Genomic DNA, 60,948 nt, shown 5'->3' with positions numbered 1-60,948 from the left:
ACAGATACTTGTGCATCAATGTCCACAGCAGCATTATTCACAACAGCCAAAAGGTGGAAATAACCCAAATGTCTATATATATATATATAAAATGAGATATTACTCAGCCTTAAAAAAGGAATGAAATTCTGACACAATACATAAATGAACCTTGAAAACATTATGCTAAGTGAAATAAGCCAGACATAAAAGGACACATATTGTATGATCCCTTTTATTTGAGATACCTAGAATAAGCAAATTCAGAGTCAGAAAGTAGAATAGAGGTTACCAGGAAATAATGGAAGAAGGGAATGGGGAATTATTGTTTTATGTATAGACTTTCTGTTTGGGATGATGAAAGAGTTCTGAAAATAGATAGTGGTGATGGTTGTACATTGTACATGTACTTAATGCCACTAAATTGTATGCTTTAAAATGGGTAAAATGGTAACATTTATGTTATGTATATTTTACAATTTTTTTAAAAAGAAGAAAAAGGCATATATTAAAATCAGAATTCTATATGGTGTCTAAGTAATTTGTCTTAAAATTTCTTCCCTGAACCCTCAAATAACAAAAAACCCTTTATCAAAGTTGACCTTTGTATGAAGATAAATGACAAAATTAGTCTCACACAATCATTTAGAAATGTTTATCTTTATTTCAGAATGACCTATTAGGACCTTATCCAGATAAAGGTTCTGTCAGCACTTCTCACGTGTTATGACTCAGTTTTGCTTCTATGGACACACCAGTCAAAGTCTCCTTACCAAAACTGAAGTCACCAGAAAAGGGGTACCAGATGGGTGATGAAACCCTACTTAATCACTCCCTATTTGCAAGATGACTTCTTTTGCATTCCTAAAACATCTACTTTGATTCCCAATATATCAATTTTAAAAAATCATTACTTTCACGTTTATATAAATTGACTTTAAATCAATTGATTTAAATTGATTTAAATTGACTTTAAATCAATTGATTCTTTTGCTGCAATAACGTCCAGCAAAACCTTATCACTTCAAGCAAACCTACTATACCTATCTATGCTCAAGAAGTAGTTTGGCTATTAAAGAAGGGCTGGTCTCTTCTAAGCCTTTCCTCAGGATCCACACATCAGACATTCATCTCTATTTTCCAAAGAGCACACCATGGCTGCTGTGTTCCTCTCCTTCTCTTCTTCTTTTGATACCTTTTCCTTATCTTTCAGCTTTTCTTTATTTAGAGTGAACTGGATCGGATTAGCTGCTGGTCTTGTCCTTAAATAATACATCCCAGTCTTCAAACCCTAAAAGGGAAGTAAATACAACTAATTAGGAGAAGCTGTGAGAACACTAGACATTCAAGACCAATGTTTAAAATACATTTCCATAAACCAGGTCAAATTGCTTTCTAAACTTAGAATTATATCTCCTCTAGGAAGCCCTCTCAAAAATGCTTAAAGAGAGAAAGAGATGGTCAAACAGTATACTCTGTCCTTTTCACCCCTAAAACAAGCTTATCTCTTTGAAAATGTCAAATATTTTTGTTCTCTAGTCTTTTTGTTTGTTTGTTTTTATGTGTATGACTTCCAAGTGTGCCTAAGAAAACATGTCTGCCTTAAATTATAACTATTTAGAGGTCTAGACTGTATCTCTGTATAAGAACAGATTATGACTAATTCAAGGATAAGAATCACCATTCTCTATTCAGTATCCCCAGTCCTGGAACATACTATAAGTTCAATAAAAGTTTGTTAAATAGAAAAATAAATTCATAATTCTATATAAACACCTAGAATATTGCTAGGGAATAAGAATACATTATAGACTCACAGGCCTTTACAGTTGGCAATGACTAGCTAAGTGATTGGCTTTTATCCTGTAGATTAAGTGGGGAAACAATGGATATTTTTGAACAGTGGGTTGACATGTGTAAAGTTTTATTTTAGGAATGGTAGCAGTACACAAGATGGCCTAGAGTAGAGATACCAGAAGAAAAGAGATCAGTTAAGAAGTTAAAAATAACAACAGTGGAATAGAAAGTAAGACATTCAAGAAATAGTACAAAGGAACAACTGACACTACATGGTGAATGACTGCATGGAAAGTAAAGGAAGGATCATAGGTAACTCCAAGGTTTCAAGCTTAGAATAAAATAATCCTAAAAGAAATAAGAAAATTCGAAGTGAGAGCTTAATCTGGTATAAAACCCATGGGTTGGTTCTAATATACTGGACTTAAAGTGAAAGAACTTCCAGGTGGCAATACTTAGTATGTAGCTAGAATATAGAACTCTGTTCCAATTCTAAAATATCCCAAGCTGGTTGACTTCCTCCACTAACCTGTTTCCAGCCGTAGAAGTGCATACTAGTGAGTTTGCCATAGTTAGGCTCAGCAATATGTATGTTCAAAGACTGGCTTTGATCAATGAAAGCTCCTCTCTCAGCTGCCATCTTGAGTATGGTTTTCTGAGAGATTTCCCACACAGTCTTATAAAGTTGCTTCAGGTCCTCAGGAATTTCTGGTATGCTCTGAAGAAGGGAAATCAAATGTTTATTGCACTCTGGTTGAAGAAAGCAGTATGATTAACAGAATGGTGACCCCCAGGGTCTGGCCTTGGTTCTACTTCCAGCCCGATCTGACGCTACCATTCCATTTAATACAGTATGATCCTTATCAAGTTTCCTAAGACTACTCACTTCTGGCTTATGAAGTCAAACAAAACCTCATCTAAACAACAAAATATCAATCTGGTGGTAGTTATTTAAGACTCATCTTTAATTGGTTAATGGCCAAAACATTCACTGAAAAGTCAGAGCTAAGCAACAATAAATGACCCTTGACTTTTGCAGAAAATACAAATACTCAGGGCTGTAACTCACAGGGACATGACACAAGGAAGCAATGAGGCAAAACCCTTTAAATAAGCTAGGACTTCACAAACTCCATTTGGAGTCAACAGAAAAAGGTTTTCCTATTTCTTAGGTCTAGGGTTAGCTTGCATCAAAACACAGACTGGCTAATGCTACAGCTTCCATCAGCAAATATAGAAATGTTACAAGAATCTTTATCTGTGTTGCCAAGCAGACAAATATTTAGCCAGAGGCCTCTATTTACAAATAAATAAATGCTTCTTGATTCTCAGTTGCAAATATTTCACTGTTAAACACTATTTCTGGCTCTGTCTTTTGGACTATCAGTCTTCAATTCTCCATCATACTTTTTAATTAAGTTTGACTCTAATTTCAGGCTTTATATCACTGGTCCCCAAACTCTGACTCACTTGGCAATTATCTAGGGAGTCTTTAAAAAATACTGATGCCTGGCTCTCACTCCCAGACATTTAATTTGTATGGGGTACAACCTAAGCTTCAGGATTTTAAAAGCTCTTCAATGTATTCTAATGTGCAGAGAAGTTGGGAACCACTACTTTATACTGCTGCACAAACAAGAGGGTAAGGCCTAGCTATGTGAAGATGCATTTAATCCTAGCACAGCAATGCAGAGTTGAACAGAGCTACATAAGCCTATATGACCACAGGGAATAGCCATTCTTTCTCTGCATTGCCTGGGATAAGTGAGAAGTTACCAATGTAACTACCAACTTAGCTCCTGAAGAGAACACTTTTTTTTTTTTAAATTCTGTACCTGGATAGAGCCATTGCATGCAATAATCTGATTTTTCATCTCTTCATTCCACAAGCCCCGCTCAGTAAGATCTTTCAGTAAGTGAGGATTTACAATCTGAAACGGAAAGGAGAAAGATGTGAAGGAATAAACAACAAAGACAGGGCCTAAACAGGATCACAGACTTGGAGCTTAAAGTAAATAAGATCAATGAAGAACATTAGATTGCTTGGTAAATTCTATTTTTTATAAAACTGAGAGACCTATCCCACTACATGAAAGCTATATTCCTCTAAAATCTTTATATCTGTTATTCAAAACATAACACATGGTATTTGCAAAAGTGAAAAGAGCTAATGCTGCCTAAGCTGGGTATGTAGAATGATTCTTTTTTCTTTTTAAGTAAGGACATAATAAATACTTAAGAAAATTAGAAACGTACCCACGCCAAACCTTACAGAAATTTATTTCAGAGTATCTGCAAATTCACAAATAAGTATCTTTTAAATTAGTGGTTCTCAACCTGCAAATGAGAATTACCTGGGAACCTTAAAAAAAACACTGGTCCTGCCCATCAGAAATTCTAATTTGTAACCAAGGCTGAGAACCACTATCTTAAAAGATACTTCTATACGCCTTGAGTATCATCAACTTAAGCATATGAGGTTATAGTATATGTCACTATGATTACAAAATGGTTAAACATCATGTGAACTCTAATATCAAGTTGCTTTCATACTCAACCCTCAATCCTTCATTCTTTTGACAGATATTTATTAAATGTCTATTATATGCTGAAATAACATAAACAATATTAGAGATGATAACTCACTTTATCAAAACTTTGCACCGACACTAAAATAAAGGGGCATATACTAAATATGAGTAGCATTTACTCCCAACATCAGGCTTCTAAAAGATTTTCCTGTAGGTCTGGTTGTGATCTTCTCACCTGAAATTCTCCTGACAAGACTCTGCGAGTATAGATGTTACTGGTATAAGGTTCAATTGACTCATTATTTCCCAATATCTGAGCAGTTGAAGCAGTAGGCATCGGGGCAATGAGTAAACTGTTTCTTATACCATACCTAAAGAAAAGGAGATTATTAGGTGCTGGTCCTGAAGCTACAATCTGTCAGGAAGACAGCTACTTTAAGTCATTGTAGTAAATGCAGTTGCTGCAAGTAATACCAAACATCCATTAGACTCACATGTTGACTTTTGCATTTAACCCCTAAAGGGATGCAACTCCACAGTATGGGTGGTATAACTTGGCCCTCTCCTAAATGCCTAATTCCTAAACAGAATCAGCACCATTTTTACTGCTGGTAAACCTTATCATGCCATGCTGTGATTCCTTATCAAGTTAGGAATCACAGCACTTGATACACTATCTTGCCCAAGAAAACACTCACATGGTTATTGGAGAGTCCCCATCTGTATCAGGGTACACTCATTCAACCCTTACTCTTTTCTAAGTGCCTATGTGATCACTGTGCTAGGCCCTTTAAGGAAACATAATGATGTGAAAGTGGTCAGAACCAGACCTCTATCCCCACAATTCTCCATTTATCCTGAACAGGATAATGAATAGAAAAAATTATGCTCCAAGTATATTCCTGACTTCCTCTATCACCTCTTTAATTAAATTTCCGAGAAGAACGCTAACATTTTTTGACTCTATTCAGTGTCAAAGAGAGTGCATAAAAATATAGTATCTAGGGCCTCCCTGGTGGCGCAGTGGTTGAGAGTCCGCCTGCCGATGCAGGGGACACGGGTTCGTGCCCTGGTCCGGGAAGATCCCACATGCCGCGGAGCGGTGGGGCCCGTGAGCCATGGCCACTGAGCCTGCGCATCCGGAGCCTGTGCTCCGCAATGGGAGAGGCCACAACAGTGAGAGGTCTGCGTACCGCAAAAAAATAAATAAATAATAAATAAATAAATATATAGTATCTGAACTCTGAGAAATCTTCAAACTGTCCTAAGCACATCCTTCAAAGCTCAGCCTAAGAGATACTTACTCTACAACATCTTTCCTAACCAGGCAGACAACACTAAATACAACTGTCAAATACAAATATTTGCATTGCAAATATTTTCTGTGACCTGTACCTTTACGTATATTTGTGTTACATGTCTTACCTTACTTAGTTTTAAGTTTCTCAAGGACAAAGAGTTCATCTTTCCTACATTCCATACCTCTGGATTCATACAGCACTTAGCATAGAGACTCACATCCTAATGGAGTCTGTACAACTGGACTTTCAACCTCTCTATGTCATTTTCTAGTTGTGAGGCATCAAGCAAACCACCAACTATCTCCATGTCTTTACTCCCTCAGTAGAGTGGACAGTGGTTTCCTGTCCAGAGACAGGAAAATGTTTTGAAAAGTCATATATATATGATATATCCAAGCTATGGAATTGTCTGTAATCACTAAAAACAATAGGTAAATCTGCATGTACTAAAAGAGAAACATCTCCAAAATAAATCACTAAATAAAAAGTCTCAAAACATGTCAAGTTTGATCTCATTTATATAATAAAACTGTGTGTGCGTATCTGCAAATGTACTGAAAAAGGTCTAGAAAAATATACACCATTCACAATGGTTATCTCTGAGAAAAGGAGTAAGTTGGTTTTTTTGTTTGTTTTGTGGGACAAAATGGTTGGCAGAACCATTTATATATAAATGGTATAAAGAAGGGCTTTTACTTTCTATTTTATTTCCATATTTGAACTTTATTAACAATGAATGTGTATTCATGTATTAATTTTGAAATTTAAAAAAGTTATACATAAAAAATATTTAAACTACATTATTTTGAGAAAAACAGAATAATAAATAGAATACAGGTCCATTTTTGTAAAAATTGAATCTGCATGTAAATATACACATATATACACACTCATAAGAAAGTCTGAGGATGATAGACAAAAAGATACAAACAGGTTTTTTTGCGGGGTGATGGTACTGGGATAATTTTCATTTTATTCCCTTTCCACATGTATGTTTTCTAAATTATCTAACATGTATTATTTGAGTAACAAAACAATTTTAAGGTAAACAGATATTTTAAAGAGCATTTTAAAGCTACTGCTTCCTTCTGCAAACATTAAACACTTTGTATATGCATTAACCTAGACATGACAGACAAACATTCAGCAAAACATTCTGCCTGCACTCAAATCTCTTATGTTTATTAGCTGGAAAGGACTACATTTTTCAATTTTTACATTTTTCTTTCACACAGTTTAACACATTAAACCCTCCAAAAGCTCTTCCAAAATCCGTAATGAAGTCCTATGACAATCAATTCATTGAAAGTCATTTATGTGCCCAATGTGGTTAAGCAATAAATAAAAGTGAAAAAACATTTAAAAAGCAAACACACTTGGAAATATGAAGGTTTAACGAGAAAAAGAATTACCTAATCTTGGTACTCAAGCCCCTAAAACAAGATCAACTAATAATAATAATACCTACCAGGTATTAAAATGCTTTCATTGTGCCAAGCAATTTGCAGGTTACTATACATATAAAATATATTGTCCTAGGAAGCATTTTAAAAAAAAATAGTTCTATGGATAGGTCATTTCAGTCCCATTTAAAAGACAAAAAATGAATTTCAGAAGCTAAAATAACATACCTAAGTTCGAAAGAGCCAGGCTGAAAACCTGAACCCTCCTCACTTCAAAGCCACTTTACATCTCTACTTACTTTGCAATCTTCTCCTTGAGAAGTTTCCAGTCCCACAGGTTTGTAGGAGTAACATTCCACATATCATACTGAAGGATCTAAGGAATAAACAACCCAAATTTATGATAAATCATTGTATGACAATTTAAAACTATGACAAAAACCAAACAAATAACTAACTGCCATGCCCCCACATCCCAACAAATGCTGTCTTTTGGTAAAGCTGTGTAAGAAATACAAGGACCAGAGACTTTCCTGGACAAATTTCTATGTAGTCATATTGATTAGAAGCAGGCTAAGAAAACTGATTAAGGCTTACCTCTTCCCCATGTCCCTGGCTGAGTCCTCTCAGAGGACCCCTATCATATGTATAAACCAGGAAATTCTAACATTTATGAAAAAAGCATGTTGTTTTTGTACAGTAAAAGAATTACTCTAGCCTCATCTTTTTTAACTGCCTTGATCTGCCTCTCAATCTATTTAGCTAATAAACTTATTTTCAAACAATGTAGAGTTCCTAAATATCAGCAGGCACTGTGAGAACTAAAAATAACATCTTATTTTACAGGGAGGAGAATCATACTACTCATGATGAAGGTAGTGTGGATCGTGGAATTCTAGGACAGCTCCCAGATTCCCAGCCCCCTAGGGTATAGACCATTATATTCTCCTCCCCTTCAGTGTATACAGGACCTGGAAATACAATGGATGCCACTCACATAACTATGACAAATGTGAAGGATTTCTGCAGGTGCAATTAAGGGTGAAAATCAGTTAATTTTTTAGTTAAAAGTGAGACTATCCTGGGTGGCCCTGACCTAACAAATGAAAACCCTCAAATGGGCGACAGGACTGCGCTCTTCTTGAAATGAGGGACTCTCCCTCCTACTGGCTTTGAAGAAGCAAGATGCCAAGAGTTCTAGAGTTACAAGGAAATGAACCAGGTGAGCTTGGAGGAGGACCCTGAGCCTCAGATGAGACACAGCCTCTACCGACATTCTGACTGTAGCTTTGAGAGATCCAGAGATCAAGACTCAGCTAACCCAAGTCTGCACTCATGACCCATGGAAACTGATACTGAATGTATGTTGTTTTAATACACTAAGTTTAGTAACAGAAAACTAATACTTGGGAGTTCCCTGGTAGTCTAGTGGTTAAGATTCAGCGCTTTCACTGTTGTGGGCCCTGGTTCGAACCTTGGTCGGAGAACTAAGATCCTGAAAGCTGCACATGGCGCGGCCAAAAAAGAAAAAAAAAACTAATACAGTTAGCATTCTTCTTACGTCATTTTAGCAATGATTAGTTTTAAACAGAGTATCCTTTTTACTCCAGAGGACAAAAAGACCATATGAGTTTACTCTGTCTGGTGTAACAAATTACCACAGATTTAGTGGCTTAAAATAAAAATTTATTCTCTCATAGTTCTCAAGGCCAGAAGCCCAAACTCATTACGTTGGGAAGGACTCACTCCCTCCACAGGCTGGAAGAGATTCTGTTCTTTGCCTCTCCAACTTCCAGTGGCTCTCAGTACTCCTGGGTTGCAGCTGCATCACTCCGATCTCTGCCTCTATGGTCGTGTTGCCTCCTCTTCTTCTCTGTGTCTCTTGTAAGGACAACTGTCACTGGATTTAGGGCCCACCTGGATAATCCAGGATAATCTCCTCATCTCAAATTCCTTAACAATATCTGTAAAGACCCTTTTTAAACCAAATAAGGTAACAGTCATAGGTTCCAGGCATTAGGATGTGAACATATCTTTTTGAAGGCTACCATTCAGCCTACCATAGGAACTCACAGGCAAAAAGAAACTTCAGGCATATACTTACTCCTTTGCTGACTGGAGAGCCCTCATAGGTTTCATATGGGCCATACTCCTTGGCCAATTCACAGCTGGCTTCCAAGGCTCCATAATAAATGGTTTCAAAGATCTGCTTATTCAATAATTGGGCCTCCGGACTCTCAAAAGGGTACCTCATCAGAATAAAAGCGTCTGCCAGACCTTGTACCCCAATTCCAATGGGGCGATGGCATCTATTTGATACGCTTGCCTTCGTGCCAACAGATTTAGAGAAGAGACAACATTAATGAACAGTAAAAGCAATATTCTGTAACAAATGACACACTCTCTCTCTTTATCTCAGTTTTCTCACACCATTCCAATGATAACCATTTAGACAATGACTAGAAGACTGTGATAAACTCCTTCCATCTTGGATTTCAATAATTACCAATAAGCAGAGAAATCTATTCATACCTCTGGGACAGGGTAGTAGTTAATATCAATAATTTTATTCAGGTTTCGGACAATGACTTTGGTGACTTCAGCCAACTTCATAAAGTCATATGTGTGTTCCGATGTAACATACATATTCAGGGCCAGGGAAGCCAAGTTACAAACTGCAACCTGGAATTCGGAAAAAAAGGGTCAAGAGTCACACGATTTTTATTTCTTCCACTGTGTCAATGACACTACTCTGTAAGCCTCTAACACTTGCTGACATTAAAATTTTAAATTTCTATTTTGACTCCTCCCTCTTCATCATTCACCAGTTCATTTCTAAATCCCAAAACCTATTCACATATGTGAACTGTACCACGCACCAGTGAAATAGGTAAGATGGGGAAAGAACCATATGCTTCATGGTACATGGCTCTACTACCAGACGTATGCCACATTGTGCTATAATTTTTTATATGTATCTGTCAGTAGATGTGCACTGTCCAATACAGCAGCCACTAGATTAAAACTAAATGAAATTTAAAATTCAGTTTCTCAATTGCACTAGTCACATTTCATGTGCTCAGTAGCCACCCAATACAGAACATTTCTATCACTGCAGAAAGTTCTTCCAAACTGCACGTCTACTTCACCCTCATTGAGACTCTGACAGCCCTTAACTCCTCTCACCTAGACTCCCTCATGCCCTTCACACCTACTCAATTTTACACATGTTGCCAAAGTACCCATTTTTAAAACATAGCTTGAATCATGTAAGCCTAATAAATGCTAGGGAGAAAAATAAGGCAGGAAAAGAAAACAGAGTCTTGGGGCTAAGGATGGAAGGAGTGCCTTTTTTTTTTTTTTTTTTGCGGTACGCAGGCCTCTCACTGTTGTGGCCTCTCCCACTGCGGAGCGCAGGCTCAGCGGCTATGGCTCACGGGCCCAGCCGCTCCGCAGCATGTGGGATCTTCCTGGACTGGGGTACGAACCCGTGTCCCCTGCATCGGCAGGCGGACTCTCAACCACCACGCCACCAGGGAAGCCCAGGAGTGCCATTTTTAAATAGAGTTGCCAAGGAAGATCTCACTGAGAATGGGATATATGAAGAAAGAACTGAAGAAGTCAGAAAGCAAGCCACATGGCTACCTGGGGAGAAGAGCATTTTAACATTCAAAAATCCTGAGACAGGAGTATGCTTCATATGTTTGAGAAACAGCAATAAAATTAGTAGAGCTGGAGCACAGTGAGGAAGGGGGAAAGTAAGAGCAGATGAGGTGGGATACTCAGTTGTGTAGGATCTCACAGGGCATTACAAGGACAGAAATGAGGTACTGATACATGCTACAGTATGGACAACTGACACAAAAGACCAAATATCATATGATTCCATTTACATGGAATATCTACAATAGACAAATCCAGAGACAGAAAATAGGTTAGCGGTGCCGGGGCCTGGGTGAAGAGGGGAACAGGGAGTGACTGCTAAAGGGTACAAGATTTCTTTCTGGGGTGATGAAAATGTTCTGGAATTAGTTATCAGTGATGGTTGCACAAACCAAACCAAAAACACTGAATTGTATACTTTAGAAGGGTGAAATTTATGGTATGTGAAATATATCTCAATTTAAAAAAAAAGGATGAACGAACTCTGGATGGGCTGGAAAATCAAAGACGAGTATTGTGCAGAGGAATGATATGATCTGATGTTTGTTTTAAGAAGGGTCATTTTATTCTCTATAATATAATCTATCTTGTATAATAGTCATGAGTATGTCAATTTCCTCCAACTAAATTGTAAGTTTCCAGAGGGCAGGGGCTGAGCCACATTCATTTGTATCTGAGAGCACTTAGTATAGTGTCTTACACATGGCTGGTGCTCAATAAACTTTGTTAAATTAAACTGCAACCTTAGCAGTATGTTCAATTCACTCACCATTTTCTTTCTGACTTTTCATTTGTCATGTTTTTTTTAGGTCCTAGAATTTGGGATGTGCTCCTTCCTCCGCATTTTCGTAGTTTACATCCAATATCCAAGCTGCCTGTCATCTGACTAATGCAACAATCTCCTTAAACTAACCTCCAGCCTCTTCTCACACTAAGCCATTCTATAACCAGAAGCAAGAGCCATCCTTCCTATCCTAGGGATGCCATTTTCCTTTCAGAAATCTACAAGGGCTTTCCTGCGTCTGAGACATGCCATCTTTCACATACTATCTCCCTTCCCCCAGTTGCAGCCATCTCTCCATACACCAAACCTTAATGTATTTGCTCCATCAAAACAAACAAACTTTTACACTCACTGCACAAAACCTATCCCTGTCTCTGATCTGTCATACAGGCAGTTCTTCCCAAATGGAAAGCTTTTCCATAAATTTCTTTTTAAAATATCCAAATCTATGTCTCATTTCTAGCCTTGCCTCTTCTGTGAATCACCTTAAAGATCTGAGATGAGAACTCTGTCTCACCATTCACTGAAAGGACTCTCTCATGCTTACATACTTTAAACTGAATGAGCACCCTAACACGTTACTGTGTTTGTCCTAACCCTAACCTAAATAACTATATATTGCTATTTTTCTCAAGTAAAGGTTATTACAACAATGTGTGTGAAATAAAAAATTGACAGTCTTTTCTACATGGCTCAGACTAAAAGATATTTAAGGGCACACATCACACCTCTTCCTTTATAATCTCTATTTTAGTGCCCTTCTGCTTACAGCAAGCTACGAAAACCCCCTTCACCCAACTTAAGGGAAATCATGTGAGGGAGTCACAAATAATTCACAAAGGGAGTCACAAATAAATCACTCCTAAGATTCTTCTCTCAGTACCTGAGGCAGAAGTTTTTCTACCTACCTCATCTTTGCTGGTATATTCTACTATTTCTGTGCACAGGTTGCTGCATTTGATCGTTCCTAGGTTCTGCTGGTTGCTCTTCCGATTACAGGAATCTTTGTAGAGCATGTACGGGGTACCTGTCTCTGTCTGAGACTCAATGATGGCATACCAAAGCTGCTGAGCTTTTACAACTTTGCGGAAACGACCCTCTTTCTCATAACTGAAAGGCAAAGCTAGTATTATTTTAATATTCCCTAAGGAAAATCTTTATTGCAGATAACATGAAGAGAAACACCAAAATATAAAATATTGAAAACTCTTAAATTTCTTACTAAGTTTTGCTAAGAGAAAGAAATTAGGAATATGATATTTATTTTACTATGGCTAAAGTCAATCCCACTAAATCAACAAAACCTTCCATAATAAAAAGGAACAAAACCTGAAGTACTCAAATTGTGCTACTGTGCTAAAGCAGTACTGTTGTGCTATTATTTAATGAACTATTGACATGTGTGTCCCAGTTGCCCTTGATTCCTGTGTACTACACAAAGCATAACTTGTTCTGTCAAATGTACTTTATGACAAAGCAAATTAATAACAACCCTGCTAAATAACTCTTTGCATTAATTTTTTAAAGGATCAATTAAAAAAACCTGAATACCTATTTACATGTCCCAAAGTTTCAAGAAAGAAGACAAACCAAAATTTTGGTGAAGATTCAGGAAGAAAACATGACCAAAATAAAATTATTAGTCACATTCTCTTCTAGATGCTTCTCAAGATTCCTAGAAACTGGCTAATGATTGACGTAGTTTTAAAATTTAGATCCTGTAAATAAAAGAAACACACAGTTAAAGCATTATTACTCTCATATTTTTCCCATACCTTTCATATAGCTTCTCAAATTCTTCTCCCCAGACCTCATCCAGACCAGGACACTCATTTGGACACATCAAAGACCAGTCCTGCAAAGGGAAGAAGAGTACCAACCATGAGAAACTTCAAATAACCAACCACACGTAGTCCATTAGGAACACTGCAAGGGATATTGTGGCTTCCATAGACTGTCTTAAAAATTTGCTTTAGAAATAATAATTTTAGGCTCAGGCCCAAACATCTAGTTTTGCATGTTTGTTCATGACCCTTCAACCATTTAGGTCAGATAGCATCTACTTTAGAGAATAAAAATCCAAGAAGGCAAGAACGGCATCTCTTAACTTGTTCAGCATGCCTTTCCATTGAATAACATATAGGTGGACTCTTCCTAAGCATGACTTAAGATGACTGAGGAGAAAACTTATATGAATCAAGTTGTTATCACTAACAAGTACCTATCTCTCACCTGATTAGTCTCCACTCGTTTCATGAAGAGATCCGGAATCCAAAGGGCAAAGAAAAGGTCCCTGGCACGCTGTTCTTCCTTTCCTGTGTTCTTCTTTAAATCAAGGAACTCAAAGATGTCTAAATGCCAAGGCTCCAGGTAAATAGCAAATGCCCCAGGTCGCTAATGGTAAACAAATCATCATTCTTCTCAGAAACAGAATAAAACAAAGAAACTTCATATTTTCCAAAGCACTTCAATAATATCTCCTTGGATCTTCACTACAATTAATGAATTAAATGAGATAATACAAATAAAAGTACTATAAAAATATAAAGTAGTAGTAGTTTTCTTACAATTCTAGCAGTAAAAAAGAGCATTTAACATAAAGAAAATGTGGAACAAGAAAGACTAAATAGGACTTCCCTGGTGGAGCAGCGGTTGAGAATCCACCTGCCAATGTAGGGTACAAGGGTTCAAGCCCTGGTCCGGGAAGATCCCACATGCCACAGAGCAACTAAGCTCGTGGGCCACAACTACTAGGAGCCTGCACTCTAGAGCCCGTGAGCCACAACTGTTGAGCCCGCGTGCTGCAACTACTGAAGCCCACGTGCCTGGAGCCCGTGCTCTGCAACAAGAGAAGCCACCGCAATGAGAAGCCCACGCACCTCAACAAAGGGTAGCCCCCACTCGCCGCAACTAGAGAAAGCCCTCGTGCAGCAACAAAGATCCAACTCAGGCAAAAATAAATAAATAAATTTATTTTAAAAATATAAGAAAAATAAAAGACTAAATAATTTATCCAAAATGACACAGTGAACTAGGGATGGAGCTTCCACTTCAGCAGTCGTCCAGCTCACTTTACACTATGTGACATGTATGCAAAGCCCAAAGAAAATCACTTTAACTTTGACAATAATGTTGTGCTCAAAGGGTCAAAAAGGTGGTATGTCTTATCAAGGTTCCCATAGATTTTTTTTTTTTTTTTTTTTTTTTTGCGGTACGCGGGCCTCTCACTGTTGTGGCCTCTCCCGTTGCAGAGCACAGGCTCCGGATGCGCAGGCTCAGTGGCCATGGCTCACGGGCCCAGCCGCTCCATGGCATATGTGGGATCTTCCCAGACCGGGGCACGAACCCGTGTCCCCTGCATTGGCAGGCGGACTCTCAACCACTGCGCCACCAGGAAAGCCCCCCCACCATAGATTTTTTTTTTAAGTGCATCAGAAGGAAATTCATAAACTAATAGGTGATTACTATGCCTACATATCCATAAAAGACAGGCTAGATAGTTGCAAACTATCCTGCTGATAACATTGGATAAATGATCCAATACTCTCGACTTTACTTTTCCCTCTATAAAATAGACAGAGTTTTGTTTTGTTTTTGTTTTCTTTTTTTAAAGAAAAACCTAGAAAACATATTACAACCCTTTTTCAAGGTTAGGTATCAATATGAATCACAACTTCAGAAATTCCTTGCAAATAAACTGTCATGTAAGACAGCTGACTCAATCACTGGCTGCCTGGAGCCAGGGATAAAGTATGTATTGGTGGGAGTGATGGGTGAGTAATACAAAGGTGCATGAGGAAACATGTTGGGGTTATGGAAATGTTCTATGTCTTGACTGGTGTGATTACACAAGTATATACATCTGTCAAAATCATCAAAATGTATACTTCAATTGTATACACTTAAAAGTAAAAATTATACTCATTAAATTGATCATAAAAGTGGAAAAAAGCAAAGTTGTTAGAAACATACACAATGAGCCATCTTATTATAAGCGTATATGAGAAAAGATTTTCAGTTCTGGTTTCTAGGACTTTCAGTAACAAAGCATACCTTGTTTCCACCTTGATCCACATATCGAGCTGTGTTGTTATATACTCTCAACATCGGTACAAGACCATTGGAATTGCCATTAGTCTGAAAGAGAAACTGAGGATAAAGGCATCTGGAGGAGAAATAGGGGGCTCAGCAAGAAAAAGAACAAAACGGTTCAACAGTGGACAAATTACTCTCTCCCAGTCTACAGTTTCATCTGCTCCCCATCTCTCCCTCTGCTTTAAAAACATAATGCCCAACATAAAATAAAATTTTGCTGAATAAATCGCAATTATGTATGAAGTTATTTCATGGCATCTCTAATTTACAATGAGAAATTACAAGTCAAAAGAATCCAAAATCAGGATAGCTAAATTTAAACCCCACACGTTCAAAAGGTCATTATATAAAGAAATACTTTGGGTAGAGTAAAAACGCTACTACAGTATCTTTTTCCCAAAAGAATTCAAGGCAATTTACAATAAGAATTATATGCAATGGATAAATCAAGACAATAAGGTAAATGGAGATTCTCAGCAATAAATGGATTCTAGAATGAAGATGAAAAAAATACATAAACTCTTAAGACTAAAAGATACCTCATCAAATTTTAAAAATAATCCTTCTAACCTCAAGGCAAGCCTTTAAACAACCTAGAAAGATAAGTGAGCAATGGCTCACCCTACTATTATGTAATGAACACCACGTAATGGAATGGTTTTCTTCTGGACTCTAACTTTATTCTATAGGGTTAGATATTTTCTTCACCTTACAGAGGAGGAAACAAACTCAGAGATGTAAAATAACTTGCACTAGGCCACACTACTAGTAATTAGTGAAGATAGGATTTAAATCCAGGACTTAACCAAAACGATTACCTTTTTTTTTCTTTTTTTTCCTAACTGAAGTATAGTTGATTTACAATAGTTAGTTTCAGGTGTACAGCACAGTGATTCAGCATTTTTGCATATTATACTCCATTATAGGTTATTACAGTATAATGGGTATAATTCCCTGTGCTATACAGTATATCCTGGTTGCTTATCTATTTTAATATATAGCAGTTTGTATCTGTTAATCCCATGCCCCTAATTTGTCCCTCCCCCCATCTCTCTCCCCTTCAGTAACCACAAGTTTGTTTTCTTTATCTGTGAGTCTGTTTCTGTATTGCATATACATCCAGTTGTATTATTTTTTAGATTCTACCCAAAACCATGATCTTGACTCCCAGTGAATAGTGAACTAGAAGAGATGAAATTTACCTCATTAAGTGACAATGTTTAAAGCTTGAATCTTGGCTCTATCACATATTAAGTGACTAATCTCTGGAAGTAATTTAGCTTTCTAAGCTTCAGCTTCCTCACTTACCAAATGAAGACTTTGTGGCTATACTCACAAAGTTGCTGTAAGGAATAAAGTTTACTGTATCTGTAATGATATCTATCTCATAAGGTTGCAGTAAGGGTTAAATATGTAATTCACATAAAACTTTTACAACGGATTCAGCATGTAGTGAGCAATGAATAATAATAATGCTATCATTATTGCTAAAATAAATCAGGATTCCAAAATCTGACCCTAGAGACCATCTAATCAACCTCTAATAAGACAGATGAAAATGAGACCAGAAGTGGTGAAATTACTCAGTCTAAGTCACACAGCCAGCAAGTAATTAACAGAGATCCAGGTCTCCCAAGCCCCAGCAAATGCCCTCTCAATCACAAGCCTGGTTGCTTACGGACCTGAATCCCCCTAAGCCTATACACTTTTAGTCACACAACAGACGCTTACCCCAGCAATGTAGCTGCCAGTAGCTCGAATACAACTCACAGCAACACCAATTCCCCCAGCCGACTTGGATATCAATGCACACTGCTTTAGAGTGTCATAAATACCTTCAATGCTATCATCTTTCATACTCAGAAGGAAACAGCTACAGGGGAAAAAAGTCACAACTCAGCAAGGAACCGAAGCAAAGCAGAATCAAAAAATGACTATATAATCCAAAGACAGTAAGTTAGGCAAATAAACAATTTGAAGCTTACAAAATTCCTAGGGGTTTTTAGAAGGAAAAACACAAAATAAAACTTTTTACTGGATATGACACAATAAGATATATCAACATATATTGTTTTAAAATCACCTTGCTGCCTACCCTAGATGCTAAGCCTGGAAGGAAGGCTTAAGAGATAAGTCTAAAAATATTAGCTTCCATGTTCACCAGACTGCAAATGTGCCATTATAACATTTTCTCATGTAAATTCCTAAGCATACATAACACCTTTTCAACCTATTGGTAAGCCAAGAAAAATCAAACATTTATGAAAAAAACCCCACCTATCCAATACTGAACCAAATTTGGTATGTCCATCAAAATTTAGCTTCCTTACAGTCTTTTTGAAGACAACCCTTCTACCTGTGCTTTGGATCTTATCCTCCTACCCCAGGAACCTTAGTCTTCCAATGATCCCTTCAGTAACTTAAATATTCAACCAATCAGACGGACTCTGTTGACTTTTTCTATTAGATATCCAGACATTCAGAAAGGCACAGAGAATAATATAACATATACTTTGTACTTAGCACCTACCTCAAGAAATAAGACACTACAAATATAACCTAATTACAATCATATACCATTTCCATGCCTTTCTACGTTCTTTTAGCATTGACATATGTTCCACATTTTTGAAATTTCTGGCTCCATCTTATCTCTCTGTAACCCACTTTTATTTAACTCAATACGGTGTTAGAGATTCATTCCTACTGATACATATAGGACTAGTTTATTTTCACTGCTGTAATCTATTCCATTGTATGAATATACCAATATATTTTGTCCATTTGCCTACTGGTGGACATTTGGATTACTTCCAATTTGTTTGCTATTCTAAACAATGCTGCTGTGAAAGTTCTTAAACGTATCTCCTTGTGCTTATGTCTAAGGATTTCTATAGGGTATAAACCCAGGAGAGGAATTTCTGGGTCAAAAGATATGCATGTGTTCCACTTTACTAAAGATTCTCCAAAGTGAATGGGTACGTATACTCCATCTAGCAATGCATGAGAGTTCCCTATGTTCCACACTCTTACCAATACTTACTATTATCAGCCTTTTAATTTGTATCAATCTGTTGGGTATGAAATATCTCATTATGATATTAACTTTCATTTTCTTAATCACCAGCAAAGTTTATCATCATCTCACGTGTTTATTAGCCAATCAGTTTCTTCTACAAATTAGCCCATGTTTCTATTTTGTTTTGTGTCTTTTTCTTATAATCCTTCAACAGTTAACATACATTGCAAATATCTTCTCCCAGTCTGAAACTATTTTCACTGTATTTGGTTCACAGAAGTTTTAAGTTTTAATGTAGTCAATTTTTCCTTATATTGTTTGCTTATTATATCTACTGTAAGAAATCCTTCACTACTCTGAGGTCATATATAATCTATCAAGATTTAGGTTGATAGTCATGATGTCTGCAGCTCACTTTCAAATGACTCAGCCAAAAAAAAAATTTTTTTAATTTTAAAGATAAAAATACATATATATGGCAAAATGTTAGTAAGTTTTTTATCTAGGCAGAAGTGAGTGCATGGGTGGAGTTCACTGTCCTTTTCTTTAAATTTTCTGAATGTTTGAAATTCATATTAAAAAGTTGAGGAGGAAAATATTTATTTTCTCTATATGTTCTTCTAAAAGATTTTACTTTCACATTCTCTTGAATTTATTTCTATATATGGCATGAAGAAGGGAAATCTAATTATACTTTTCCCCATAGGATAACCAATTTCCTTAGCACTGTTTTCCCAATGAAATGCAATGACACCCTGTTATTCATCAAGTTCCCATATAAGCCTGAATCTCTTTTTGAGCTCTCTGTTATGTTCCAGTGGCCAGAGCAGATACTATACTATCCCAGAGTAAATATCACAAAGTATGGTATTTACTCTGGGATAGACAAACCATGGGTTTATAGTGGTCTTGAAATCTGGTAGGACTTTTTCTTCAAAACTATCTTGTTATTTATATTAGTTTCCTGTAGCTGTCCTAACAAATACCACTAACTCAGTGGCTTAATATAGAAATTTATTCTCTCACAGTTCAGGAGGCCAGAAGTTCAACATCAGTTTCACTGGGTCAAAATTAAGAACATTCCTCCAGAGGCTCTAGGGGAGAATATATTCCTTGCCTCTTCCAGCTTCTGGTGGCTCCTTTGCTTGTAGCCACATCACTCCAATATCTGCCTCTATCTACACACTGCCTTCTTTTCTTCTGTATGTATCATATCTCCCTCAACCTCTCTCTTATAAGGATATTTTTATTGGATTCAGGGCCCACCTGAATAATTCAGGATAATCTCCTTATGTCAAGATCTTTCTTAATCATAACTGCAAAGACTCTTTTCCTTATAAAGTAACATTTACAGGTTCCAGGGATTAGGACCTGATATCTTTGAGCAGCACTAGATTATTCTTAGCATTTTGCTCTTCCATATAAACTTTAGAATCAGCATGTTGAAATTCTGACTGGAATTACACTGAAACTATAGATTAACTTGGAAAAAACTGACATTGTTACAATATTAAATCCATTTATGAATATAAGATCACTCTCCATTTATTTGTTTTTTAATGTCCTTCAATTACGTTTTAGAATTTTTTCCTCAAAAGCCTTACACAACTTTCATTAGATTTATTCTTGGGTACCTTCCAGTATTATGATATGTTTTAAACTTAAATCTTCTAACAGCTAAAATACAGAAACTCAACTGATTAATTTATGTCGAATTTACATCCAGATATTCTGCTGAAATCTCTTTTTAATTCTAATAATTTGTCTGTAGATGCTCTTCAGGAATCATTACAGTTTCGTTCCCTCATTTCCAATCTTTTTTTTTTCTTATCTTACAATGCTGGCTCAGGCCTCCACTAGAATGCTCAAAACAGAGGTCCAATAGATCTAAGTTTTTAGTGGATTATCTTTTACCAAATAAAGGAAGTTATTTTCTGTATCTATTTTGCTAGTTTTTTTATTATGAAAGTATTAAATGATATAAAATGTTAGTGCAATGAAGTACATTAATACACTTTTTGATGTTAGCATATCCTTGAGTTCCTTGGATAAAACAAACTTGCTTAGGGTGTATTAGTCTTTTTTTTACAAATTACCAGACTCTGTTCCAATGTTTCCTTTATCAGAAAATGGCACCATAATAAATCCTGTTACTCTACCCATAAACTCAGGAACCACTCTTGACTCATATCCAAATCATCAAATTCTATCAATTTTACCTCCCAAATCTCCTGAATTTGTCTATTTCTCTCAATCTCTACTTTCACCTCCCTAACCCAAAATACCATAATCTCTCATACAGACTACGATTAGAGTCCTCTAATTACTGTCAGTATTTACTTTTTAAAAAAAAACTTTATTGAGATATAATTCACATACCATACAATTCCCCATTTAAAGTGTACAATTAACGGTTTTTAGTATATTCGCAGAGTTGTACAACCATCACCACAACCATGTTTAAAATTTTATTATCGGCATTTGTCTCTCTTCAATTCATTTACCACACTGCAGTAAGAGAGCTTTCCAGAAAGTAAATCTCATTTAATCAGAACAGGAGCGATTAAATGTATATCAGGGCTTCCCTGGTGGCGCAGTGGTTGAGAGTCCGCCTGCCAATGCAGGGGACACAGGTTCGTGCCCCGGTCCAGGAGGATCCCACATGCCATGGAGCGGCTGGGCCCATGAGCCATGGCCGCTGAGCCTGCACGTTCAGAGCCTGTGCTCCGCAACAGGAGAGGCCACAACAGTAAGAGGCCCGCGTAACGCAAAAAAAAAAAAAAATGTATATCAAATTAATTTTTAAGTGATGAACTGCCTAGTTTCTTCAGGTCAAGGTTTATTTCCCTAGCAAAAGCATTTCAGAACATTAAAAGCGACTATAGATGACACATACCTAGAAAGTTGTGGGCGGTTGGTGCCAGCATTGAAGAGAGTGGGAGAGGCATGGGTAAACCACTTCTCAGAGAGAAGGTTGTATGTTTCAATAGCAGCATCAATATCTTCTTTGTGAATGCCCACAGATACCCTCATCAACATATGCTGTGGTCTTTCAGCCACTAAAAACAAAGGAGGAATTTTCACATAATGGGACATGTGAGAAAAACTAGGCTGACATATGTACTTGAGTCAAAAAAAGGAACACCAAAAGACAATTTTAAAAATTTTACACCAATAAGCAGCAAAATTATTCATAAACTAAACCTGAAGTTTAAAATGTTAGAGTTTAAATAGAAGTGCTAAGGCTAATAGCTCAAAGCTCTATTTTCAATATAATGAATAGAAAATGTACCACACAAACACATTCATGTCTCACCTTTTCCACTGATCTTCAACAAATAGGATCGCTCCAGCGTCTAGAAAAAGCAAAACAACAAAAAACTTCCAGGGCATAGTTTTTAAAGACATAGTAGATATACCATTCACAATAAGGCAATCTTTTTAAATCTTCTCCGTTTTCAATATAATCTTAAATGACAAGAATAGCATATTTCGTTTTACTAGCTTTAGCTTGGAACATTATCAATTGGCTATTTGTTTTGGAAAAGACTGCCTGAAAATTTCTGGAAAAAGCCAGCTCTATGTTAATATGTATAATGTTAATAGCAGATGTTGTAGTATTCATCACCACATCATAATGGCTAACATTTATGAAGTGCTTATAACAGGCTAGGCATTGACCAAAGTAACACACACACTCACTCCTCAAGAGAATTTGCTGTTGAAATTTTATTATTATCCCCATTCTAAAGATGTGGAAACTGAGGACAGAGAGATTAAGTATCTTGCTAATAAGAAATGGAGCAGAGATTTGAACCCAGGTGGTCTGACACCAACATTCATGTTCTCAATCACTACATAATACTGTTTATCAACACAAAAGTACCTAGAAAAGCACTTGGCACATAGTAGGAATTCAATAAACAGTTGTTGCATAAACAGTAGAATATGGAATCATTCTGGCAAATTACCTGCATAACTCCAAAGGTATCCAGAAGTAATATTTGGAAAACTTGAAAACTGCAAATGAATAAGCTGTCTTTCCTTAATTCAAACAACCACCACCACTCTAACCCCACTAATCCCACAGGTCCCCCAACTCCCAACAAATTACTACCTCTATAATTATATCACTAAAACATAAACAAAAACCTGTATTTCCTGATTCAAGGAGGAATTCCCACTCATTTGAAACCCATTATTTACCTTAAAGCCAAAGTAATTATAAGAGAAATCTCGGTCATAGATAATGGCAGAATTCAGGCGCTGGTGAAGGTAAAAAAAAAAATCCATAATTAAGATAATTAGATTTATTTTCACAAACTCTGGTATCTTTCAGCCCTGACTCCAGAACTAAAATCGACATAGAATATAAAAGAGATAACACTAAGTATTACTTAGTATAGAATAGAAATCCATACCTGATGTCAAGAAAAAAAAAATTATATAAATTGAGTATCCTAATTAGGTTTAAAAACATGTACATTAAAGGACTAGAAGAAAACATTTAAGTATAAGTTGTATATAAGTAAAAATACATATGTGACTTACCAAACTTTCCCTATTATGTTTACAGTACATCTCTGAAGAAGGAAAGAACATGAGCATGAAAGGGACTATATTATCACCCTTAAACATGTTTTTAGATTAGCTATTACTCCAAAAGTATCGGAGCCATATAATTAATAATATGTATTTTTATCTTCCATTTTAAACTGCACATAACAATATATAAGATAAATAATTACGTTAATTCTAAGGCTCATCAAATCCACGGTCCTTTAACAGGTTTCAAACAAACTACTGCTGTGACAGTAATATTTTAAAGCAGAACTGGCCATTGTTACAGGCTTTTGTAGGCTATAGAGCCATTTAAAGAAAACAAGCAATTAGGCACAAATAATCATTTTGGATAGAGAAATGTGGAGCCAGTCTTTCAAAATACTATCAGTATTTCCATATAAGGATCCATGTCCAAGGACTTGAAAAATCTATACAAAACTCTTCCCTACTAAGTCCATGCGCCATAACTACCGAGCCCGCGCTCTAGAGCCCGAGAAATACTGCTTTACACAGTATATTTCAACATTTTCCAAATTCCATTCATTCAGGTATCATCTCATCTCCATGATTTGTGTTAACTACCATCCATTCTATTAAGACTTTCATTCTCACTTTTTTTTACTTTAATAAGTTTATTTGAAAAAGAAACTTGTGGGAATTCCCTGGCAGTCCAGCGGTTACGACGCTATGCTTTCACTGCCGGGTTCAATCCCTGGTAGAGGAACTAAGATCCCACAAGCTGCAGGACGTTGCCAAAAAAAAGAAAGAAACTTGTATGTTGATTCCATAAGTGGAAGACTAGTATAAGTTGTCATAAAATGAAAACCATAATAGGGAGGGAGGGAGGGAGACGCAAGAGGGAAGAGATATGGAGACATAAGTATATGTATAATTGATTCACTTTGTTATAAAGCAGAAACTAACACACCATTGTAAAGCAATTATACTCCAATAAAGATGTAAAAAAGAAAAACAAAACTCTTCCCTTCCTCTTAAATTTTTAAGGGCATCTTTGTTGCCAAAGACAGGTAGGGGTCTTGCATGAAAAATGGAGAACTGAAATACTTGATTATCAATATTTATTTTTTAGATACAGGTTTCTGCTGTCGTCATTTTATTTTTGTTTTTCACCTGTCTTCAAGATTACACATATGAACAACACACAACTCAGTTTTCCCTCAGTCTCTTTAACATCAGATACATATTTAGAGACAGCCGACTAATCATTCTATTACCTACAGTTAAAAGTGGTTTCTAACCTGTGCAGATATCCATGGTAAATAAATCCTGTGTGCAAAAGGGCTGGCTGGACCTACCCATCTTTTCCCTTCTGTTCTTTGGGATGTAGTAAAGAAAGGGGTTGAAACACAAATGGATAATTTTTAAGCTGCTGAGCAAGATCTTTCAAAATTTTACCTGAACCACCCTTTTGGAAGTCAGTTTAGCAATGTCTACTAAAATTTTAAATGTACATACTCTTTGGCTCAGCAATTCCACTTAAGGAATTTACCTTACCGATACACTCATCTACAAGTAAAGCGCTACCATACAAGGATATTCACTGCAGTGAAAAATGGGAAACAAATATTCATCACTAGAGCAATTCTTACATATATGTATAATGATGATACAGCTACAGAATGGAATTCTATGCAGGTAATTCATAAATGCTAATAAAGAACTATCTCTAAGATACACTTGCAAGTGAAAAAGTAACAGAAAGAATAGTATGCACAGTACACTACCACTAAAAGGAAAAATAAAGGTACACATACGTGTATTATAGAACAGCTCTGGAAAACTACATTTTAAAATGACAAAATGTTGCTGTTTCTAGAGAGGAAAACTAGGATTCAGAGAAGCAGAAAGAATTATTTTTTACCTCTATCTCTTGTAGTGTTTAAATTTTTTAAAATGCGCTTATTGTCTTAAAAAAAAAGAATCTATAAAAAATTTTTCACCAGAAAAGCATTATACATACATCTTTATTGGCCAAAACAATATCCACTGTTGACTTGGCCACCATGGGAGAGTGCTTGCCATTATGTGGATTTATGTAGTTGAAGAGGTCTTCCATTACATCTAAAAACAAAACAACAGAAAATTAAAATATCAAAATCACTTAACAGCTAATTCAATCTTCAGGTAACAGTTTAAAACAGTGGTTCTCAACCGTTTTTCATCCCAACCCACCTTAGTACCTAGCACAGAAAGTGCTCAATGAACATACACACGTCTAATAAATATATAAGGAAATATATATATTTATAAGCTAAATCTTCCAGAGTTAGAGTGAGCATAGGCTCCTGTAGTTTGAAAAAGACTGCCAGATGATTCTGACATATAACCCCATTGAGAATTACTGGTTGAAAATAAAGAAAAACAGAAATTACAACCTCTTCTCAAGTTTTTTTTATCCTAACAAAACAGACACTCAACTTAAAATTCAAAACCTATCATCCCAGGCATTTTACTTCTATAAATGCACATTTAGTAATAAGCCCTCTCTCTTCCAGACATCACAGCAGTATTTAGTCCTCTGCATTTATACATATAATACACATATACACAAAGCTGGCATTCTGACTGAATTTGACTTGAATCCATAGTCAATTTCGGGAGAACTGATATCTTTACAATAAATCTACTGAAGAGTGAGATAGAATGTTTAAGTCCCCATATAACAGATCTCGAATTGAAAGCTGAAAGATTTCTACTCTCAGTCTACCAGCTGACTTCTTATATACCACTTTTTATATACCTAACAAATTATTTAACCTTCCTTTGCCCACATTCCCTGAGCTATAAAATGGGAGTGCTGACTAATGGTGACAAAAGACTGACTGTAACACTTTGTTTAACCCAGAAATTATCAATAAATATTATTCTTTTTTCCAACCACACCACCACCAAGCATCTAAAGATGCGTTTCAAAAAAAAAAAAGAAACAAAAAGATAAAGAAAAGTAGCCATTGACCCTTCCAAGCAGCAGGTCAGCAGCATGGAGAAATAGGAAGTTCTAGTCTCCCTCTGCCACTAACCTGCACACTTTGCTTTTTTAAACAAGATGGAATTTCTCTTTTTGACACTCAAGGTTTCATTCTAGTACACTTATAAATTTTCTGAGAATACTAAATTCTTTCTAACTTTTTCCTCTAGACTCACCACTGAATACTTTCTTTGTTTCTTTGTGCAAGTTAGAGACGGCAATCCTTGCTGCCAGGATGGCATAGTCAGGGTGCTTAGTAGTCAAGGTCGCAGCTGTTTCAGCAGCCAAAGTATCTAGTTCCACAGTAGTGACCCCACTGTATAAGCCTTGGATTACTTTCATGGTGATCTGAGCCTGTAAAAGCAAAACCAAGAATTACTTGTGCTTTCCCAAGAACCAACAGCTTCCTTAAGAGAGCCATGAAGAAAACAACCAATTTATATCAAAATAAAAGACAACTTCCTTTTATGAAAAATTATCTTTCAGAATGGTGGGCTGTGGAAAATTTAGTAATGAGAATTCATAAGCCAATAGAGCTGCTAGAAAATGCATACTACATATACAATGAAGAAGTGTGGGACGAAAGAAAGAGAGAAAGAGAAAGAAAGAAAGCGGGGGGAGGAAGGGAGGAAGGAAGGAAGTTAGTTTTAAAATCTAAGTAGAGCTTTTACAGAGATTAACAGTCACACAGGGAAACAGCTGAAAACAGACCAATGATTCTATAATTATTTCCCCATCTTTCATTCAAATTCTCTCTATATAATCAGGGTTCACGCTACATACTTACCCATTTTGCCCCAATTCTACCTAAGGACAAGTACGGGAAAGCAAATGAATCAAACTTTAATCATTCCAATGAAAGGAGATGAAGATATAAGTTAGAGTTGGGGCTGAGTCATCAAATAATTTAATGGCTACTCCCTCTTTAACATTTCACAAATTACAAAATATCTCAACTTTCATGATCTTCTCTGACATTTCACAATTACCTGTGAGATGGGTATATAACTTTCACCACTTTACATGAGGAACCAGGTTACTGGGACTTGCCCAAGCTTTACTATCTAAGCCTTCTGGCTCCACATCCCATTCAACCTCAATGCATTTCACTGTTTTCAAGACCGTACTGTAAGAGATACCCCTCTTTAAAACACACGATGCTAACACACATATATATGGAATCTAAAAAAAAGAAGGTTATGAAGAACCTAGGGTCAGGACAGGAATAAAGACGCAGACCTACTAGAGAATGGACTTGAGGACACAGGGAGGGGGAAGGGTAAGCTGGGACAAAGTGAGAGCGTGGCATGGACATATATACACTACCAAATGCAAAATAGATAGCTAGTGGGAAGCAGCCGCCTAGCACAGGGAGATCAGCTTGGTGCTTTGTGACCACCTAGAGGGGTGGGATAGGGAGGGTGGGAGGGGGGGAGACGCAAGAGGGAAGAGATATGGGGATATATGTATATGTATAGCTGATTCACTTTGTTATAAAGCAGAAACACACCATTGTAAAGCAATTATACTCCAATAAAGATGTTAAAGAATAAATAAATACATAGATAAATAAAACACACAATGCACAAGTCAAGAAAGACAAATTCGGGGCTTCCCTGGTGGCACAGTGTTTGAGAGTCCGCCTGCCAATGCAGGGGACATGGGTTCGTGCCCCGGTCCGGGAGGACCCCACATGCCGCGGAGCAGTGGGGCCCGTGAACCATGGCCACTGAGCCTGTGCATCCGGAGCCTGTGATCCGCAACGGGAGAGGCCACAGCAGTGAGAGGCCCACGTACCGAAAAAAAAAAAAAAAAAAAAGACAAATTCCATGTTGTATATATGTATGTGTTTACTGAATCTTTAAAAAAAAAAAAAGATTAGGGAATTTCCCAGTGGTCCAGTGGCTGTGTCTCCAAGCTTCCACTGCAGGGGGCACGGGTTCAATCTCTGGTCGGGGAACTAAGATCCCACAAGCCATGCAGCCAAAAAAAAAAAAAAAAAAAAAAAAAAAAAAAAAACAGATTAATCCAACAGAAAATGAATGCCATTTCCCAGTTGACAAAAGCATGCCCCCTCAAAAAAAAGTGTATAATTACTAGTTTAAAATCTATTCCAATTAAATTTCAGACCTAAGCTCAGGTTGCTCCTTTCTTCTCAGATCCAACAATTAACTCATGTTCAGTAAAAGAGTAGTGAAGTCTTCTAAATGATTTCTGGTGCTACGTGGCAAGTAATCAGAACTCAGAATAAAATAACGTCTGTGTGCTAATAACCATGCCAGATCTAAAAACACGTAGACTTTTTCAACTAAATCTACCCTAGAAAGCTCGAGTCAGCTCTAGCACACCTGCACTCTGAAATGTGTGCATGAGGCAATAGAACACCTACGAGTCAAGACACCTAAGTTCTTCTTCCTACACTCCCACGCACTTGTACAAGTCACTCCCCTTCACTTTGGACCTTTCTTATCTATAAAACAAGGAAGATGAAATACGATGATCTCTCAGGTTCGTTCCAACTCTAATATTCTACTATTCTAATTATTGTCTAGATTTCTAAATGTAAAAGGGAATTTATAATAAGCATATTTTAAAGCTGTATAAAATTATTTTCTTTTGACCATTTTGGTCAATTCAATATTTATTGAGCATCTAATTATATATGTGTTAAGCATTGTGGATATCACAAGAACAAGATACAGGCCTCCCCAGCAACTCTCGGGGAGGACAGAGACATATAATTAATTTCTATACTAGGTGGTTAATGCTATGAGGCCAGCACAAGTGCTAGAGTAGGACAGATAAAATACCTAAATAAGGAGGGGGCAGTATGGGTTTAAAAAAAAGAAGGTTCTTAGAGACTCCGTTTAGTAAGATCATTTTGAAAGCCATGTGGAAGATGTATTTGAAGACGGCAAGATGAGAGGAAGACCAGGAGAACACTTCAGAGACCACTACAGATAGCAGTCTAGATAAGGGATGCTGAGGGTCTAGAGTAGAGGAGTTATAGAAAGAGAAAAGCACAGCAACTTGCTTATGAATAGCTGGCTCTCCTTAATTTAAAAGCTGGCCATGAAATCTATTTTATATTACTTTATATTACTTTAATGTATTCTTTCTACATAGATAACAGAAAAGCAAATTTCCAACCAGTTTCTACCCAAATGACCACAATTCCAAAACAAGTTTTTCCACTTATGAATAAAATAATTTGCTCAAAGAACTCTCTAATATGAAATGTTAATGTCAAGTTTTCCTCTTTGCTCACTTTTATAGCTCTCTGAAAAGTCAGAACTCACAGCACGGAACAAGATTTAGAAAAAAAGTTTTGTTTTGTTTCGTTTTGTCTGTTTTATTTTTTTTGCCACGCCACACGGCTTGAGGGATCTTACTTCCCCGACCAGGGATCAAACCCAGGCCATGGCAGTGAAAGCACCATGTCCTAACCACTGGACCGCTAGGGAATTCCCAGGAAAAAAGAAAGTTTTAAGCAATAAATTCACATTTTATATCCAAGGCCAAACCAAAATATAGAGCAAGTGAGTGAAGGGCCAGAGATAAGAGACAAGTAAAAAGAAGCGCATGAAGCAAGGAACCCAAGATATAAAGCCCATTTACTTACAGGATCAACAAAGTCCATATTGAGTCCATAACAAAGCTTCTGGATTCGAGATGTAATTTTGTCAAACATAACTCGCTCTTGGCGGCCATCTAAAGAATCAAACCATAGATTCATGTTAGCACTTATTAAGATAGCAATGTCAAAGAATCAAACGTAATCAGCATGTAAACTTTTTAAATTGGCCAACATGAAATGCAATTTCATAGATAAAAGATTCAGACCCCCAATAGTTCATCGAGAGATTATTTTTTCATCTTCAAAAAGTAGGGATTCTATACTGATTCTTCCCTTACATTATACATCAGATGGATTCTTGCAATAAATTTCCCTACCCCACCTTGTCCAAATGACAGGCAGAATTATTCTTTAAAACTTAAGTCAAAATCATATCACTACCCACCGCCGCCCAATAGAGGTTTATCATCTCCTTCAGAATCAAGTCAAAATCATTACAACAGTCCACAGACTCCTATACAACCTGCCTTGTGTGCCCCCTTTCCCAACTTCATCTCCTACTCTCCCACCTTCCTCACTCACCATACCCCGCAACCCTGGCTCCTTGCTATCTATACCTCTTTTAGGTCTTTGCTCAATGTCACCTTCTCAATAAGGCTTTCCCAGATCACTCTATTTTAAACTGCAATGCCCCAAACACAGCCTTGCTCCTCTTTATGCTCCTTCTATGCTTTATTTTTCTCTATAGCACTTATGGTCATCTGACATACTCTATGTTTTACTTACGTATTTGTTTATTGTGTGGCTCTCCACATCCACTAGAATACAATTTCCAAAAAGAAAAAGATTTTGTCACGGTTTATGTACCAATGTATTCCCCAGTGCCCAGACCAAAGACCAAGGCCTACCACATAGTAGGGACTCAAATATTTATTGAATGCTAAATGATTTATTAACCTGTCGCCATTCTAACATCTTCATGATAAATTTGGCTTACATACTCTCCTAGAGTAATTAATGATTTTGAATTTACTTCACACCATGTGAAGAAGTACTTCTTTCTATTTGTAACTCAAAACAATCTTCCAGAGGCAACCTCTTAGTTTTTATTTTGGAGATACGGAAGCATATACATATGGATCTCATCCAGTTAGTCCTTTTATGGTTTTGGACTTAGATCCTATTGCTCTTTGCTCTTCCTAACAAAAAGTCCTGGCTGGCCCAAGGACGTTCTCAAATGTTTGATAAAGAATAAATAAACAGTAAGATACCACTAGTAACCCATCACCAATAGAACAAGTTAGTTTCTCTTAAACACTGATATATTAACTAAGATAGCCCTTCTCTTTCTGATCACCACTGTGACCTCCTTTTCTAACCAGACGCACATATGCCAGTGTTTAACTCTGGAATACAGTTAATTAGCTGGCCTACACTGGGACTGAGCCCTCAATGCTCTACCAGCTGGTTAGGCAGACAGGTGACCACAAGGCAATATTAGCAAACTGAGAATCTGCAGCTGCCAAATTAATCAGGAAACTGACAGAAAGTACAATGGCAACTGTCTTAATTCACACTGGAAAGTGGAGGCACACTAAGGGGCTGAAGGACCAATGATCCACTGTTCTCTAGCCTATCATTCCTCTTGGTCACTTTTTTCAACCCACATGTTGATTTTATCATATCACTAATCCCTGCTTAAATTATTATCCTCTCAAACAAGGCCTTCCTTAATTTGGTACCACATCTCCTCTACTGTTCCTTGTGAAATAGCCTAAGTCCCAACAGGGCCTCCCATTCCCACATCCATATCACTGCTTATACCTTACTCTGCCTAAAAGTCCCTCTTCCACCTTTCCATACGTCTAACACTCCTCCTCACTATTCAACTCTCACCACATCCATGAAACCTGCCCCAACAACTGTAACCCACATTGACCTCTTCTTCCTGTGAAATCCTCTAGAACACTAATTGTCTGATTTCCTCTTGGTGTAAGCTGTCTTTTTTAATTCCTCTCTCTTCAGGAAGACTTTGCTAATACTGTAAGACCAAGGATGTGTCTCTTCTACAAGATATGAACTTTCTATTCCCTCTACCTGCAACGTTCAGCCCACGGACCTTCACATAGCTGACTCTTAGTATTATTCAGGGCTCAGATCAAATGTCAGCTCCCTCCCTGAGGGTACAAACCAAGATTACTTTCTCATTCATCTTTATCACATTACCCTGTTTTACTACCATCATCTCACTAACCACTATCTGGAATTAACTGATTCTTACATGTTTACTTGTTTCTTATATACACTTAACTACTGTCACTCACCGCAGAATGTAAACTCCAATGAGAAAAGGGATTTAGCTTGTTTTGTTCACTGCTGAATCCCCAGTACCTAAAACAGTTCCTGGCATAAAGAGATGCTGAATACAGTCAGCCCTCTGTATCCATGGGTTCCACATGAACAGATTCAACCAACCGTGGATCATGTACAATTTACGATCCGCAGTTGGTTGGAGCCCTGGATGGGGAACTGGAACTCAGATGCAAAACCCACCGAGGCCGAGGGACTACTATGGGACTTGAGCATACACGGATTTTGGTATCCACAGCAGGTCCTGGAACCAAATGCCCATGGATACTGAGGAATGACTGTAAATACCTTCTGAATAATTGAATGAATGGGCTTCTATAGCCTATACTTTACCTATTAGAATATTGAACATATTTTATTATATTATTGTTCTCGTCTATCTTTCTCAATTGATTGTAAAGATTTTTGAAAACAAGACCTATGTCTGCCTACTCACCACTGTAACCTCAGTGCCCAGCACAGTATCCACACAGATCTGTAAAATATAGTAACACAGTGGGCTGTAAAGGGAATTAGAAAGGATGGGAGGGAGGAAGGGAGAAGAGAGGGAGGGATAGACAAAGGATATGGAATAGAAGAGATTATCAGAGGGCAAACAGATGCTTTAAAAGGTATTATTGCAAACTTTTGTTTCAGTTTTATGTAAATATTTACATATACGTGTGTGTGTGTGTGTGTGTGTGTGTGTGTGTACTCAGTCATGATGTAAAATGCAAAGTTTTGAAAACACTATACTAAAGTCCAAAGCACACTTTTCAACTCAGCTACACTGCATTTGTTCCATTGGTTCTCAACTTTTTTTTTTTTAACCTTAATCTCCTTGAGCAATACGATACTGTCCCACCAAGAAAAATAGCCCAAGACAGCAGATGAGAAAAACTCATCTACTATTCCCTTCTGTTATCTAACAATTTTCATATGGATTATTCCTGCATCCCTAACAGCCCTAAGATCATGGAAGATGGAGATGCCTTCTCCCTCTATTATTTCCCTCATGGTGCTAAGCAAGATATTAGCACATTCAGTAATACTTTAGGTAGGCTGCTAGTTGCCCTCCTGAATAATCACATTAAGATTAACAAAACCTACATGAGTTAGTCTGCTACTATACTATCATGCCAGAAATGGGGGGGGGGGGTGGATACCCTAAGCAAATTAAAGATCAAAAATAAAATAAAGAAACAAATCTAAGTACAATGTTGTATATTAACAAGCCTTTACAGATGAACCAGTTTGCAAGGCAGAAATAGAGACACAGAGGTAGGGAATAAACCTATGGACAACAAGGGAGGAAAGCGCTGGGGGGCGGGGTGTGTGTGTGAATTGGGAGACTGGGATTGACATATATACACTAATATGTATAAAATAGATAACTAAATAAAAAAGAAAAGAAAAGAAAAGAAAAAACAAGGCTGGCAGAGTCTAGCAGCAAACCATCTGGATCATATTAGGTTCTCTGAAGGAATGAGAAACAAAATAAGACCTGCCTTTTGTTTGTTGTAGATAGTACTTTTTAAACCACAGTATTCGAAAGTGGACCCAAAAGGTTAAAAATGCAACACAGAGGTGTTACCCACTCCAGAGATCTAAGTCCACAAGTTGTCAATTCATCTGTTACAGATTTATCATAAGGGCTCCTCATACTTACATACCTTTTTCTAAAGGTCTAAAAAACTGAATGCTCCTCTCTCATTCACAGGTATGGACCAATAAAAGTGCACTATGTATTTTGATCTTTGGTCTCATCAGCTAAAACGGGAGACTTGGGAAATTCAGAGAATGATGTTCTAAAGATACTGATGCCAGGAAGGTCCACCCCTGTCCATCTCTCAGCTGTACGCCACCTAGTTACAACCAAATCAACTACCTGCCTACTCACAACACTCATGATATCCTATATTTTAAAATAATTATTCTCATCCACTCATGAATGAGCATCTATATTCATGGCAGGTCCTGTGCTAACTGTGGGCATAAAGTCCTCATCTTTGAAACACTCACAGCCTAGTGGACAAAACAATCAGTCAATCAGTGTTCACTAAGTGCCTACAATTTTGAAATAACTTCTTTGCTTCAACAGAGGCAAGTAGAGTCGACTCAAAACGTGTTCGTACCTGTCCCATATGGTTCTCTGTTAAGAGTATGTTTTGCTCTTGTTTTTCCAACCTGATTAAATCTTTTCCGGAGGCGAGTCTGTCTCCTCTTATAATTAATTTCACAGAATCAAGCAAAGGACTGACACAAAGGAAGGTACTCAGCAAGCCTAACGGGAAATAAGTGTTGAGGAAGAACACAAGTCCCTGGCCCTTCCCGGTCCCCCACGCCGCCAGAAGATGTCTTGGCCACCCTACTCTAATTCCATATCTCTTCCCATCAAGGGTAAGGCCAGCCAGTCCCGATCCCAAACTCCTCTGGGACCACTCCTGGGGCAAACGGCAACACATCCCTCACGAAGGGCAAACTCCGTGGAGATGTCTGTATCTGAGCCTGACGTTTTTCACCCCACAAAGGAGCGCAGGAAGCTGCTAGGTGCCCGTGTAGGGTGCAGAGCCCCTGCTTCACTAGATCCCCCCGTGCCTAGGACAGGTGACCAAGCCTTTCAAATAAAACTCTGTTGTTCGCTATGGGTTCGAAGCCTGGCCTCACCAGCATCGAACCGGGTGACCGTGCAGTCTCCGCACCTCTCTCTGCGCTTCAGTATATTCACCCGCGAGGCGGACCCAATAACCCCTACCTCAGGGGCTCCCGGTGAGGAATCTAGTACCGCCTGCAAAGAGCTGTGCGCGCACAGCTACTATTCGCTAAAGGGAAGGTGTTACCCTTTCGACATGCGGCCGGATGGCAGAGCCAAGGGGCGCAGACTAAAGGTCAGAGGGGGGTTGGGGACAGACTGACGAAAGGGCAGGAGGCCGAGAAGGTGACAGGGCGGGAAGCTGCCGCCGGCAGCGCGGGAAGCGGCGGAGGCGGGCGGGCGCGGCTAACTGCTAGGGCGGCGGCAGCCCGCGTACCTCCCCCACCGCCCCCTCCCCGGCGTCTCACCTCGCTTGATAACATGCATCGCAGCTAGTGGCTGAGGCGCCGAGGGATGCGAGACGCGGCTGCAGCTCTGACGCGCCGGCAGGATCGAGAAGGTGGCAGAGTGCGGGAGGTCAGGCTCGAGGGGTTGCTCGGGTGCAGGGCCTGGCGTTAGGGCCAGAGCGCACTTTCCCTCCACAGAACAGGGCAAGGCAATCCGAATCCTCTTCCCGCTCCCGCCAGCCGCAACGCAAAAGGGGCGCGACAGAGCTCGCAGGAAGTTATGCGATGCCGCCAGCGCCGCGACCGGCGGGCAGGCCTAGCGTAAGAGAGTCGTTCCCACAGCCGCCATGTTGAGTGTGGGCAGGGCCCAGGAGACGGCGCCTCTCCCACGGTCGTGTTAGGTGTGGGTGCGCCCGGCGGGAACGCCGCTCTTCGGCCGCCATGTTGGGTGTGGGCAAAGCCCTATCTGGGGCTCCGCGGCAGGACGTAGCGCGCAGAGGCAGGCCAGGCGTGGCTCCGCCTCTCTTGCCGGCAGGCCCCGCGGAAGTCAGGGCGGTTCGAGTATTTTTGAAATAGCAAAACCCCAACCGTCCGCTTTTTCTTGTCTTGAAGACTGTTACGTGATGATAACCCAAGACTGCCGTCCGAACTGAGCTCTAGCCTGAGATCCGCAGCCGGAGGGCCCCAGGGCCCTTCGGGCGGCCTGAAATCTCGCACTCAAGTCAGGTTGGAAGAGAGCCTTGCTAGGCCAGGGGCCTTTGGAGTTTATCTTGACGGAAATGGGAACGAGCCCTGGCAGAGTTTTGAGCAGGGCAGGGCTATGATCCATTTGCTTTTAGAATTATCCAGTGGATGTGGCTCGTGGAGGTAGAATGGACAGGACTTGGTTACCGAATGTGGGGAGTCAGAATAGGTGAGACATGACTCACAAGGCTGGTGTAGAAGCTTCCGATTTGGGCTAGGCAGACTGATTTTTATGATATCTCACGTGGCATCCCCTCCCTAAAACCTTTCACTGGTTCCTTACTGCCCTCAAGGTGGTTCCAAGGTTCCTGTGAAGTACAGTGGTACCTCAAAGATATTGGTTCCAGACAACTGCAATATAGCAAATATCACAATAAAGCAAGTCACACAAACTTTTTGGTTTCCCGGTGCATATAAAAGTTATATTTACACTATACTGTAGTCTGTTAAGGGTGCAATAGCATTATGTCTATTAAAAAAATGTACATACCTTAATAAAAAATACTTTGTTGCTAAAAAATGTTAACCACCATCTGAGCCTTCAGCAAGTGGTCATCTTTTGGTTGGTGGAGGGTTTGAAATATTGCAAGAATTACCAAATGTGACACAGAGACGTGAAGCAAGCAAATGCTGTTAGAAAAATGGTGCTGATAAGACTTGCTTGCCACAAATCTTCAATCTGTAAAAAATGCAATACTCGCGAAGTGCAATAAAATGAGTTATGCCTGTAATTCTAACAGTCACAGGTGATAAGTGAAGCCATATGATAGATAGGGTCAGATGGCCTAGAGATAGGGTTGCCAGATTTAGCTAATAAAAATGTATCCCCAATATTTCATGGGACATAATTATACTAAAAATTTATTTGTTTGTCTAATATTCAACTACTGTATCCTGTATTTCATCTGGTAACCCTACCCAGAGAGCTTTTGGGAATGTGTATGAGAGTTTCACTTTCCTTTGGCAGCAGAGAAATGTCTCTTCATCCTGTCTGCTGTGCCACAAAGAGCACAGAGAACACAAGGAGAGTCAGTCAAAGCCAGCAGAGGTTAAAATCTCCTACATGCTTTATTGGACTTCAAAGAGTCTTATGAAATAACACAGAAAAACCCATGTGAGGGTGTCCAGGGGGTACACGGCAGTCTGCAGCCTAGCACCCTCCCAAGACCAGCCCCAGGTGCCCCCACCCCAGGCCCAAAATAGGATCCCAGAGTAAAGACACGGCAGGGAGTGGGGCAGAGGGAAAATACCTTTACAGCCATTGCAAAAACAGGGAAGGGAGAGAGTTGTCTAGAGGGTGGGAAGGGCGGGGGAGTGGTCACACAGCCACCTTGACCTACACCATCTTCCTTAGCCACCCCCTTCCCTAAACCGGCTGTGTCCTTCTTGAGCCTCTGGCCCAGGATATGCAGTAACATGAAAATGGGGTCTCACAGGGCAAGTATGCAGTGCAGGCACTTGGGAAATTCAGGAGATTTCATTTTTCAACTTTAAACTGTCTTTTGGTTCAAATGTGACAACATCCTGCCCAGCAGCTCCAAGGCCCCATTAGAGCCCTGTATCATAGCTGAGGCTCCCACGGCCATGGGAGCCCACTGTCCTGAGCCTCAGGAGTAATGAGGCTTGGGGAGCATTTGGGCAGCGCCTCTTATAGACAAACCCTCCTGCAGGGTGGGGGAGCGGGGATAAGAGAGAGGCAGGTGTGAGTGAGAGAAGAGAGAAAAGGTGACTGCTTTGTAGCCCACACCTCTGGCTTCCACTCATCCTCCAACTAGGAGAAGTCTCTTCCGATCTATCCCCTAGCCTAGCCTCTCTTCAGAACTCTAGTGGCTTGTCCTCTGGGAGTTGGTTTCGCTCCCCCATGGACCCCTGGAGGCCTCAGTGAGCTCCAGGCCGAGGTTCCCTCTGGCCCACCACACTCCCAGAGAGCAAACTGCAAATATTAGGTCCTAGGCCCCAGTCTGGGGCAAACAGAACCATGGTCGGTGAGGTGGAAGAGATCTGAGGCACAGGTGTCAGAAGTTACTGCCCCTCTCTTCCCCCCTAGCCTCTAGGGGAAGTTGGGGAGTGGCGGGGGGGGGGGGGAGTCCAAAAGCAGGAGACAGAGAGAAACAAGAAACCAAACCTCAAAACTGGGACAGCAGAGACAGAAGCTGGACCCCAGAGGTGGACTGAGAGCTGAGGGGGCAGCAACTAAGACATGCACTGAAGTGGAGAGGGAGTGACAGCAGCAGCCCATGGTTGGGAGGGAGGCAGGGCAGGCAGGCCATGGTGGTCAGTTAATAAATAATGTTGAAGGACCCAAGGATACGGGGGGCAAGTATGTACAGTGCCCAGGCCCCAGGGCCAGCCCCTCCCATGCCCCATGCTGGGGGCCAGGTATGTTGGAAGGGAGGGAAGGGGAGGCAGAAGAGCAGGTGAGGACAAGCTGTCCCACAACTGCCACCCTCATCCTGCCTACTTCTTAAGAGGCTTCTTAAAGATTTTGAGGGGAAACTTCTTCCGGCCTGGGCTGGAGTCTGTCTCCTCACCAATGGAGCCATTATCCTCCTCAGCCACAGCCTTCTTGCCAGCCAGGTGGGGAATACGTGTATTTCGGCTAGACTGCAGGGCTCTGCTGTCCCCAGCTGGAGACGGCGTGTCTGGGTCTGGGGAACTGGGGCTGTGAGAACGGGAAGAATCCAAATGTGGAGAACCACTAGGTGGGGCTGGGGAGCTCAGCTCCATCAGGCTGTGGGCCTTGTCCAGCCCGTGGTTCAGTGCCAGCAGTGCCTTCTTGGCCAGGGCAGGGCTGTCAGGCAGTTTCTCCACCAGAGAGGCGGGATGGACCCCCTCAATCAGCCGGTGGCTGCCGTTAGAAGTCATGGCACTGAGAGCCTCATCTGCAGCACGGACCATCTGAGGAGGCTTGAGGACCAGACGCTGGCGGTCACTCATGTGGAGGGAGGACTCCGAATCGGAATGGGTCAAATCCCTGTAAGAGAGGTCAGAGAGGAAGAAAGGGACGCATAGAGGATGGGGGGGCAGGGGGGAATTTGAAGAGGAGACAGGGGCCAAGAGAGAAGACAAGGGCACAGTAGGAAAATGGGGATGGAGGGAGGGGCAGGAGAGATAAAATAGGGTGAACAGCAGGTGGGAAAGAGGGAAGAATGAGAAACAGAGGGAAGTTGAGCAGGCCATAAGCACGAGATAAGAGAGAAGGAAGGAATAGGGAATAAGGATAGATTGGAGAAGAGATAAGGAGAAAAGAGTAAAATTGGGGAGGAAGAAAAGCAAAAGGAGAAGCAGGTAGAAATAAGGAGGACCAAGGGGAGAGAAGAAAAGAAAGAGGCAAAAGTGATGGAGAGAGAAGAGACAGACAAGAATCAAAAACAAATGTCATTATACCATTATCTTTCTGGCAAAGGGCTTTCTAAGGCCTGCGCCCCACCCCTGATGAATGGCCAGGCCCTAAACCGGTGCAACCATTGGCTTCAATGCCACAGGCATCCTCCTCAATAAAATCTCTGCTTCCATAGCTGGCTAGATTTCTTACAACTGCACCCTAAGCTAACCCAGAACCCGTATATTTCTCTGAGTCACCATTTTCCATGCCTCCCTCCCCCATTTACTCCTGTCACCCCTGGGACACATCCAGTCTGGGCCAGGCCCCAAGGAACAGGGCACATGCAATAAGTGAGCCTGACCCAGCCTGGGGAGAGAAAGGTAAGAACAGCCTTGCAAACAATCCCTCACCCACCCCAAAAGGCCAAGATGCTGCCTCTTCCAACCCTCTGTCAGGATTCAAAGGAGGTCACAGAGAAGTGTTTCAGCATTCAAACCAAAGCTGGCTGACAGCAGGAAGGCTGGGGTCTTTTTCAGAGCTCTGCAGACGGGGAGAATGTAGGGAGGCATAGAAAGACAGGACATTGGCCTTTAAGGAGCAGTGGTTCAGAAAAGCTGCACGCTGGAAGTCCTAAGGTCTAATTCAATTTCCATCTCTGCCTGAGGCTTGCTGTATGACCTTGGACAAGTCATCTAACCTTGCTGGTCCTCAATTTTGGCCAAATGAAGATAACACCAATTCAATTATCTTGCAAGACTGTTTGGAGGCCCAAATATGTTGGCAAAGCACTTGAAAATGTAGAAAGTATTGTGGGAATGAAGATGATGAGGCCAGTCAAGCAGGAAGACCCTTCCGTGGGCCAGTCACAAGAGGTTTCTTTGCAAGGCTGAGCTACGGGGACACGGCACTGCACACTGGACGTGCACACACAGAGGCAGTCCAGGATAGTCGAGACCCTTTAAGGGGCTGGCTGTTCCTAAGAAGACCACGAACTAATTCTGGACGCCACACCTCCTGCCTCTATAGACAAGAGGGTAGATATGGGAGTCCCCTTCCAATCCCGTAACCCTCCTTCTCCTTTCCCAGAGGCCTGAGAACCCATGGCAGAGGCAGAGGAGAGGGCTAAGGGAAATGTTTAAACATCCAAGTCAGGAAACCAAAGGGAAAGGGTCATGAGTGGGAGAGGAGAGCACAGCAGGACCCGGAAAGAAGGAGGCTGTGGGTGGAAAAATTAGGGAGGGCACCAGGCTCCAAAAACAGGCAAAAGCAGGAGGTTGACTAATAGTTATTACAGGTTTAATTCTCAGCAGGAAACAATTAACTTAAGCAGCCACGCTGTGGGCCAGTACCTTGCTGAAGACAGGGGATAGCAGAGAACAATCCCAGCTCCAACTCCCATTCCAAATACTGTTTCAGCCACGTACTCTAGTGTTTATGAACGGTCTCATATTTGCTTTCATATTTCAGATGGTGTCCTTGCTTCTATCTAAATGTGTCCTTGTTTCTCTAAGTCCCAAGATGACCCTCTCCGTATCCTGCCTTTTCCACACAGGTGTGAACCACTGAGCATGGTGCCAAGGAAATTCTGGGGGGCAGCCACACCGGGAAGAGGGGCCCTCTAGGCTGAGGAGGTGAGGATCCTAGGAGCCCACCTTTCTAATACCAAGGAAGGACGAGAGGTCAAGAGGTTGGGGTCTACCCAGACTCACTCCCCCTGGCCCACTGCCCCATTTGGTCATGATTCCCATCCCTCTGTGCCTCCATCATCAACGAAAGCTGAGGCTTCCAAAGCAAGAAAAGAACCTGGGAGGAAGCCTGGGTGGATATAGGAGGGGAAAGGCCCATTGAGGCAAGCTCACCTTCCCTCCCTGAGTCTTTGAGACAATTCAGGTCAGGGGTGTCCCTCCCCAAAGGTTGGGCTGCCTTGGGCTCCCACCCCAAGCTACTAACCTTACTAGAGAGCCTGTTTGCCTTTAGAGACGATCCTCTGATGCATGGTGCAAAAGAAAATTCAGTAGTGAACAGGCCAGGCAGAGGCACGTACTTCCCCACCCTCCCTCCCCACTGCCCTCAGCCTGGGCCTTGGAGCGTGAGATCCACAGCATCCTCTAGTGCCCCCAACCCACTTCAGTCCTCTCCATCTGTACTGGGAAGGGCAGTCTCCCTGCCTAGGCTTTTGGATGAAGATGAGGGTGAGGATGAAGATGAGTAGCTCTGCTTCTAGTAAAGGCTGTCCTTTTGTGAAAGAGAAAGGAACAGCCTTCAAGGATAATTATCCAGAGGTTCGAGGGGTAGAGCTAGAGAGATTGGCATCCAGGGTGAGGCAGGACCAAAAGGAAGCAACAGGGTAAGGCGGCTGCAACCCAGAGACCAGGATTGAGCCATGGCCACAGCTTCAGAGATGAGAGGTCCTTCCAGAGGAGAGGGACTTCCTGAGGGTCCTCTAAGCTTGTTCAGGTGAGGTCAAGGCTACTATATCTGACCCTAGCCTATCACCTTGAGCTATAGCAGGGAAAGTCCCTGCAGCTGCCACACCAGGCTGTGGGAGAAAGCCTTTCACCAGTTCTGATACAGTTCACTTACTGAGACCTTGTGAAAGGACAAAAATATCCGACAGAGTGTCCTGGAATGGAAAGCCAAGTCCTAGTCTGTGTTCTGCTCCTAATTAGCTTTGGGACCTGGGGAAAATTACTTAACCTTTCAGAACCTTAACTTCCTTCTCAGACGTGAGTGTTTTTAATGCCGGCCCGACCTATAAACCTCGCTTGTCCAAAACCCCTAAATCTGTTTCCCCCCCTTCTGAAGAGTAATTCCATGAAGGGTACTACATCCATTCGGTCACCCAAGCTAGAAACCTGGGCATCATCCTACACTCCTTCCTCTCCTCCACCCCTCAAAGCCAGTTACCAAATTAATCCTCTTGTTTCTATACCAAGACCTTGTTACCTCCCCTGATGGCCTACTGCAATGACTTCCAAATTCCTGTAGTCTCCCCATTGTTTCCTTTATACAGGCCACTAAAATGTTATTTCTAAAGTGCAAATATGACCAATTCACTTTCTTCTAAAAACCCCTTTGCAGTTCTCCGTCTCCTAAAGGGTAATGGCCAAAGCCCGTGTCCTTTCAGAACCCCTCATCATTCTAGCCTCATCTGCTACCCCTTCCCACCAACACATAGCCAATGTTCTAACCACACGTAGATCAGGTTCTCTTGAAACTCTATGCCTGTGCATGTGTTTCCTCTGCCTAGAATACACTTTCTCCTTTGCCTGCACACAGGGTGCCAGCACAAATGTCATCTCTCTTGTGAAGCATTCCACCCGGGTTCACACTGTTAGCCATTCCTTCTTCAACACCCCCTTAGCACTTATCAAACTGTTCCAGAATCATTTATGTACCTCTCCCAGACCAGACTGCAATTCTTGATGGCTGGGATTGTATCTTATCATCTACGAATCCCCATGCCCAGCAGAGCCTGGCAGAGTAGGTATCAATAAATGTTCGTTGAGGGTGTGAAGGAAGTGAGGACTCCATTGAGATAACAGATGTGAAAGTTTAGGCCAAGGTGCTATAGGACCGTGAGGCAGCGGGGTTGTTACTCATGTTTAGAGTCAGCAAACCCCAAACAGAGAAGGGAAGAAAGCCTTAGGGAGTTAGGCTGACCTTAAGGAGGATTCGCAGGCTGGGAAAGGATAGGACAAGGAGAAGTGCCCCACCGCACACACACACCCCGCAGCTGACCAAGCAGCAGCCAGCAGGCAAAGGCCGAGGTAAAGGCAGCAGAGGGGCAAGGAAGGGAGAAAGGAAAGAGAAGAGAGACAGCTGGTACCCCAAGGTCTCTGAATGCCAAGGCATCACAGCGGTGCTGTCAGAAGGGGGTGGGTCAGGGTAGGGCTCCATCTGGAGGAAATAGGAAGTGCTGTGGTGGTAATAAACAGGGTGGATGTGGACGGTGGTGATGGAGGTGGTGGTGGTGGTGATGGTGCTGGAGGTGGTGGCAGTGGTGGTGGTGGTAGAGGAGCAGGAAGAAGAAGCAGAGGCAGATGGAGCGCTGGTCCCGAGGCCTTCAGAACTGAAAGACTGTCCAGATGAAAGGCTGCGCATTCGCCGCAGAGAGACCCGGCTTGTCAAGAAGCGGCCAGCCTCGCCCTCTACCAACCTCTGAGATCCCAGGCCATGCTGTGGTTCCGTCAGGCGCTGCCGGACGCTGCTGCTCTGCAGGCTGGGGGCTGCAAGGAGAGTGAAGAAAGTGTGAGGAAGGGCCAGCCTACTTTGGGCTGGTGGCAAGCAGGTTTGCCCATGGAGAAATGCTTACTGGAGACCACTCTGGGCCTTCAGTGGCCAATCTGGAGAATGGGGCGCCTCCTCCCCGAAACCTCCCACCAGGGGTCCTAAAAGGAAGGGGAAGTTGAAGATGAGGTACCCAGGTCAGTTTTAATGGCAATTCCAATGGAAGCAGACCTAGGGCCAACATTACTATGAAGGGAGACGGTAAGGCAGTTAGTGGGAGGGCACAGGCAGGACGGGGTAGGATAGGGGTTTGGGACAAGGTCCGGGAGGGCACTAAGAACCAGCCTTTTTAGAAAGCCAAACTCAGGAAATAATTCACAACTCAGACAAGGATTTATACACAGACATGCTCATCACATCATTATTAACAATTGTATGAAAGTAAACATAAAGGTGGAACGACAGGAAGATGATAACACATCCAACTGCTGGAAGGTTACACAGCTATTAAACATGATGCTTATGGGAATTCCCTGGCGGTCCAGTGGTTAGGACTCAGCGCTTTCACTGCCAGGCCCTGGGTTCGATCCCTGGTTGGGGAACTAAGATTCTGCAAGCCGCATTGCGCAGCCAAAAAAAAAAAAAAAAAAAAGCTGCTCCTGAGAAGATTTTTAAAACATAGAAAAATGTCTATTAAAATGCTCAGGAAAAACAAAAGGCTACCAAATTTCATGTAAAAGGAATACCTTGAGCTATAGAATAAAAAAGACAGGAATTTGAAACAAGGCCTTTCTGTTTCTAGCTGTGACCTTGAGTAACTTACTTCCCTATTTTAATTCCTAATTTACAAAATCCTTCAGGGTTGTCCTGAGGCTTCAAGATAATATTTTTAAAGTACCTGACACAGTTCATGGCACTCAATAAATGGTAGTGGTTATCATTATCTTGACCACATAAAAAATTATTTAAAAATTCACAGACAAAAGACTGAAAGAGAAGGTACTCAATATGATGGGATTACAGGTACCTTTTTATGCCCACATTTACTCTTTTTACTATCCAAATTTCTTCTAATAAGCATGTACCCAACGAAGAACCAGCTCTTGGATCAATGCTGCAGATCAGGCTCTTGGAAGATGAGGGCCACCATGCCCAGAGAAGGGGAGTGTGGTACCAGATAACTTAGAGATGTGCTAGAACATCCCTCTTGGGCTCACTCCCAGCTCCAGTTGAAAACAGAATTCACACCTTTGTTTTTTTCTCCTCTACCCTGATATATGGGCCTCCCTGCCTTCTCCCTAAAGATGGGAGAAAGGACACGGTTACATGGATGGCAGAAGCCTTGGAAGGGCCACCAGGAAGAGAACACAGTTCCATGGTGATGGAGAGCTAGGGAGCCAGGGCTTCTATGGCTGGTGGCTTTCGAGACATGAAAGGGAGGCTTAAGGGGAAGAGGAGGCGTGGAATAGGGACGGGGAAAGAGAGACAGAAGGGGAACACAGAAGGAGAAAAGAGGAAGAGGATCTTTCCTTCCCTCTTTCATCTCAGCCCAGCTAGATGAAGGGCCGCCAGGACATCTGTCTAGCTGGGCTGAAAGGAGAAGCCTAAGCCTCCCATCACCATGGCTGTTCTCTCTCAAGCACTCAGCTGAGCAGGCTGATTCTTCTCACCTCCGAACCCTTCCCTGAAGTTAGTAGGGACCGTGGTGAGGGAATAGCAGAGCAGGCAGGGGAGGGATGCAGGCAGGAGAAGGGGCCCGTGGGATAGGAGTGTTGGTTTAGCCCCAAAAGTTGGAAAAACAAAAGCCCCAAAGGGGCTCCTCAAACCCGGGTATTTCCAGAGGGACTGATCATCCGAGCCGGCGGATGCTGAGCAGAGAGAGCGGTCACTGAACCTACGCCCCATCAGCCAGGCAGCATCTAGGGTCCAACAGCCAGGCCAAAAGGAGAAGAGAATCTGATTTACAGAGGGCTTCGCCCTGCCCCTCAGTGGGATAAGGGAAGGGCCAGGGGGCAAGGGGTGGGTGGCTCAGAGCTAATGAAGGTCCCTCCCAACCCGGAGAACATGGGAGCCTTTAGATCAATACATCAAGATCAAGCTCTACCTGCTAGGGATCCTAACCTTGCTGGGCCTCTGACTAAAGCCCTGCCAAGTTAACAGCCCAGGGAAAGAAGAGGCTTGCCCAGAGGCAGACTATCGCTGAAGAAACTTACAAATAAATCCTGTCTGGAGCTGGAATCCAGCCTGATTAAAGAATCTGACTTTCTGAAAGTGAGCCCCTAACCCAGCCCAGCTTTCTGCCATCCCCTCTGCACTCATGGGATATGGGCCCAGCACAAGAGCTTTTCCATAAAAGTCTATCCTATTTATCTAAAATAGCCTCTGATCCAGAGAAAAATTCAACAGGGTCAGTAAGGGGTATGTCCCTTCCTTCACTTAAGAATTCCCACAGAGTGCTGTCTCCTTCAATTCTGCTCTACTCAGCTCTTACCACTCGCAGGGGAGAAAAGGAAGAGGGAAGACCCAGGACAGAGGGTGGGGATGGCCGAGAGTTCAGGTGGAAAGACAGACATGCTTGTGCAGGAGATCCCTCCTGGACAAGAATGTCTTTCTGGCTTGGAGGATTTAGGGCTCTTTTACCGTAAGGGACTATAGCTTCCTGGGGCCTCACACGAAAAAACAAAAAGAAAGAGACATCATTCCATTCAACTACTTTAGCAGTTAAAAGTAAGGAATATAAAATTAAAACCAATTAAAGCAATAAGTAGTCAAAATGAATGCCATTTTTATATTATGAACCACTAAAGGAGATTATTTTTATAAAGATAGATAGGAGCGGGGGGAAAGGAGAATAAAGAGATTAAAAAAAACACAAAGAGTGAAGGGAGACACACTTAACACAACAGACCCATAGGGTAAACAGAATATATAGCAAAGGGAAAACCACCAAAAGGACAATTATAAAGGGGTATCTTGATGCGGATTATGCTTTACTAACCAAGGTCATGAGTTAAACCATCTTGGTTTCTGCCCCATATGTTGCTTAAGCACAGCAGAGGCCAACTTCTCAATCTGCACATCAAAGGCTCCTTCCCTCCTCCCCAGCCAAGAGGTCACCTACACTGCATGGACAAGGGTGACACAATCTCCTCGTCCATGTCGTCCACATCGTCAGTCATGATGAAGTGGGCAGGGTTGGGGCGCGTACTACCCATCCAGCTGGGATCTATGTTGAGGGCAGCCACCAGGGAGTGGACACCAGGGTTATTGACAATCTGGAAGCCACAGAGGATCTCAATCTGTTGCCAGCGGTGCAGGCGTTCCCGCAGTGCTGCCGTCACCTCGCTCAGAGCTTGCCTGAAGAGGGATGAAAGGAAATGGCAGGCATGGGTGTGAGCCCCAACAGAAGTGAGGCTGCTTCTCAGAGGAGCAAGTTGGGGGGATATGTGTAAATAAGAAACACAATTAAATCATAAACTTAAGAGCAAGGTGGGAAATAGCCAAGGGCTGCGGCACGAGACCAGAGCTGTACCTCTACCAGTGAAGAAGCAGAGTTAGGGCTGGAGGCCCTGGACGACCTCCGACTCTGAGGATGGGATGGACATCGCCAGAGCTGGGCAACAGGGGCTACTTACTTAGCTGTTAAGATTTTGTGATCCACATCATCCAGGGAAGAGCTGTGGGCCACGTGGAAGGTGCCAAAGAGTGTGTTTCTCTTCTTTTTTATCTTCTCAGCCTGCAAAGATGAGGCCCTCAGCTTAAAAAGAGCAGGGATAGAGGCTAGAGAAATGAGAAATGCTATTCTGTGACTGGTTCCCCTTCCTCCTAGCACAGCTTAGGCTGCACAAGAAGAAGGAAGACAAGAAGGGAAAGGAAAACAGAAGGCAACAGGAGAGAAAAGCATAGGGGAAGAAAGAAAATAGAGGCAGTGAGACAAGCAAAGGGATCCTGGCCCCAGGAGGATTCTGTCCCCATGTCAGTCTGGGGCCAGCAGAGACTTCCCTCTACCTGCCTCCACTTGCTTCATCTTTCCCAAAAGGCAGGTGGGAGTAGCCCCACACCCTCATTCCCTCCTCCAGAAGCCTGAAGACATTATTAGAAACTGTATTATCAGGAAAAGAAACAAAACCCAACACCAGGATGTCTCTGTGTCCAACAGGAGGGATATAGAGAGGCAGAGAGGAGGAAGAAAGGCAGGTGAAAGGAGGGTGGGGGGAGAGAAGAGGGCAGCAGGAAGGCAGGTCTCACCCCCTCCTTGGCCACCAGCAGCTGCTTCTCGGCATTTTGCTTCTTGATGTTGTAGTACTGTACCTCCACCTCGTGTGTCAGCTGCAGCCACTTCTGAAGGGCCTCTGGAGCATACCATGAGCTATGTGATTCCAGCTCCTTCTCTGCTTTCCTCAAGGCCTCCCGGACCTGTGTAGCCAAGAGGATGTGAGTCCTTACTACTACCAAGACCCTCTCCAATGCCTCTGTATGATACTTCAGAGTTCTTTTCTTCTGTCTCACCTAAGCTTCACAACTCTCCCAAGAGGGAGAAGGGGCAAGGATTATTCTCTGTATTTTACATACAAGAAACCAAGCTTGGAGAAGGAAAGTAACCTCCTCAAGGTCACACAGTCAGTAGTGTCAACCAGAACTCAGATGGAGATTGATTTATTTATTTATTTATTTTTGCTGCCAGAGTAGAGCAATCTATTCTCACATACTGGTTGCCTCTCCTCATCATATAGCCAATCTCAGCAATCTTCCCTGCTCTCATAAGGTACAGGCTATCTCAATAAATCCTCTTCTTTCTGACAGTTGGGTCTGTTCCTGGACCCAAGACATCACAATGTGGCAGGAAAAGCATTTGGTTGGGAGTCTGGAAATATGATCTGGTCCCTGGTCTGTCACTCAACTGGCTGTGTGACCATGTGTTTCCTAAAGCAGACCTCAATCAGTGTAAGGCTTTCTCCCATGCAAATCCAAACTGTAAGCGAAGGGGTGATCTCAGGAGAGCGTGAGCTCCCCGTCATGAGAGGTATGTAAAGAGCTCATGTCTGAAAAACCTTCAAAATGATTGCTGATCCAGAAGGGGATTGGCCTGAATACTCTCCAAAGTCTCCTCCAGCCCAGAGACTTTATCAGTGATTCTCCCATTGAGATGGGTGGGTAGGCTGTAATAGGCACTCTCTACAAGGCAAGAAAACAACAAGCAAGCTTATACCTAACATGGGCACTGCCAACAGAGGTCAAGATATGGAAGGACCAATGTGTAAGCAGAAACCTCCTCACTGACTTCTCAGCAAGGAGCATAAAATGAAGCAGATGGTCACAAAGCACTTAAGCATGAATCTGAGAGTATATACAGAATCCATTATATTCACTGAATTCCTTCTATCTCACCCAGCCTACCAGTATAAATGATCCCCAACTCCCCCATCTGAACACTGACTTTTAGCTGGTCAGAATCCCAGAGAAAAGAGATTGAGAGCAGTCTCATGCCCAACTTCAGCCACTGGGGAAGTATCCCATAGCAGGCCTGAGGTCCTCCCCTGAACCTAATATAGACCGGGAGGGCCTTAGCTAAGGACAGAACACCTTCATTCCTCTGAAAGCCAATGACAAGATGAAGCATCAATTGGTTTTTGCTCCTTGAAAAGGAAACTATAAAATGGCCCACTCCTGGCTTTATAGATTTAAAATGAGGAACAGATACCTTAGAGGCTGATACACCGAGTCTGGAAGTGTAAGATCAAGTTCTACATTAAAAGCAGTTTGATGTAGCTGCAAAACTTTGAAGCTATGAGGAGCAAGAGGACAAAGCGCTAACTTAAAAACCTCCAAGGAGGGCTTCCCTGGTGGCACAGTGGTTGAGAGTCCGCCTGCCGATGCAGGGGACAGGGGTTCGTGCCCTGGTCCGGGAAGATCCCACATGCCGTGGAGCGGCTGGTCCCGTGAGCCATGGCCGCTGAGCCTGCGCGTCTGGAGCCTGTGCTCCGCAACGGGAGAGGCCACAACAGTGAGAGGCCCGCGTACCACAAAAAAAAAAAACCTCCAAGGGGCAGAAATGAATCTCTCATAGCCTTTCAGGGCTGAGGAGAAAGAAATCCACCAGATCTGAATAACAAGTCAGGAAGGGGCATACCTGAGAAACTGGGACAAATGAGCCTTAGACCAAGTCTTATTAAACTACAACCCAGTTCCAACATATGTCAGTCTCTCATTGGCTTGAGGCAATCAGAGCCTCACCCAACATACCTAACAGAACCCTATATCTGATGGAAGATTAAAAATCACCTGCAGCCTCTATTATTTTTTATGCACACTGTCCAGCATTTAATAAAAATAAATTACTAGACATGAGAAGAGGCAGGAAAATATAAGCAATAATCAAGAGAAAAAATAAGCAGTCCCACAAATGATCCAGATGTTAAGAGTTACCAGTCAAGGACTTTAAAACAACTATGATTGAAATGTTAAAGAAAATATGGGAAAAGATGGACAGGAAACATGAAAACATGGAGACTCTGGACAGGGAATGAGAACCTATAAAAGAGTATTCTAGAAAATGCCCTATGAAAGGGCATTCTAGAAAAATACATTATCCGAGAGTAGGATTCCACTGGATGGGCTAAATAGCACAATTCTCGGCAGAACACAGGATTAGGGAACTCAAAGACAGATCAATATAAAACAACCAAACCAAAGCACAGAGAGAAATAAAGAACAGAACTAAGCATAATACACACTACAGAGAACGTGTATTCTGCAGTTGTTGGGTAAAATGCTCTATATACACCAATGAGGTGAAATTGATTAACCACGTTTAAATTTTTTATATCCTTACTGATATTTTTGGCTGCTTATTACTGAGAGATAGATGCTCAAATCTCTAACTTTGATTATGAATTTGTCCTTTTAGTTTTCTTAACTTTTGCTTTACATATGTATTTTAACTATATTATTAGGTGTACCAAATTAAAGGTTGTTATATATTACTGTTTAATTCACACATATCATAAGTGAAATGTCCATTTTTGTCTCTAGTAACACTTCTTTCTCTAAAGTCTACTTTGTCTGATATTAATATAGCTACAGCTGCTTTATTTTGCTTAGTGTTTATCCTAGTGTTCTCATCCTTTTACTTTTAACCATCTTGTATCCTTATTTCTAAAGCTTGCCTCTTGTAAACAGCATATAGTTGGGTTTTGTTTTTTATCCAGTCTGACACTTTGCCTTTCAATCGTTTTGTGTAGTCTGTTTACATCAACCAAGTCTCAGCACATTTGAAAGGACTAAAACCCTATGGCACACACTGTGTGACCACAGCAAAATTAAACTGGAAATCAATGAGAAAGATAAATAGGAAAGTGCCCAAGTGTTTGAAAATTAGGCAACACACTTCTAAATAACCACAGGCCAAATAAGAAATCACAATGGAAATTAGAAAATATTTTGAAGTGAATGATAATGAAAATATGAAATATCAAAACTTAGTAAATGCAGCTAAAGCAGTGCTGAGATGGGAATTTATAGCTCTAAATGCATGTGTTAGAAAAGATTAAAGGTTTAAAATCTATAACCTATTCTTCCATCTCAAGCAGCTAGAAAAATAAGAACAAGTTAAAAAAAAATTTAAGTGCAAGACTTCTACACTGAAAACTACAAAACATTGTTGAGAGAAATTTTTAGAGACCTAAATAGGTGACAGGATAACCAGTGCTCATGAATTAGAATAATTATTTGGTTAAAGTGTCAGTTTTCCCCCACATTAATCTATAGATTCAATGTAAAAACAAATAACAATCCCAGCAGAGCACACTGTAACGGAATGACAAGCCAACATGGAAATGCAAAGAACCTAGAATAGCCAAGGCCATCTGGCAGGAGGACAAAACTGGAGAACCTAACACTGCCAGATATCAAGACTTGTTGTAAGACAATGTGGGATAAGGATAGACATATAGACCACAGAACAGCGTATCTACCGGGGAAAAAATCTTGATCTCCTATCTCATCTTATACATAAAAATTAGTTTGAAATAAGCCATATCCCTAAATGTGAAAAGTAAAACAATAAAGCTTCTAGAGGAAAATATCTTGGAGTTAGGAAAAGATTTAGGCCACAAAAAACATCAACCATTAAAAAAAAAAAAGATTGAGTAATTGGTCTTCATTAAAGTCAAGAACGTCTGTTCATTAAAAGACAATATTAAAAGAGCAAAAAAGCAAGCCACAGTCTGGGAGAAAATATTTGCAATATGTATGTATATATATAGACATGAAGACTTACATCCAGAATATATTTTAAAACTCTTACAAATCAATTAAGAAAAAATACAACCCAATTTTTTAAATTAGAAGAGATTCCCAAATAAAATGGTCAATAAACGTATGGAAAGGTATTCAATATTATTGGTCAATAGGAAAATAAAAATTAAAATCACCATGAGATACCATTACATCCATATCAGAATGTATAAAATGAAAATGCCTAAAAATACCAAGGTTGTAGCTCAACTAGAACTCGCACACTATTGCTGGTGGCAGTATAGATTGGTACAACCATTTTGGAAAATAGTCAATTTCTGATAAAGTTAAATATATAAATGACCTACTGCATATCCAACAGAAATAAGTGATGCCCACCAAGGAGGTTCATAAACAATGTTATTGATAAACTGTAAAAAAAAAAAAAAAATCTGCAAACAACCCAAAAGTCTATCAACAGGAGAATGGATAAATAATTTACAGTATATTCATACAATGGATTAACACTCAGCAATGGAAATAAATCAGTTATCACTACATGAAACATGGATGACTCTCACAGACACAATGTTGAGTGAAAGAAACGAAACACAAAAGAATACATACTGTATAATGCTATTTAGATGACGTTCAAAAAGCACGTGAAACTAATCTGGTTTAGAGATTAAGACTGTAGTTACCTTTTGGGTGGAATACTGACAGGGAGAAAGGGGAGGCAAAAGCGAGCCTTCTGAGTGCTTAAGAGAGTCTGTATCTTGATCTGGATGGTGGTTACACAAGTACATGCATATGTAAAAGTGTGCCAGCTGTATACTTAGGATTTGTATACTTTATGTAAATACCTCAATTAAAAAGGAACAAAATAACTGTTACCACCTGCTATTCACTGTTCTTTGACAACTGCAGTGACCATTTTTTGCAACTTTCCCACTACTCTTAGCCAGACCTTTGGCCCCTGCCCTTTTACCCCACCCCCTCGGGGTGTCCAAGAATTCGCAGATTTCCCCTACCTGCTCCAACTCCTCCTCAGCATATTTTTGGCGGCTCCGTTCATTCTCAGTACCCTCCCGCAGCTCCTTCAGCCGCTGGGCTTCCTGCTTGGCAAGGCTGATCTCATCACGCAGCTTCTTCTCCAGGTGTACCTTCTCCACTTCCACTGTGCGGTGCTCCTCCTGAGCTTTGTGCAGCCTGGGGGGCGATGCGGGGAGCTGGAGAAGGCCAGGCAAGTGGGCGCCAGCCAACACGCCACGAGGCATGGCATCCAAGAGGAAAATGAGGGCTCCAGCACTCTGAACATATTCTCCCTACTCTGCTGCCTGCCTGGCTCTGAGGTAGCTCAGGGCCAACAGAAACCACGGTCACTACCATAATTCTTATGTGGGCCATCATTCTGCTGCCAGTAATAAAGGCTGTGAAGCTAGGTTCCTGGGTACCTGAATCCTTCCTTCTAAGGTGTCTCACATACTCAGATCGTAACAACTACTAATTTACAAGGTATTTCACATTTGTTCTCCCTGCAGATAATGATATATTGTATCATTATAAGCCTGGGACAGATACGGACATGAAGGCTTAGAGACAGGAATTAACTGCATGTAGAACTGAGACCAGAATTCCAATCTGTATGTCTTCAAATCCCACAGTTACTACCCTTATACCAAGGCATCTGGAAGGTGCAATAAATGTAGAACACCCTGCAAGCTAGACCAAAGACCCAGAGAAAGCCTGATGGTGAGATGTGACAGAGGTGGTGGTAGTGGGGGGGATTTAAGGAAGATGAGAGAGGAACTATTGAGCTGTACCTCTTGGACTCCTGAGTACCTGTTCCCAGAAGCACCGAAAAATGAAATTCATGCCAAAGGGGCTGGACAGGATTTGGGAGAGCCCCTGCTGCCCCCAGCCCTGAGTTCCCTTCCTAAGTATCTTCCATGGTGGGTAAGATCTCTAGGGCATCAGTTATAATGAAAATATGCTCTTGTACCCACCCACACATTCCCTCTGTTTACTGACAAAACCTTTCATCCATCCAACCAAGCTTCCTTCCTTCCTCCCTTCTTTCCGCCACATATCTATGTTCATTCATTCATCCATCCATTCATTCACCAAGTACTTTAAGGCATCTACTAAATGCCAAGCCCTGTGCTGAGCCCTAGATATATTGAAATGAGTGAGAAAACTGTCTCTGCTGCTGAGGTACTCATAATCTAGTCCAATATAAACAAGTAAACAGATAGGTGCACACAGTGTGATAAGTTCTATGATAGAGAGATATACAAGGTGTTGGGTAGGCCCCAGGGATGGGGTGATCAACTCTGCCTGAAAGGAGTCAGGGAAGGTGAGGCCTGGGACTAGACCCAGAAGAAAGAGTAACAGTTGGCTAGTCCCTCTGGAAGAGGGAAAGGACTTAGCCACTGTCAGGTCTTCCGATCTTAGCAGGAACCACCAAGTTACCGGGGAAGCAGGATAAGAGGGGGAAAGGATGAGGAAGAAGACAAGTGATATATGGCTTTAGACTTGAGGTACGGAAGAGGAAGGATAGGCTACAGAACAAGTAGGGCCCACAGAGAAGAGCACTGACCACTGAGTTAATTAAGAAGGTGAAACAGAAGAGGCAGAAACAGAACTCAGCCTCTAAATAATCCCAAGTCCAGATGTGTCAGTGACTGAAGCCTCAAAAGATGTGGTGACAAGTAAGGAGGGAAGAGGGAAAATGTCTAGGCTGCAAGCTTCCTGCTGACAAACTGCAGCCTTCTATCTACTTTGCTCCTGGAGTGAAAGGCAGTTGAACCTCCTTAAGGTATACAGCAGGTGGCGCTACATGCACAGCTAAAAACAAATCAGAGGTGCCATTTCCAGCCCCATCCCCTTCCCCTTGCTGAATGTCCTCCTTTATTGTATTCTTCCATGACCCCACTGCTTGAAATTACACCACTAGGGATTCGATTCTTCACTGACATATTATCCTCTCCGGAAGCAGCCTCTTCTGAAAAGCCTGTGATATGCCTGTCTTCTCCACACAATAGGGAGCTCCTTTTAAAGTAGAATCAAAACTGACCCACTTTCATAACCCTAACAGGATCTAATAGAGATGAAGATCAATAAATACCACTGGGTACAGAAATGAGAAAATAAATATACAATCAAGCCTTGTCTCACTACATCTCCTCCACAGAAGACTAAGCGTCCTGAAGGCAGCAATCAGTTACCATTACAAGCAAGAAAATCAGGCAGCCTGACTGCAAGCCCTGGCTCTAAGCAGCTGTATGACTATGGACAAGTCTGTTCCCTGGACTAGGCCTGTTTCTTCCTTTGTAAATGGGAATCAAAATTCCTGCCTGCCTCAAAGAATTATCTTGAAACCCAATGAAATCCTAACTGGAATGCACATGTAGCATTACATTTACTCACCCAAAATATCAGGAACTCTGTAAAAAAGCTCTTTGGTGGCTGACAGTGTAGGCCTGCCAAAGTGAGGAGGGACAAGGAGGCACATGGGCTCTGGACACTGTCAGAGGAGGATATGTGTGTGCACAGGTGCAAGCCTGTCTTTGGGGAGTGTGTGCATTTGTTTCTCCAAGTGCCGCAGTGGTCATTTAGCTCTGGAGGCCGTGCGGAGCAGGGAGGGCTGGGAGCTTAGTTTTATCCCCAAACTTGGAATGTCTCCTGCCTAGATTCTTTGCCTTTGGAATGAAAACAGTACATGTTTTTCAGACAAATGAAGAACGGGGACTGCCCACATAGCAGCATTTAGCCCCTGTTTGGAAAAGGGCCCAGGAACAAGGGGGTCCAGCAAAGTAGCCAGGAATCGGCTCAAAGATAAAACTCCTCTTGCCTCCTAAAAGTCCAGCCCATGGAAATGAATCTGCTAAGCCTGCCTTTATTGAGGCAGCGCCCTGTGGGTGTCGAAATTCCTAGCTTACTACTTACTGACACTCACCCTCTCTGAGGCTTCATTTCTTCAACTTGAAAATTGGGATAACAATACCTACCTAACAGGGTTGTGGTGATTAAAAACAATAATACATTTAAGTACTTAACAATACCTAGCTCTTAAGAAATCCTTTCCCCATCCCTCCAAAGAAAATTATATCTATCATTTTAAAATAACAGAAAAGAGCCAGACTTCTTCATTCCTTTTTACATGGATTCCTGCAAAGACTTCCCAACTGGAGCCCCTAGGCTGTTGGAATAATTTTCTAAAAGACAGTCCTGAAGTAGGCTTCTCCTTTTCTCAAAACCAAAACAAAGCAAAAAAGCCAAATACCTACATTGACTCTCTATTGCCTTTTGCATCCTGCTAAATTTCTCCATGTGAGTCTGTAGGTGCCAGGGATCTGGCCTCACTCTATACATTCAACCAGAACTACCAGGTTACATCTTTCCTACTCGTCTTTCAAGGCCACCTCCTCAGACTCCACATCCACTCATCTCCTACCTCTGTGCCCTTCCAGTCCTTGAAGCTCTCGTCCCATAAGCTGGCACTGAGTCACTGCTCCTTCTTAAGTGTGAGCTTTGTGGCCCCAGGAGCAGTGACTTCCTTACAATTCCCTGCACAGACCTGATTCCTAGACTTCAGGAAGTGTTGGGTTGGCCAAAAAGTTCGTTTGGTTTTTCTCTGTAAGATGGTTCCAGTAGCGCTTAGTTGTCTTTAACTTCATTAGAAACAATTTTGTTAGATTGTATTGTGACAGCTGTCATATCAGCATGCATTTAAAAAAAAACTTATCAAAATTGGTGAATTTTGGGGGCTTCTCTGGTGGCGCAGTGGTTGAGAGTCCGCCTGCCGATGCAGGGGACACGGGTTCGTGCCCCGGTCCGGGAAGATCCCACATGCCGCGGAGCGGCTGGGCCCGTGAGCCATGGCCGCTGAGCCTGCGCGTCCGGAGCCTGTGCTCTGCAACAGGAGAGGCCGCAACAGTGAGAGGCCCGTGTACCGCAAAAAAAAAAAAAAACTGGTGAATTTTTGTGTAGCCATTTTAATATTGAAGATGGAAGAAAAAAACAACATTTTTCAGCTTATTAGGCTTTATTATTTCAAGAAAGATAAAAACACAAATGAAACACAGAAAAAGACTTGTGCAGTGTATGGAGAAGGTGCTGTGACTGATTGAACATGTCAAAAGTGGTTTACGAAGTTTCGTGCTTGCTGGATGATGCTCCACGGTCAGGTAGGCCAGTTGAAGTTGATAGCAATAAAATCAAGACATTAGTTGAGAATAATCAACATTACACCACGCGGGAGATAGCCAACATACTCAAAATATCCACATCAAATGTAGGAAATCATTTGCACCAGCTTGGTTATGTGAATCGCTTTGATGTTTGCGTTTCACATAAGTTAAGCAAAAAAACCTTCTTGACCATATTTCCACATGCGGTTCTCTACTTAAGTGTAACGAAAATGTTCTGTGTGTAAAACAAATTGTGACGGGCGATGAAAAGCGGATACTGTACAATAATGTGGAAGGGAAGAGATCGTGGGGGAAGTGAAATGAACCACCACCAACCACACCAAAGAACGGTCTTCATCCAAAGAAGGTGATGTTGTGTATATGGTAGGATTGGAAGGGAGTCCTCTATTACGAGCTTTTTCCGGAAAACCGAACGATTAATTCCAACAAGTATTGCTCCCAATTAGACCAAATGAAAGCAGCACTCGACGAAAAGCGTCTAGAATTATTCAACAGAAAATGCATAATCTTTGATTGGGATGACGCAAGACCGCATGTTTCTTTGATGACCAGGCAAAAACTGTTACAGCTTGGCTGGGAAGTTCTGATTCACCCGCCGTATTCACCAGATATTGCACCTTCGGATTTCCATTTATTTCGGTCTTTACAAAATTCTCTTAATGGAAAAAATTTCAATTCCCTGAAAGACTGTAAAAGGCACCTGGAACGGTTCTTTGCTCAAAAAGATAAAAAGTTTTGGGGAGATGGAACTACGAAGCTGTCTGAAAAATGGCAGAAGGTAGTGGAACAAAACGGTGAATACACTGTTCAATAAAGTTCTTGGTGAAAATGAAAAATGTGTCTTTTATTTTTACTTTAAAAACAGAAGGAAACTTTTGGCCAACCCAATACTTAGGTTGGCTGACTGACTGGCACCTTCTCTTCACAGCTAGATCTTCTACAATAGTTTCTAAGCCATGTTTTATTTAAACAGAATACCAGACTATCAGAGCTAGAAGGCCCTGGTATTCTCCTAGTTCAATGCCTTTACATTACTGATGAGGAAATAAGTCCTAGAAAGGAAAGGGATTTACCCAAAGTCATACAACAAGTGAGTCTCATGAGATTTAGATGCTGTACAAGAAAGCATGAAAGGTATTAGGAAGACAGATTTGTGAGGTTTCTTTGGGAAACAGTGAAGAACAGTTAATTATGTCTACTTCTATGGGAAGGGAAGCAGTCCAGAGGTGGGACGGAGGATAGAATGACCCCTAACTAGTCATCCAACCAGGGAAGCTCAAGACCTCTGACAGCTCCACACTTCTCCCTCTGAAGCTCCGAGGGAGAAAAGAGAGAAATAAGCTTCTGCCCTGGGGAGGAATACTTGCCTGTGCGAATGGAATGGCAGGAACCTAGGCTCTGATGCAGGTTTGGAAGGATGACACAGCCTGGGCCTCTACGTCGTCGGCAGGGTCTCAGGAGCCAGACGGCCCACAGCGCAGGTGGAAACTGGAGGCTCCCAAGAGATGGCAGCACCAGGGCCGTGGGGAAGGGGCAGGGCCTTACCTTTCCTGAAGGTCATGCAGACTCTGCTCAGCTCGGTGTAAGCCCTCCAGATCCTTCATCATCTTCTTCATGTGCTCCTTGGAGTAACGGTTCTGGATATAAGCAAACCAGCAGCCGCCCACACCAATAACGATAGACACCACAAGCATGAAGTCCTTGAGGTGATTATGGCGGGTCACTGCCAGAGAAGAAGGGCACAGTGAGTCGGGGTGCCCACTACACACTTAGCCCTGCAGACTCTGCTGCATCCCCTCCTCCACAAAGCCTTCCCGCTCAGGAGGAAGTCGTTTCTCTTCTTAGACACACACTGGCCACACTCTGTGCCATTTTCTCTGCTAAGTCAAGGCCTAGTTTGGAAAGGATGAGAGGCCTTAGAGCAATACAGGAAGCTTACTGGATCATACTCTCCTAATACACAGTGAAGAGAACTAGTGCCTTCTCAATACATCCCAGCCATTCTGGGCTGCGATGAGCCCATGTGCCCAGATGCAGTGGCTTTTACCCTACAGGGTAAGCAAGGCTACAGTGCTACACTAGGTAGAAGGGGATGGCTGGTAAGGGTACCTAGCAATGTCACTGGAGCCTGAGGACTGGCTGTGGGGCTGAGATTATTGCAGGAGCTGGGTCTCCTGGACTACGAGGCTATTCTAGGTACAAGGTACAAAGAACAGAGCAGGTAAAGGTCTGCAAGTCTCATCTACAGAGAGCATTTCTAGGCTGCGGCTCAGCCCAGAGACCAGGTAGAACAGGAGTAGCATCAAGAGATTGGTACACATTAAGACATGACATGTGCCAGGAAGAGAGAATACCTCCAGGGAAGGCCTGGCAGCAATCTGGTGAGGTGCGAGGGCCCTGGCCGCCAGCTGGGGTTCAAAGCAATGCTCAGTCTCCAGAGCAAAACCAAAAAGCTAGACAAGGAATAACATCAGAAGATAAGAGTAAAAACCACGTCCCAAGAACTGAGCCCGCCAGAAGAGGGGCAGTCCTGGAGCCTGAGATTGGTCCCGGTGTGCCAGACCTGGGCTCTCGGCCACAGCACAGAAGACTGAAAGAGACACCAGGAGGGAAAGAGGCTGCTCCTGTAGGCCCTGCCTGCATTGTACTCCACTTGAGATAGAGCAGCTATGGCTCAGAGGGGCCCCAGACGAGGGAAAAGAGGTAATGACGTCCTGTGCACAGTGCGTCACCTGGTGTTGGGGAGGGGGAGGCAGGACTGACGGGATTTCCGTGCCCAGTAAGGACAAGGGGCTGAGGGGAATCCAAAAGGATCCAGTGGAGCCACCGAGTTGAGGCAGGGTCTAGACAGCAGGAAAAGACACATGGAGCTGAAATCCCACTGCACGAAGCTGAGGCCCAGTTTGACAAAAAGGGTTATATTCATAGCTCCTCATTGAAAGGCTGAGCAGTAGGACCTGGGGATGGTGTGGGATCAAGGACAGATTAGCACATTCTATTTCCATCCAAGGGAGGGGAGTTACTAGGTCCAGGGTGTAGCCGTGTCCTTTACGTGTTTATGCCAGACTCCAACAGAGAAAACTGAGGGTCCTCTAGCGGCCATCCTCTAGCTTCCCGGAAGGTCTATACTTCCAGCCACTCTCAAGTCCCCACTCTCCCATCCTTCAGGTCCCAAGAAGGGATATCTCTGCAGCACAGCGAGCTGCTTTCCTTTCTGGAACACACCTGCCTCCTATCCAGCCTCCACCAAAGGCTGGGGTACTGTTTGTCTCCCCTGTTTATTAAAGACTTTTCATCTTGGCTTCCCAGGGTTTCTCATCATCAACATCTCCTTTACGTTCCTACTCAAAGTCAAAGGTACTCTGTTCAAACAAGACTCCATGCGACCAGCACCCTCCCCCTATTACCTCCAACACTTCAAAGTTCTTAAGGTGGGCATACAGATTGGGCGTGGATCTATTCTATTCAGTCCCTTATTCTACCTTCTCTAGATTGATTTGAAACAAGATCCTATTTTTCGCAGCTTCATATTCTCATCCAACGCATAAATAAAAATACTGAATGACCAGGGGCAAGGATAGGCTCTATCAGTCACCCCCTGGGTCTCTTCAGCCAGTTTTGACTCCACCTAAATACACAAGCATCCATCCCATATATCCCTCTGCCTTTTCAAATGCATAGCTGAAGCTCAAATATACTGCCTGTCGCATCCCATGGGCTACCAAGCTTGGTGGGAAGAAAATAAGTCTAATCTAGCTGGTTTACTCTGTGGCCCCTACTGATCATCCCTTGTCTGTAGGCCAGTGCCCAGCACAGCACTGACCAGCACACAGAAGGTATTCAATAAATATTAGTGGGATTGAATCTTCACTGACAAGCCTCAAGTGTGATATCTCCCTCTCTTTAATCCACATAAGCAAAGAAGGGAAATAGAGAAAATATAAAATGGAACGGGCATTTATATTCATTTCAAATTCTCACAACTATTCTATAAGGTAGAGTCTTCCCATTCTGTAGACCAGAAAACTGAGGCTCCAGAGAGGCACTGACTTGCCAGAGTCCATAAAAAGTGACAGAGCTTGGATTCAAATCCAGATTTGCCTGACTGCATG

General features: G+C 41.7%; 2 protein-coding genes across 9 annotated transcripts in view; both read right to left on the bottom strand.

Annotated features, from left to right (window-relative positions):
• Positions 1–230: 230 nt before the first annotated feature.
• Positions 231–35,548, bottom strand: RRM1 (ribonucleotide reductase catalytic subunit M1). Of its 4 annotated transcripts, none has more exons than XM_060018391.1 (19): positions 35,111–35,548; positions 29,747–29,835; positions 26,301–26,478; positions 25,117–25,217; positions 22,779–22,838; positions 21,889–21,928; positions 21,469–21,631; positions 17,285–17,426; positions 15,512–15,595; positions 13,691–13,852; positions 13,234–13,313; positions 12,367–12,568; positions 9,544–9,693; positions 9,116–9,337; positions 7,311–7,387; positions 4,543–4,678; positions 3,612–3,707; positions 2,306–2,494; positions 231–1,270 (listed from the first exon to the last, which is right to left on the bottom strand). In XM_060018391.1, exons 1-19 carry the CDS (start codon positions 35,127–35,129, stop codon positions 1,085–1,087), a joined length of 2,376 nt encoding a protein of 791 aa, XP_059874374.1. In that variant the 5' UTR covers positions 35,130–35,548; the 3' UTR covers positions 231–1,084. The 4 variants fall into 4 exon arrangements, with proteins under 4 accessions (XP_059874374.1, XP_059874375.1, XP_059874376.1 ...); XM_060018392.1 differs by lacking the exon at positions 35,111–35,548 and adding an exon at positions 34,718–34,844 and having other exon boundaries at positions 232–1,270; XM_060018393.1 differs by lacking the exon at positions 35,111–35,548 and adding an exon at positions 34,753–34,789 and having other exon boundaries at positions 232–1,270.
• A 1,580-nt stretch (positions 35,549–37,128) lies between these two features.
• STIM1 (stromal interaction molecule 1) overlaps positions 37,129–60,948 on the bottom strand; it is a 192,530-nt gene continuing 168,710 nt past the window's right edge. The window contains exons 6-14 of one of the 5 annotated variants that reach the window (XM_060018388.2): positions 58,382–58,559; positions 52,655–52,832; positions 47,637–47,804; positions 47,024–47,124; positions 46,510–46,745; positions 45,215–45,307; positions 43,318–43,387; positions 41,109–41,145; positions 38,629–38,807 (exon numbers count right to left, since the gene is read on the bottom strand). In XM_060018388.2, coding sequence (XP_059874371.1) covers positions 38,763–38,807; positions 41,109–41,145; positions 43,318–43,387; positions 45,215–45,307; positions 46,510–46,745; positions 47,024–47,124; positions 47,637–47,804; positions 52,655–52,832; positions 58,382–58,559 — 1,106 coding nt within the window. In that variant the 3' untranslated portion in view covers positions 38,629–38,762. Of the gene's footprint in view, positions 38,808–41,108; positions 41,146–42,987; positions 43,388–45,214; positions 45,308–46,509; positions 46,746–47,023; positions 47,125–47,636; positions 47,805–52,654; positions 52,833–58,381; positions 58,560–60,948 lie in introns of all 5 variants that reach the window. The other 4 variants (XM_060018386.2, XM_060018389.2, XM_060018385.2 and 1 more) reach the window with 4 other exon arrangements.

Source organism: Delphinus delphis, chromosome 8, assembly GCF_949987515.2.
Source record: "Delphinus delphis chromosome 8, mDelDel1.2, whole genome shotgun sequence".
Taxonomy (NCBI): Eukaryota; Metazoa; Chordata; class Mammalia; order Artiodactyla; family Delphinidae; genus Delphinus; species Delphinus delphis.
Note: the sequence above shows the minus strand (reverse complement) of the source record. Positions and strands in the feature narration are given on the sequence as shown.

Coding starts and splice junctions, on each gene's coding strand:
- RRM1 (XM_060018391.1), bottom strand. Junction 21,929..22,778: donor ATAATTACTTTGGCTTTAAG/GTAAATAATGGG, acceptor TGCTTTTTCTAG/ACGCTGGAGCGATCCTATTT. Junction 21,632..21,888: donor GTTGAAGATCAGTGGAAAAG/GTGAGACATGAA, acceptor CTTTGTTTTTAG/TGGCTGAAAGACCACAGCAT.